Genomic DNA, 54,020 nt, shown 5'->3' with positions numbered 1-54,020 from the left:
CTGGGATCGAGCCTCGCATCGGGCTCTCTGCTCAGCGGAGAGCCTGCTTCCTCCTCTCTCTCTGCCTGTCTCTCTGCCTACTTGTGATCTCTGTCAAATAGATAAATAAAATCTTTTTTAAAAAATTAACATTTTTTTAAAAATATCAGATGTATTTCCTGACAGAGAAACATGAAATTGCCTGGCACACCCACGGCCCAGGTCTGTGCTCCAACTCGGGCAGCCATTATGCCTGCAGGTTTTATTGATTATTTACTGAGGTTGGAGACTCTCAAACATTTCTTGCGTCAATGAATAAAACAGATGTTACAGCCCACCTGGTCCAGGGGGCTTTGCACCCGAATACCAGAAGAGCTTGTTAAAAATAGAACCCCCATAGCCCCCTTTCTAAGAGCCACTAACAAGAATCTCTAGAGGGAGACCAGAGGGCGCTCAGTTTTATCCGTTTGTTTTTTTAATTTTTAAAACTTTTCTCTAAGTAATTTTCCGACTGAATAATCAAGCTCCCACACACGCTTCACCCAGCTTCTCCAGATGTTAACACTTAGGTAACGGCGAACGCCAGGAGCGAAAGCAGGGAATGAACGTGGAGATGCTAACTAATTCACAGACAGCGCTCACAATTCGTCAGTTGCTCAGTAATGTCCTTTCCACGTTCCAGGAGCCAAGCCAGGGCAGCACCCGGCACTCAGCTGTTGGAGCCGACGGATCTCGGGCTAGTGGATGTGCTTATTCACTATGTCCCATGTTTGCGGACCATGGTCTTCGGGCGTGTGTGCAAACTGTCTGTTCAAGTCTTTTTCTATTTTTCCTTTGGAGATTTCATCCTCTGCCCCTCAGTTCTCCAGAGTTCTCTATGTATTAGGGAGCGTAAGCTCTCCATCTTTGTCGAGAAGCCCTTAGTTTTGGGTGTTGCAAATATTTTCTCCCTATTTTTTTAGTTGTCTTTGGACTTTATGGTGTTTGAAATCCTTTCCTTACATGAAGCTTAAGTAGAATGTACCTGTGCTTTTTCTTTTCACACTAGTACTTATATGGTTTCATTTTTTTTTACATCTACATTCATGAACCATCTGAGTGCACTCTTCCATGCGATGTGACCTATGAATTTAATTCTCTTTTGAAATAGCTGCCCCATTTCCCAGCACCATTTATAAAAAGGCTATCATTGCCTCTGAGATTCGAGATGCCACCTTTATCCCACACTCAATTTCCTTTTGTACTTAGGTTTATTTCTGCACTTTCTGTTCTATTCCACTGGTCTACTCATGTGCCACGGCCACGCTGTTCTAATTACAGAGGATTTAGTTTTTGCTTTAATGTCTGGTGAACAAGCACTAATGGACCCTCCCCCTTTTCAACATTGCAAAGTTTCCCTGGATATTCTAGCAAGTTTATTTTTCACACGAATCTTACTATCAACAAACCCCATCCCTCAAAACAACTCCAAGAAGTAAGAAGTCACCAGAAACTTCCTAGAAGGTACCCTCAATGGCCAGAGAGTTCCTCTGGCCCACCATCAGCACAGGTGACATCTGGCGACATCAACAAGAAGCCAATCTGTGGGGTCTTATTCTTCCTGCCTTCCACATGGACCAGAAGCCCCAAAAACAGTTCCTAGGAGTCACATGGGGTGTCAAGTGAATGGCAGGCCTCCTCCTGGCTCGCCCAGCTGGGGTCCCACCAATAGATATAAGAAATCCTTCTCCTTGGGGCGCCTGGGTGGCTCAGTGGGTTAAGCCTCTACCTTTGGCTCAGGTCATGATCCCAGGGTCCTGGGATCAAGCCCCACATGGGGCTTTCTGCTCAGCAGGGAGCCTGCTTCCTCCTCTCTCTCTGCCTGCCTCTCTGCCTACTTATGATCTCTGTCTGTCAAATAAATAAATAAAAATCTTAAAAAAAAAAAAAAAGAAAGAAAGAAATCCTTCTCCTTGAAAGAGTGGATGTCACAGGCCACCTGTCATCTCTGTGATTCCCATGAACATCCCAAAACAAAGACGCCCCGTCCACCAGGGAGCTCCAGCACATCCCCACCCAGGAGGAGCCCCTGAGCCCCACCCCACCCCCAAGGATTCCACACACAGTTAGTTCCCTGAGACCTACTGAGAAGACGCAATATGCACCTTCCCCAAGTTAAGAATTTCCTTTTGTCCAAGAAGGGGCACGCAGACAACAATCTGAGGTTTGGGGTTTTTCAAAAACTGACCACTACAAAGACCACTGCCTGAACGCGTCCCTCCTACCCAATGACCTTCTCAGTTTAGCTCCTCTCAGCTCTACAAGTAACTCAGAAATTGACGATGAATTTAACGCTTTAAGTACTTTTTTTTGTGGGTGAATAACAAGCATTCCTGTTATTTTGATGGGCAGCCAGGTTTGGAAACCAGGGGACTAGAACCAAGCGGACTGGGGTGGTGCAGCTCGGGGGGGGGGGGGGGGCTGCTCCTGTTCCCTAGCAGAAGCCCTTGAGAATGCTGGACCCTCCACACCAGGCAGTGAGCAGCGGAGCTCAGCAAAGCCAGAAAGGTCCTCCGACTCACAGTGCTCGAACAATCAGTTGATAACAGTCACCACAGCTGCCTGTCCATGCTAGATTGGAGGCTGCAGCCTGGTGAGGCCGGTGCAGGTGTGGTCACCACTTTATGGGAATAGAGAGGTCAAGGCCACCAATCACGGCCGACCTGGAGACGAACAGAGGCCCCTCACTCCAGCAGCCGTGCACGGCTGTCTCCAAGACCTGGTCTTGTAAGGGCATTATGAGAAGTAGACGAAAAGGACTTTGTTCCCCCACCCCGGAGGCATAGCCATAGCTCAGGGAATTTATGGGATGCTGGTAACCTAGAATAAGATGGAAAGGATTGGCTCTGTTCCTTCATAGAAGAGAAACAAATCCAGAAAGTGAAGAGACTTTCTGTGGATCATGCAGCTGGTCAAAGCCAAAACAGAGACCAGAGGCCAGGTCTCAAAGGCAAGGCTCCTGGCATTCAATGCAAACCATTTGGATGTTAGAGGCGATGCAAGGCTGCCCCCTGGCGGAAGGTCTGGAAAACTGCAGTCATCCCTTCCTGGGACCCTGAAAGGCTTCACTTTGCATGCTGGTGGATTTCAAGACCCTGACCCTCCCTGCCAGGGCAGAAGGGCGGGAGGTTCTAGTTGATTTGCTAGTGCCCTCCTGCCAAATCCCCAGGACCCTGTCAACGAAGTCCTATCAGGGACCCAACATACACAAAGCAGTTTTTCCTCCCCGCATCCCCGAAATCACGGACTGCAGGACACCTAGAGAGAATGGCTGTTCATTCATGGGCGAGGTCCTGGGATGGACGCCGAGGAGACCGAATGTGAGAAGATAAACCTGTCTGTCTCCTCGGAGGTGATAAGGTGCTGGGCATCTCAAACACAATGTGCAGCACCCAGAGAGCTGGAGGGGAACAGAAGGGAGGACCAAATACCCACCAGCGAATCAAGGGAGGGGCTCGTGGGAGGCATCATAGCTGAGCTAAGTGTGAAGAGGGAATGATTTTAGTAATGAAGAAGCCAGTAAGAAAGCCCCAGGGAAAGAAAGAAAGCAGAGACTCCCCTCACATTCCCTGGGGCCTGCTTTTCCCCTCAGCTCCTCCCTGCTGCCCACCCAAGTCCTGGGGGGGGTCTCCCAACACTGACTCTTCACAATAAGCCCCACCCCCCACCCCTCCCACTGCACCTGCCTCTCCTCTCAGGCCCTCCCCTCTCAGGCCTATCAATAAGCTAAAACTAGTTCTTATATACCTGCTGCAGAGGATCCAGAAGATTCCATACCCACCTCTGCCCCAAAGAAAGAGCAATCATCTTAGGGGAATAGCAAAGGTTTCGAAGAAGTGATGGAGAGAGAAAAGCATCTCTGCTGGTCTCAGGCCGCTGTGCAGGAGGAGCCCAGGAAACAGATTAGGAGGAGCAGGCAGACGGGAGGAAGGCAGGAAGGCCCTGGATGGACAGTACGTCTCACCTGGCTGGGAGGCCAAGGGTCTGTCTTACCACTGCAGGGCCCTAATGGCTATTTCCGCTAAAGGACAGTGAGAAACAGCTCAAGCCTGGGCATGGGGACACCTTGCAAAGCATGTTTAGAGAGACTCCTAGAACAAAGTGTGTCCTCCCCTCTGCAACTTCTCAAGGTGGGAGAGGTAGAGGGAACTCTGGCTTCACGGCTCTGACACCCCCCGCCCCCCGAAAAGCCCTTCCCCTGTCAGATTCAGCCTCCTATTCTTGGGGCAGAGTTTGTGCCACCCCAGGATGAAAAGGAGGGGAAGCCACAAAGTCAAGGTTGGGGAGCAGCTGAGAGAAAACCAAACCCAAGCCATTGACTCTCCATGCAGTACTCGTTGCTCAGTGCACATTCTCCCACCGGCTCTTGAGTCTGGGCAGGAGATGGCAGCAGAGAGTGGCTTGGGGTGGGGCCCAGAGCCCTGCCACCCATCCTTCTGAATGTGGCGTACTTAGAGGTGGGTCAGCTCCTATCCCTGGATCACCCAGTCAAGACAGGAAACAGAACTGACACAGAGGGAACAACTGAGAACAATCTGGAAGCACAGGATGGGAAATCAGGGAAATAAGAGGGAATCAGTGTGAACTGTGTTACAAGAGTGACTTGAAACCTGTTTGCAATGGAGCACCAAAACCCTTCAAGGCGCAAGGAGCGGGAAGGGGCCAGTCCTACCAGATATGAAAATATATTGCTACTCGGGTGAAAGCAAGAATCCCACAAGAGCTGGGGAGCAAATAAGCTGACAAGTCCAACGTAGTCATCTTACCTGTAATAATCGCTGGGTACAGGGACAGGCAATGAATGATTCCTTGGGAGCCATCTGTCCGGGCATCTGCAGCAGAAATTTCCCTTCAGGAATAAGGAAGAGGGGAAAGAAAAAAAAAAAAAAGGAATAAGGAAGGAAAGCCTTTCTAGGGATGGTTGTATGTTCTGCCACTCACCCATCTTATTACAATGAAACTTAAAACCCTGCTGGGGGCAATGGTGCCAGCCTTCTGACCTTCCAGATGAGATACCCTTATATGTAACAAGGGAGCAAATCATTGAAAAGAAAATACAAAAATACCGGCAAGTGCAAAGTTACCATAGCTTCTTCCCTGCGCTTCCCTCCCGAATTCACATCCCAAGAGTCCTCTGAAATCTTTTCCCCCTTGCCCTACCTCTCTCCCACCCCTAACCCAGGACCAAGCCTGGAGACTTCGTGCCCGGCTCTCCCGTCATCCGCTCCGCCCCCCACGCCTGCAACCGGGGCCCTACCCACCCCCCCTTACCCGGGGGCGCCCCCTGCCGCCCACCCGCAGCCTCTGTCCCAGAAGATCAGCCCTAGGTGCTCCCTCCCGCCCCCGCCCTCTGGACTGACACCTGGACTCGAAGGCCCCCTCTCACTGTCCGCACCCGAGCCAGGCGCGCGCCCTCCGAGTGCCCGAGCGCGCCGGCGGGGTCACCCTCGCAGCCTGGGCACCTGCCTGGAGCGCCGCTGCTCGGCGCCCGTTCTCTCCGCGGAAACCGCTCCTCTCCCAGGAGCGACCCTCCTCCCCCGCGTGTCGGTACAAGCCAGCCGCGTGGGGTGCGCCGCGGGGCAGGGACCCCCGGGTCTGCAGGGAGAGACGGACCTGCGAAGGTGGCTCAGGCGGCGGTAGGGGCCGTAGACACGTCCCTTTAGCGATAATGGGCCCCCTGTGGCCCTCTTAGCGCAGTGGGCAGCGCGTCAGTCTCATAATCTGAAGGTCCTGAGTTCGAGCCTCAGAGAGGGCACGAGGGTTTTGCCGCGCTCCAATGCACGGGGTGCAGAAAAACTTGCTGCGACCGTGCATTGAAGACCCCGGACACCGAGACGCCGCGGACGGAGGAGCGGAGACCCCAGCTGCCCGGGACCTCACTCAGCGGGAACGCAAGCCAAGGGCCACGGCCCCCTCCCAAGAATAAAAAGCCGTAAGTGAGAAAACTCGCCGTGCTGTCGCGACAGCGGGGAGAGGGACAGAGCGTGGCCGAGTGGTGCGCCTGCTTTTGCAGCACTTGCGAAACCGCGTCTCCTGGACCCCTCGCTTTGCCCCAACTTGACTCGGAGCAGAACCAGGTCTCTACGTTCGTTTCCGGCTGTCTCCGGAGACTGTGTCCTCGCTCTATCCCAGACCCCGCTTTCAAGAGCCCGCCCAGGTGTGGTGGGGGAGGACCTGGGCGCTCAGGGCCGGGGCGCCCCCCACGTGGCCCAGGACAGCAAGGTGGGGCGCGACCCTGGCGGCCCGGGCGAGGCCACCGCTCTACCCACAGCTCCAGCTGACCCCTGCAAGTTTTGATTATTCGGTTTACAATAGCTTCCAATTACTTTGTGATTTAGTCTTTTATTAATTATTTAGAAGGGTATTTCTTATTTTCCAAAATAGGGAAATTTCTAGTTTTTATCATTCATTTCAATCTTAATTGGTCGCACTGTGGTCATAGCGATGTGGTTTGAAGTGGGGTTCCCGAGCAAAGAGTCAAGAAAGAATCCTTGAGAGGTTTTTGGTGCAAAAAGGGTGGCTTTGTTACAGACCCAGGGCAGGACCTTGGGCAGGAGCAGAGCTGGGATTGTTGAGGGGCAAGTGACAATCCGCTTTGGAGCTGCTGGTGGTCAAGACAAAGGAAGTTTCCGAAAGGATTTTCGTATGTTAAAGATTTAGAGGCTCCTGGAGGCCTAGGTAGGGATCGTCTAGCCAAGGTGGTTTTTCCCTTTAGCAAAGCATTAACAGTAAAACCCTCAGGAATTTCGGGAGGAATGTCATACTAGGCTTGCCTCAAGTATTTGTCAATGGGCTGAAAGTTAGAAGAAAATTTATCTCATTTATTTTGCCTTTGTTCTTCACATCAATAAAATATATATATTATATAGTTTTTATATATGTATATTTTTTACTTATTTTTAATTTTTAAAAAAGATTTTATTTATTTATTTGACAGAGACAGAGATCACAAGTAGACAGAGGAAGGAAAGCAGGCCCCCTGCCAAGCAGAGAGCCCGATGTGGGGTTTGATCCCAGGACCCTGAGATCATTACCTGAGCCAAAGGCAGAGGCTTTAACCCACTGAACCACCCAGGCACCCCCTATTTTTAATTTTTAAACTAAGCTCTACACCAGTGAGGGGCTTGAACTCAAGGCCCTGAGATCAAGAATCCCGTAACTCTACCAACTGAGCCAGCCAGGCACCCTGATCATAGAATATACTCTATAAGAATTAAATCCACTGAAATTTATAGCTCAGTGTATGATCGCATTTTGTAAATGCTTTTTGTGTATGTGGGAAAAAGTATGTATTTTGTATTGGCCATAGGCAATGAACTACATTTTCTACTCATGTTCATCTCCTATATTCTTTTTTTTTTTTTAAATCTGTGGTTTTTTTCGGTCTGTTTGATATATTGCTTATTGATAGATTTGTCTGTTTTGTCAATTTGTATATATTTTGAGCCCATATTAATGCATGAAGCATAGAATTCTCCTGTCTTCCTGCTGAAATGAACCTGAATTGAACACTTACAAAGCGTTTCCTTTACTGCCAATATTGCTTTTCATATTAAACGTGTGGTCTAATAGTAATATCAGCTTGCTTTGATTTAGTGTGTAGAAGCATCTTTTTCTGAGTTTCATACTTTATCCTTGTTTTAATGTTTCTTTTAAGGGCACCTGGGTGGCTCAGTCAGTTAAGCATCTCCCTTTAGATCAGGTCATGATCCCAGGGTCCTGGGATCCAGTCCTGCATTGGGCTCCCTGCTCAGTGGGGACCCTGCTGCTCCCCCTGCTTCTGCTCTGACAAAATCTTTAAATATATATGTCTCTCTTAAATATACATCTCTTTAAATATACATATATATCTTTCTTAAACACATATTTGAGATATTTTTAACACAGTCATACAACCGCTACAGATTAGTAGGAATATTTACTCTGTTTGCATTTAATAAAATTACTGGTATGTTTGGATTTAAATCTACCATTTGAATAAGGTTTCCCTTTTTGTTCTGCCTGTTTTATTTTAATTCTAGTTATTTAACTGGTACCTGGGTGGCTCAGTCTGTTCAGTGTCTGCCTCTGGCTGAGGTCATGATCCCAGGGTCCTGGGATCAAGCCCCGAATTGGGCTCCCTGCTCAACGGGGAGCCTGCCTCTACCTCTGCCCCTCCCCCCTGCCCACTCACATGTGGACACACATGTGCTCCTGCTCACGCATGCACGCTCTCTAATAAATAAAATCTTTAAAAAAATTTTTTTAAAAATTCTAGTTAGTTAACATATATCCTCTCTTCTTTTGGAATGCTTTATTATTATATTTATATTCACAGATTAATATCAAATTATACATATTAAGATCATACTGATTATAAATACTAATATTAATGTTATTCTTATGTTCTATTATGCCAACATTTTCCCTCTATTTTGAAACTGTACCCTTGTTTAATATTCTTTTAGTAATTAACCTAGAAGTCCCAATGCCACTACTTGACTTACGAAGATTACTATTAACTGGGACTTTTACCTTTTTTTTTTTTAAGGTCATCTTGGGCACCTGGGTGGCTCAGTGGTTAAGCATCTGCCTTAGGCTCAGGTCATAATCCCAGGGTCCTGGGATGGAGCCCCGCTTCCTGCTGAACAGGGAGCCTGCTTCTTCCTCTTCCACTGCCCCAGCTTCCTCTTTCACTGTCTCTCTGCCGAATAAAATCAAAAAAGAAAAAAATACATATTTTTGCCCAACATGGGGCTCGAACTCACAACCCTAAGAGATCAATAGTGGTGTGCTCTACTGACTGAGCCAGCCAAGCACTCCAGACTTTTACTTTCCCGGAAAAAAATTTAGAACTCTTTTATCATTCTAGTTATTGCCTCCGCCCTTACATGGTTTTCTTCTTCTTCCTGTTCTCTCGGACACACGCGTGAGAGTGGGATTGTTGGGTCACGTGGTAACTAGGGTGAGCGCTTTGAGCTACCGAACTGTTTTTCAAAGCAGCTGCACCATTTACGGTTCCATGTTCTCCATATCCTTACCAACACCTGCTGTTGTCTCTTATTCTAGCCTTCCTAGAGGGTGGACTTGATTGGCATTTTCCCAGTGATGGTGAGCAGCCTTCCCCGTGCTTACTGGCCATCTGTGTGTCTTCTTTGGAGAAAAGCCTATTCAAATCCTTTGCCCTGTGTACAATTGGCTTGTCTTTTTATTGTTGAGTTATAAGAATTCCTTGTGTATTTTGGATAGAAGTCCCTGACCAGAAATAGGATTTGCAAATATCCTCTCCCCTTCTGTGGCCTGTCGGTCCCCTGTCCTGATGGTCTCATCCAGGTGCTCAGTTTTCATTTTGTCTAACGTCATTTTTGAAGAAAGAAACACTGCAGATGGAGTCAAAGCTCCCTTTTTCTCACTTTACGACCCAGTTTCTCTCCCTCCCTCCCCAGAGATCACCACTATTCTGAACTTGATCTTTGTAATTCCCTAGTTGTTGATTTAATTGTGTAAAAGGCACGTAACAGATCTTACACCATCTCCACCACCTGGAGGTGTACAGGTCAGCAGCATTGAGCACGCCCAAGCTGCTGTGTCACTGGGGCCACCCTCCATCTCCAGAATCCTTGTCACCTTGCAGAAGTGAAACTCTGTCCCCATCAAACACTCACCTTCCATTTCTCTCTCTCCCTCAGCCCCCTGCAACCACCCTTCTGCTGCCTGTCTCTGTGAGTCATCGGAGGACCTCACAGGAGTAGAATCACAGTATTTGTCCTTCTGTGACATTCCACTTCCCACAAGGCCTTCAGGGTTCACCCGTGTTGCAGCAGAGGTCAGAATTTCCTTCCTTTTAAGGGCTGAACCCGACATTCCCTTGTGTGTGTATTACCGATAGATCAGGTTTTCCTTGTCCATTCATCTTCAGTGGACACTTGTAGTTTTGTGTCTGGCGCAGTGGATGCTTCCACCTCACGGCCCTGCAGTCCCCAAGAACCTCCACCTCCTTGCCTTGAGCTGGTAGAAGGGACCCAGAACCTGGGGGTGGATTGCCCCCGACGCCTTTAGCCTTGATCCAGGAATGAGAGACTCATTCCTTACTCAAGATCCGTCGGCAAGACCTAGGTACCTGACTGTACCTCGGTCAAAGGATGGCACATTTGGTCCCTGGCTTTGCATCTCCTGCCAGTGACAACTCTGAGCTACAAACTTGAGCTGTCTCAGCCGTGCCAACCCTAAGCAAAGAGGAGGCAGAATGGGCAAGGATAAGGAAGCAGGCCTCTATGGCTTGATTTCAGGAGCTGGGCTTTATCTACCTGCAGAGGCCCAGACAAAAATATTACAGAATGCCAGAACAAAAATCAAGACTTCCAAAGACTCAGATAAAGCCACACATCTTCACACAGTGGCTAAAAGCAGAGACGGGGAGACAGAGAGAGAGAGAGGGAGAGTGCGAGCCCTTCCTTGGGATATGGTTAGACCAACTCATGGAGTATTAACCTGGGTCAGGAATGGAGGGTTGATGGGGTGCTGACTCCGTGACACAGCCTGAAGGTTTGCACAGGTGCATGCCTTTCTTCTTGAGCTTTCTGAAGTTTCCAAGACATCTCTGACCCGCCAAAAAAAGTTGCAAGCCAAACTAAGTCTGCTGTAAAATTCCTTCCCCACCTTGGAAGTTGCTGAGTGGGGTCTAAGAAATCCATCACAAGGGTTTGCTCTTTGAAAAAACTGACCACGTTATCATGCCATTTTGGTTTTTGCTTTTCTATTTTGTTAGTTACGAAGGCAAGTTTCCCCACCCAAACCCAGAAATCAGCAGTAAGAATAGTAACAAAGGAAAAACCCCCTACATCGTATCATAAAAACCTGTGAGCACAGGCAAGGTGTGTCTGGGACAGAGGGAGCAGACGGAGGCCCAACCACCAAGGGTCACGTGAAGGTATCAGGCCATGGAGGCTGCCATGCCCTCGGCCTTCTGGCCTCCTCTGGGTCTTCGCCAGCAGGAACACAGCACGCAGACTTCAGTACAAGAGCTGGTAAACCGTGGCACTGTTCTTGGAGCCCGTGACCAGATACTGGTTGTCAGCAGACACATCACAACACAGGACATCTGTCGGCTCCTCTACCTACCCGGAAGGAGGCCAGAAGATCGATTACAGGCAGGGGCCAGGCGTGGGCCACACTTGGGGGCAGTTTCAAGGTGAAGGACAGACCTGAGGTTCAGTCTGGAGACAACGGGGCAGGTCTCGGGGCTCACGGTGGAGCCCATGAGGTCACAGAACCTGGAGTCCCCATTCCCTTGGATCTAGTAAAGGGCCCCATATACTACCCCAGGGATAGTTTCTGTCACTGTCCTCGGGACCCGACCCACTGGGATCTGGGCCTGTGAGCTCTGAGAGCCTGGGTTTGCAGAGCCCCATGAGCTCTGAGAGCCTGGGTTTGCAGAACCCTCCTCTCGATACCTGAAACAACCTTTGTAGAGAAGGTGCGGCTATGCAGTGGATCGACTCGTCGATCGCGGTCACAAAGTAGCTCCCTGGCGAAGGAAAGGCAGGTGGAGAAGCCAGAGACCAAGCTTGCATTCCGGGCCCAGGTCCCTCCCCAAGGTGACTGAGCAGAGAGAAGCTCTTCCTCTGGCCCACTGTGCCCATCTAGAAAAACCAGAGACAAGAGCCAAACCATTCCCTCATCTGGCCCTTCCCTCCAGCCCCACACGGGACGGGGCTCAGTATCACTGCACAAAAGGACAATTTCATGGGGCTTCATGCCTTTTCTGCCGGCCCTGGTCTCCAGGCTGCTGTTCTGTGTAGGAAGGCACCGTTACAGGGAGAGTCGGAGAGCAGACGGATGGGGACAGAAGACAGGTAGGAGGCCAGGAGATGGGGGGAGAGGCAGCAGTGGAGAAGCAGGTGCAGAGGTGACAGCAGCAGGGAACCGGACACCTGGGTCTCCACTCCGCCCGGCTTGGGGCTGGGGAGGGAAGAACAGAGCCTGAAACAAGGCTGGACCCAGACTCTGCAGAAGACCAGACATCCTTGGCGGTTAGGGACAGGACCCCTAGAGGGGTCACCTGGCTTCCACTCACCACAGGAGGCAAACTTGAGGTTGTGGTGGTTGACGTATTTATGCAAGACTGCCTTAAACTTCTCCGGCCGGTGTGTGTGGAGAATTATGATGTCGCTTGTTCTCAGGCCTACCAGCACCCACTCCTCAGTGGGCTCGTGGGTAATGCTGAGGATCTGTTTGGAAGGAGGACCGGAGTCAGCGGTCCAAGCCGTCTACACGGTCATTCACACCCCGCCTCCCTGTGGAACTCAGGCCCCCACTCCCGGCCACGGGGACCACCCTCAGCCCACTGGGGGCTGCCACACACCTCATGCCGTAACTCGTGCTCCTGCAACCTCTGGTAGCTCCTCAGGTCCCAGGAATAGAGTCTGGTGTCTTCACCTCCTGTCCAGAACTTATTGCCTGCGATGTCCACGCAGCGGGACCCATATTCAGGGACCTCGTGCTTCCTGGCAGGAGAAGATCTCCGAGGTTCACGCACTGTCTCAACACCAGGACATTTCGGGCCCAGGAAGCCCCCACATCTAGTCTCCACACAGACTCACCGAGTCCTACTGCACAGAGGGGCGAGGGAGGTCCAGAAAGGGACACGGGCCTTCCCAAAGACCTCACCGCCCTGCCCTCCCCGGGGGCGTACCTGATCAAGATTTGGTTCTGCAAATCCCAAATCTCGACAAATCCTTTGAAACACGCCAAGCAGATCTGGGCATTGGAGGAGAGCGCCAGGGAATAGCACAGGGGGCCCGTGGAGGCCAGCTGGGCCCTGACGCGCGGTGTGGGCGCCAGATCCCACAGGGTCAGGCTCCGGGACAGACCCCCGGTGATGAGGCACTGCTCGTCCGGGAACAGCTTGCAGGCCAGGACACAGTTCTGGCGGTCCTGCAGGAACAGTCCCTGCCCTCACTTAACCTCCTCCAGGGCCAGGCTCCGCGTCACACGACGGAGGTCACGTCTAGGTTCCCCCAGCCCTTCCCGAACACCCCTCACCTGCAAGTCCAGCTGGGCCTGTGGGGCCTTGCTGAGGGCATGCAGGGCGCTCTCGTCCCAGACCTTAATGTAGCCATGGCCACACGTGTACACGTGGTGAGTCGAGCTGCTGATGGCCACGGCGTAGACTTTCTTCCCGTGGCGGAGCCTGCCAACCTTCCAGCACCGCCGGGGGACCCTCTGCCTGACCACCGCTTCATTGGGAACAGGCGGCTGGGCAGAGGAGAACGCGGGTACCCATCAGAGGGCACAGTCCTGGCCTTCCATCGCCCATGGGCGACCACCTGCCCGGTCCTCTGACTGAATTCCTCAGTGTTCACCCGAGGTTCTGAGACAGCTCCGGCACCAGCGTTGACAGCAGGGTCCGGCTCAGACACCCCCCCACCGCCCCTGACACAGCTCTAGAAGAGGAGACACTGTGAGCCAAAGGCCCCACACAGTGGCAGTGAGAGCCTGGCAGCCAAGTTCAAAGGCAGCGGGGAGCTGCAGGACAGCCACCGCTATGGGAGAGAATCCAGGCGCGCCACATGCCCTCCCCTTCCCTTACTAGCTTCTCTTTTGGGGAGGAGTGGGGAAGGCAAAGATCCCAAGCGTAGAGAAAATAAGACACTTACAATTGTCCTGAGGAACGACCAGACTTCTTCCCTGGGCGGAGGTGAGGGGCAAGGCTGGCCTGCAGGGAAATATCCAGGCCCACCGGCTCACGGAGAGGGCGGCCCACAGCAACGGGACCGCGGGACCCAAGGAGAAGCCTGCTTCCCCGACACCAGGCCTCACGCCTCGTCCCCCATCTGAGGCCCGGCCTGGGGCTGCCACCTTCCCTGCCCACGCGTCCAAGCTGGGACTTACCAAACTTGGGTCCTGGCAGGAAGCTATGACACGTGGACGAAGGGTAGGGGGACACAGTGTGATCTGGAGAGCTCGGTGCCAGGATCTCCTCTCCCCAGGACAGCTCCCGCTCCCTCCCCCAGTCTGGTTCAAGCAACACCTACCTGGGGGCCAGCTCTGCGGCTGCTTCTGGCTCTGCCTGGGGGAGACAACTGGTGTGGAGCTCAGATCTGCCCAGAGTCTGGAGGACCCACTGCTGTGGGATCCCGGCGCTCATCTCCTGATAAAGCAGGCCACGCTGTGTCAGGAAACCGGGGGCCTGCGGGGGCGTTCCATACACCCCCTCTGGTTGGGACTGTGCTTGGTGGGACTGGGAGGAAATGTCAGAGCTTTTGGGCACGTTGCTCGTCTCCTCTGGCTCATCATAAATACGGAGTATACGAAACAACGCCTCATCCTTCTCTCTACTCATGCTCTCAGATCAGTGCAGTCCCCTAGTCACCCAGTTCTAGGGCTGTTCCAACAGCGTCCGGGCAGCCAATTCGTCCTGAGTTCCTGCAGCAAGAGAACAGACGCAGATACAGGCATAGGCCCTGCTGGGGATCTGTTTGCAAGGGTCCGAGAACACTGTGTTGCCAAAAGGATGGCAAAGACTGGCTGTGGACCAGTGTTTTATCCTACATGTTGGCAGGGATGGTGTTAAGGGCGAAAGTGCACACAGACATTTGGAGAGGTTAGTAGCAGGTGTTTGTTTTTCCTTCCAGACCCACAGAGGACATTTCTAGTCCTACGAAATCCAAGTCACCCTTTAGTCTGGCACCATACCTCTCCACGGAGGACTCATGCCCAGTGTGAACATGGGGCAACTCTGCTCGTGTCACGGGCTCCTTCCCTGCCTTGAGGGGGCAGCGTGGAAGAACCGAGAGGCGTGCAGCAAACACGAGGTTCAGTTTGGATGGAGCTAGGCACCCCCATGACCGAGGGGCTGGCTGGTGGGGCTATTCGTCTCTCCTACCCTACGGGGTAATTCTGAGGAATGAATGGATCACGCAGGTAGAATACACAGAATTCTGTACGGTAGCGGCAGCCCTGTCACCGGCAGCGAGTGCATTCATCTGTGGACTGTGCCGGGGACCAGAGCTTTGAGGACGTTAAGGCAGACCACGTGCCTTCTCCTCCAGGCCTCCCAATGGGGAGCCCCAGAAAGGGCCTGGGGAGCCCCAGTGCTCCACAGTGGAGCACAGCTGCTCAGGGACAAAACGAAAGGATCTTCCCCAGGGAACCAATGCTGGCCGACCAAGCTTGGTCCTTGCTCATAGACCCCCACGCTCCCCACATGCACCGGCAGTCACCCCAGAGTCACCCCAGGGATGATGTCAGGCAGCTGTATCGCCACTACTCTGGACGCTACTGGACGCCTCGAGCTCTCTCGCTCTGCATCTGGCCTTGAACTAAACACTTGACACAGGTGATCCCACAGCATCCTCCCCACATTTTACATATTTTAAAAACTGAAGCTCAGGTGAACAAATAACTAGAAAACACAAGGAAAAGGTTCAAATCCCCCTCCTCCTCCCTGCCCACCCTGCCCAGGTCTGGCTCTCAACAGTGTCTTTCCTGCCTCCCCACCAGAAGGAAGAAAAAACAGCCGCTTCTTCAGCCATTTGATTCTTCCCTCTAGGACAAAAAAAAAACCCAAAACAAAAACGGTACAAAGGCCATTGCCCTCTGACCTAACACTGAAGTCCAGGCAACAGGAGGCTCTAGCCGCAGCGCCAGCCGGGACAGCAGGTGACTGACTGGACAGACCCCCGTCCACCGGAGGGGACTGGTGACAAACCCCGCGGCCATGGGGCGGGGACCGGTGAAACGTCACAGGACCTGCATCGCCTGGAATACAAAGCCGCTGGGAAAAGAAAAGGACACAACCTGGAGGACCAGGACAATTCCCAGGTGGGTCAGTGCGGGGAGAGGCGGATCCAAGGTTCAGAACAAAGTGCCTAACACGCAGCTTTAGAGAGGAGGGTGGCCATTAGAACCTGTCTTTGCATATGTTTGTGTGCACCTAAGAACCTAGGAGGAGGAGTTGCCTTTGGGAATGCAAATTGCCACGAGGGCAAAAAGAGCAGGAGGAAGATGGGTCTCTGCCCAGCTTGGGCTCGTTTCTGCACAGGTGTGGCTCTTTGAACCTAAATTTAAAATTGCTAGACCCGGAGTCTTTTTCTCGACTGAATCCTGCTTTCTCATCTTCCCCCAAAGGACAATTTGGGGTCCTCATGATGCCTACCTACGTACTTGTTTAAAAATTTTAACAAATGCACCCTGACACGCATCAGGCTCCTCAAAGTGGGCCAATTCGCAGAGCAACACCACCCCCCCCCACCGCCCCCACCGGCCAATGTGGTGAGGCGAGGCGGGAAGAGACTAGCAAGCGGCCCTCAGGTGAAGCTTAAAGGCAGTGAGGCCAGTTAGCCAGGATCTCACATATGAAGAGGACTTCACCCTAAGAGTAAGACAAGGCTTTCTAGAAAGAGCAGAGGGAAGAATCAACATCACTGAAACCCCCTCTGCTCTCACCCCAGAGCTGGAAATGCAGGGACCCCTCCCCTTACCCACAACTGTTGTGCAAGCTTCAGTACAAAATGTTAGTTGCGGGGGGGGGGTGTTGGAGGGGAACGGGTCCCTCCTGCTGGCAAGTCAGGCCCTCACCAATCTCCCCACTGGCAGGAAACTCACCCCTGAAGGTAGAAGGTCAAAGCCGAGAAGGGAAGGCCGCAGAACTGAACTGGCGCTGGGACCCTCCCTCCCACGCCCAGGTACAGCCTTCTCCCCTGCAGGGCTGCTATTTTTAAACCTTAGCTTAATTGATAATCAAGCCCTGGGTCAGAACCTGGGGCAGGTGTCTTCCGGGGCGTGGCCACCACTGACGTCTTCCTATTAGCCCCCGTGGCCTTGGGAGAGGGATGGCGTGGGGGTCCGCCGAGGAAAGTCAAGGGCTGGAGGCAAGATGGAGAGAGAAAGTTTTGAGGGTTGGGTCTTAGGCTCGGGCTCGGGCTCGGGCCGGCCCCAAGAGCCAGTGTGTGCGGAGAGACGGAGAGCTGCTTGAGCTGTCCCCAGGAGGGGGTGCAGATTCTCATCACCAGGTGTACCCCATTAGGGTGAAGCCTGGCTTGGGCTGAGGCTACTATGGGCTGCGGAGGGAGGGGAGGGGGCCACCTCTGCCGCCCTGAATGCGCCCGGCTCTGGGACGCTTTGTCTTTCACCAGTGTCTCTGAAAGGGAAGACCAGGGAGGACTCTCTCCTCAGCGGCTGTCTTACCAGGCCAGGACGGTCTCCAATTTGAGCACCCCAATCCCCTGGATTGCAGGACCCACCCCAGAGACCCTGATTCTGTTGGCGTGGTTGGGGACCCAAACTGTTTCCAAAAAGGTGCCCCATTGGAGAACCCCGGCCAGCCCCTCTGCCTGGTGGTCCCCTTCCGCAGGAGTGAGCGGGAGGTCCCCCACGAACCCCCTACCTCCGGCCCACCCCTCCCCCTGAACACAGACTCTCTTTCACTCCGATTCCGTTCTTCCTTCTTTCGAAGCAGAATTCCTGAAATCGCTGCTGTGTGCAGAGAAATCTTTTACTACCTCTCATCTCTTCTCTCCAAAGCTCTCCGTCTCTCCCTCATTCCCCATCATTTATGCAACTTTTTTTTTTTTAAGATTTTTTTCTTTATTTATCTGACAGAGATCACAAGTTGGCAGAGAGGCAGGCAGAGAGAGAGGAAAAAGCAGGCTCCCTGCAGCGCAGAGAGCCCGATGTGGGGCTCGATCCCAGGACCCTGGGATCATGACCTGAGCCGAAGGCAGAGGCTTAACCCACTGAGCCACCCAGGTGCCCCTCATTTATGCAACTTTTATGGTTGCTTGTGGCCTTCCCGATAATGCCTGGCATTATCCTCGGTCCGGTATTTAAGATCTGTCCCCTGCCAAGCCCAGCCTGTTCTCACTTTTCCCCTGATTGTACCTTAACCCGACCCCCCAAAGAACTTGACTGTACCTCTCCACCCTCACACTTCTCGCATGCTGTTCCCTCAGCCGGGAATGTTGTTCTTTGTCCACTCACATATCACATTTACACTCCCCTGTACTCTGAACAAGTTACCAGAGACCAGCCCAACACCTGCCCCAAGTCCTTGGGGAGCTCCCATGTGTGAGGGAGGGACAGAGGGCTATTGATAGAATTCCCCAGCTGACCGATGATCCATTTTTGGCGAATTAGTCCCTTTTTTTGATTCTTACAGGAAACACAACAGTGAGGCAGGGATTTTATCCCCAGTTTGGAAATACAAGAATTAATTCGGGGGCTCGGAACCTCGTGGACAGGATCTCACTGAACAGGTGAGAAGAGCTAGGGTCCAAAGCCAGGCCTACGTGATTTTTAAAAATATGTTTGTGAGGGAGCTGTATTGAATCATAGGGGTTCTTTCTCTGCTCTGTCTATGAATCCTTTGGCAGAACATATACCCCGGCTGTGTCTCCAGCCAGTCTTGGACTGGCCTTTGAGCTCTCCTAATGGTGTCTGTTGATGAACAGAAGTTCTTAATTTTAATTCAGTCCAGCTTATCTAGTCTTTTAAGGTTAGCCGTTTTTCTTTTCTTTTCTTTTTTTTTTTTTTTTTTTTGAGTCTTATTTAAGACATATTTCCTAAATTCGTTAAGTGTCTGCCTTCAGCTCAGGTCATGATCCCAGAGTCTTGGGATCGAGCCCTACACTGGGCTCCCAGCTCAGCAGGAAGCCTGCTTCTCCCTCTCCCACTCCCCCTGCTTGTGTTCCCTCTCTCGCTGTATCTCTGTCAAAGAAATAAATAATTTTTTAAAAATCTTGAAAAAAAAAAAAAAAAGATGCCCAACATTAGGACTCACCCGGGAAATAGAAATCAAATCCAATCCATAACAAGATTCCACTTCACACCCACTAGGATAGATAGAACAACAACACAAATTACAGCAAGTAATAAATGTTGATGAGGATGTGGAGAAACTGGAATGCCTGGGCACTCTTGGTGGGAACGTAAACTGGTGCAGCCCCTGTAGAAACAAGTTTGGCAGTCCCTCAAAAAGTTAAACACAGAATTACCACACAAACTAGCCATTCCACTCCTAGGTATATACCCGAGAGAACTGAAAACAGAAGCTAACAACCCAAGTGCCCATCAACAGATGGATGGAGAAATGAAATGTGCTATATCCACACAATGACTTATTAGTTGCCAATAAGAAGGAAGTGCCGATTCATGCTACATGTGGGGGAACCTTGATAACATTACACTAAGTGAAAAAAGCCAGACACGAAAGCCACATATTGTCTGATTCCGTTCACATGAAATACCCAGAATAGGCAAATCCATAGAGACAGAGAGCAGACAAGTGCTTGCCAGGCGCTGGGGATGGAAGACTGCTTTTTTTTTTTTTTTTTTTTAAAGATTTTATTTATTTTATTTATTTGTCAGAGAGAGAGAGAGAATGAGAGTGAACACAGGCAGACAGAGTGGCAGGCAGGGTCAGAGGGAGAAGCAGGCTCCCTGCCAAGCAAGGAGCCCGATGTGGGACTCGATCCCAGGACGCTGGGATCATGACCTGAGCTGAAGGCAGCTGCTCAACCAACTGAGCCACCCAGGCGTCCCAGGAAGACTGCTTTTTTAATAGAGAATTCCTTTCGGGTTGATGGAAAATATCTGAAACTAGGTGGTGGTGATGGGTATGCAACACTGTGAATGTACCTAATTCTACTGAATTAGACACTCTGAGATAGTTAAAATGGTCAGTTTTATGTCATGTGTATTTAACCACCATAAAGAAAAACTGTCGTTCTGTCATGAGTTAGAGATCTTGCGAGTTCCCACAGCATTTTTTTTTCTTCCTTCATCTAGCAAACACCAGGCAGTTTAGCTGGTGGTTTTCTTAATCTTTGCTCCCCAAGGAGAAGAGCCAGCCAGTTGCAGGTGCCCCTGTCCCCAGACACCCTGGCCAGCTATAGTGTAATGGCAGCTTGGGGGCGGGGACGGTGCGCAGCAGCACCGGAGGCGGGCCGGGGGAGGGGGCAAACACGGAGGTCAGAGAACTTGAGTCACCAGAGCGGGATCTCCAACGTCAGCCTCCGGATCTTTATTTGGGGGTGGAGCGCCCTCTGGTGGGCAACTGGAATGCAACCAAATTCTAAGATGATAGCGCTCCTAGGCCAGTGCGCTTGATGGCTGTGCTTGTCTGATGGCTCCCAAGCCCGGGAATTTATTTCTCTTTCAGCATGAGAGCCTCCCTGAGAATTCACCTGGACACCCATTGTTTATGAAGACATGTAAACCATATAAACACAGGCATGAAACACGTCTTCCCTTACTGACTCACATTATCCGCTCAACTGAAATGATTCGACCAGCAAGGTCTGGCCTAGCCAGATGAGCTGCCCCCACTCCTACCCCCCAGTGACTTCGTGGTCCACAGGATAAGGTGGTGAAACAGCAACTTCAGGTCGAGGGCTCAGAGAACTGGTGGAGGACCCAGCGCGGGACACCCAGTGCTGGTGAAGGAGACCAGGGAGGCCAGCAGGCGGGTGTGGAGCTCGGCTGAGTGAGCTCAGATTCAAGGCAGGGAGAGCCCTCTGGGCAGAAGGGACAGGGCAAAGCATGACTAGGTCTCTGCTGCCTGTACTAACTCTCTTCCCCCACTGCCATGGGGAGGCCAACTCACCATTCTTTTCTATGTGTCCTTCACCGGGGAGCCCAGCTGGGGACCCCATCTCCCTCATCTGTTGTTCTTCCCAGCCACCTCACATCCGTGGCCCTGCGTGGGACTCTTGGATTCTGTGGAACATGTTCCAATTTCCGTCCTGTATCCTCTCTTACCTTCCAAGGCATCATCCTTAAGCAAAACCCCTGCCCTTGACTCTGGGACCCACTGGCAACTGCCCCCCACCCCACCCCGGGGTCTTCCATACAGGCTCTACTTAAGAGTATACAATATGCGCCTCTAAGATTTCCCTGTGGGGTGGGGAGCGGGGAAGAGGGGATGGGTCGAGAGGGATCTACTTCTTTAGAAGTTTGCAATACGCTGGCCTAAGCGTTCTAAGGGTCCTGCGGACCCCGCCCTGCCTGGCGTCTAAGGTCAGGTCCACCCCACCCCCGCCGGATCTCCAGAAGAGCTGCCACCAAGAGCTCAGGCTCGGCTGCCCCAGGTCTCTGCTCCAGGGATCACGGCAGGGAGGAGCCGCCCGCGGCCGGCAGGCTCACGGTGGCGGCTCTGCGGAGACCGGGCTGGGCGTCACGAGCCCTGCAGGGAGAGAACCGGCCACCGGGGACAGCAGGGGCCCGAGGCTGGCGGCCACTGGCTGCTAATGGCTTCTCATGCCCAAGTGCAGGTCACAGGGCCCTGGACGCGCGCGGCCCGGCCTGCTGTCACACAGAGGCCAAAATAGTGCCAGGGCGGCCAGGCGCCGCCGTGCGGGCGGGGGAGTGAGGCGGCCGCAGAAAGCCGTCGCCTGGCTCCCTACCCACGCGCGGTGGCCCGGGGCGGCTGGGATCCGGAGCCTCCAGTCCCTACCCTGGGAACACGTGGGCCAAGGGCTCGCAGGCCAAAGGAGGGTGGCCGACACGCGGAACGGGTGGCCCAACTGCCCCTTACCGTAGCTGGCTGGGCGAAGCGGGCGGAGCAGCGCGGGGGGGGGTTCCCGGAGGCTGGGCTTCGGCTGAGCGCAGGTGGGACTTCGGTGGCCGGCAAGGGTGCGTCACACTGCAGGATCCCAGAGCCACCCAGGGCTGGCAAGCCGTGGCAGGGAGAGCTGGAGTGGAAGAGAGGCTCGGGCCGCTGGCAGTCCGAGGACAGGCGGAGGAGCCAGGGCCCCACAGAGTGGGCTCAAACCCAGGCTAGAGCCCGGGAGCCCTGGCACGACTTGGATTTGCTGGGGACCACGTGGTCTGCGCAGCGCCAGGGCCTGAGAGCCTCGGGAGGGGACTGCCGGGAGCTCCCCCCGCCCGTAGACCGTAGACGGGGACTACGAACTACGGACTACCGAGGTTGGCCTCATCTTCCGTTCCCCAGCATTGGTCAGACTTGGTATCCTCAGTTCCCTATCGAGACAGGATGACACATAGTGGGGTTATGATTGGGGATAGTTGGGACCTCAGCGGTAGAGGTCCAGAAGCCTCTTCTCACAACCCCCAGCCCCAGTGCCAGGAGGGGGTTACTAGCCCGGAAGTAGCTGTGCGGGGCCTCTTGTTCCCCCAGATGACACTGAAGACTTGTCCTGCTTTGGCCTTTCTCCCCAGGTTGTCCCCTGACCTGCTGGGCGACTGTAGACAGCCATTTTCCTCTGACCTGGATGTGGCAATTTGTCCTCCTGACCTGGACAGGGCAGGACCAGATGTCCTCTGAGGGCCCTTCCAGTGTGACAGGCCAGGCTGGAAGGGTGTGCTATAGGAGTAGAACACAGTGACTGGGACCAAGGGAGAAAGGGTTTATTTAATCCTGGCCTTTCCGGGGCCACAGCTCCAGTTCAGAAAAAGAGAAGCGCTTTTGTGAGGTGGCCGAGGTCTCCAGTGCCATGGCTCCTTTGTTCCTGATAAGGCTTCCACTGGACCCAGGCAGCCCTGGGCTGCAGTAAAGAGCACTGAGGATACAAGATGGCGGGACTACTGGGTGATGGAGCCACGTAACTTCATGAGGTTCTGCAGGTGTCTTTCTTCCTTCTCTTGTCCTTAGGCTCTGAGCAGAGGACCTGTCCTGGACAGTAACAAACCTACAGAGAGGAAGAAAACCCTCAAGGGCCATCTGGGTGGGAAGGGCCTTGAATTCTGGGACCAGCCCTTACCCATTGACAAGAGCTTGAGACCCAGAGAGAGACCATGGTCACATAGGACACTGGTAGCCGATTCCAGACAGTAGGTTCTATCCTTAGTGGTTCTTGACCCTCCTAGAATCCCCACCTTGGTCTTGCCATGGCAGAGAAACTGCTAGACCCTGCTGAGAGCCAGGACCAGGCCTAGTTGGTTATAAACCCAACTAGTGGCTGCTCATGGACCAGGATGGTTTGGGGAGTGCTGTGGCATTGTGGCCTGGGTAAAAGGACCTCATCAGCAGCTCATTTGCTGTGTGCCCAGAGGCAGTGCCATCCATCTTTGGGCCTGTTTCTAAGTAAATGAAGGACTTGGACCCATGGCCTGGGGCACTTTTGGGTCTTAGTGTATCATCCGGAACTGCCAGAGGAGCGGGGTCAGATAGTAGTGGGAAGAAAGCCATGCTCCTTCCTATGTTCTGGGGGGGCTCCAGGGTCTGGCCTCCACCCTTGCTCAGCTGCCAGGAGCCTGGGGGCAGAGCGATGGGAGTTACACACAATGGCATCCCCCCAACACTCTGCTGGGGTCCTATATCACATCATTTGCTTTCTAACAGGAATGGTTCCTTTGAAATATTCAAGATAGCATCCCTAGCCAACAGTGGTTGCTTGAGCTACAGAGCACGGAAGGGCAGGTGTCAGTGGCCTCTGGGGGTGGACTGTCTCTGCATACATAGGGGACATTGTAGCTACGTGTGTGTCTGTTGGAGGGTCTGTGAAAGAGAGGTCGGAGTGTATGACTGTGTGCATGTTTCATTTTCAATCCTTAGAGGACGGAGACTAAACATCTCTTTATTATTTTAATATTTTTTAAAACTGTCTGCTGATGTCCTTTTTCTGGGTTTTATTAGATTACTTTTCTCTTGATTATAAAATCTATCTTTACATATTAAAGATTTATAAATTGCACAAAGGTATTTCTACTTTTTGTGCTTTATCTTTTAACTTTATTTGGGGTTATCTAGAAAATAAATATTTAATTTTGAAAAACCAGCGTATTGCTATTTTCCCTTACGGTTGGTTTCTAGCTTTCATATGATGCTTAGGAAAGGTTTTCTCCCTTCCATGAACATAAAGAATTTACTCATCTTTTCTTTCTAAGGAAATCTTTATTGTTTATCCTCTTTACAAAAGGGATACATGCTTGGTGTCCAAAATGAAAGGGAAGTAAATTTAGGTAGAGGGAGGATCTTCATGAGTCTTCCTATCCAAGAACAAGGTTTCCCTCTCTCCCCATTTATTTTTCCTTTTGTGGCCCTCAGTGGAGATTTATTTCTCCATATAAATCCTGTGTAACACTTAAGTTTATTCCTAGGAGAGCCACTTTTCTTGATGATGTTGGGAATGGGATCTTTTCATATTTTCTAATTGGTTGTCGGTATAAGACAAGCTATATATTTTTGGTTGTTACTTTTTAACCAGTCATCATTCCTGATTTTAAAAGTAAGAGGGGAAAGATGTTTCCTTGGGAAGATGCCATATTCATTTCCCTCAAGGTTTTCCACCACAGTGAATGTGATGATACTTGATCCATTTCATTAACTTTGAAAGTTTTCCACATCATTCTCATTAGGATTTTCCTTCACTATGGACACTCTGATGCTGAGCAAGTTGGAAGCTAAACCTGAAGGCTTTCCCACACACGTTACACACGTAGGGTTTCTTCCAAGTATGGACAGTCTGATGTATAATACAGTCAGAACTATAGCTGAACCCTTTGCCACACTCCACACATCTGAACGGTTTCTCCCCAGTGTGGCTTCTCTGATGCCGAATTAAATGGGCATTAACGTGGAAGGCCTTTCCACACTCCTTACACTGAAAGGGCTTCTCTCCAGTATGGATCCTCTGATGTACAATATAGTCAGAACTACAGCTAAATGCTTTTTCACATTCCATACATTTGAAAGGTTTCTCCCCAGTGTGTATTCTCTGATGCCTCGTTAGTTTGGCATTGATACTGAAGGCTTTCCCACATTCCTTACACTGATAAGGCTTTTCTCCAGTATGGATTCGGTGATGATCGAGCAGGTTTCTTTTAGAAGTAAAGCATTTCCCACACTCGTTACACTCAAAGGGTTTCTCCCCAGTATGAATCCTCTGATGCTGCATTAGTTTTGCATTAACGCTGAAGGCCTTTCCACACTCCCTGCACTCATAGGGCTTTTCCCCAGTGTGGATTCTCAGATGCTGCCGCAGCTGGGAGTTACACCTGAAGGCTTTCCCACATTCGTTACACCCATAGGGTTTCTCACCTGTGTGAATTCTCTGGTGCTGGATTAACTTCCCTTTGACACTAAAGGCTTTTCCACATTCAGTACACTCATAGGGCTTCTCGCCTGTGTGGATTCTTTGATGCTGAATGAGTTTTGCATTATTACTGAAGGCTTTTGCACACTCCTTACACTGATAGGGCTTCTCCCCAGTGTGGACGCTCTGATGCTGCCGCAGCTGGGAGCTGCACCTGAAGCCTTTCCCACACTCATTACACTCGTAAGGTTTCTCTCCAGTGTGGATCCTCTGATGTTGAATTAATTTTGCATTCACGTTGAAAGCTTTTCCACAGTCTTTGCATTCATAGGGCTTCTCTCCAGTGTGGACCCTCTGGTGTGTGATATATGCAGAGCTACAGGTAAAGCCACTCCCACACTCTTTGCACCGATAGGGCTTCTCTCCTGTATGGATTCTCTGATGCCGACTTAGACTCCCATTCACGCTGAAGGCTTTCCCACATACCTTGCACTGATAGGGCTTCTCCCCGCTGTGGATTGTCTGATGTGTGATATAATGGGAACTGTAACTGAAGCTTTTCCCACACTCCACACATTTGAAGGGTTTCTCCCCACTATGAAGTCTCTGATGCCAAATTAATTTTGCATTAATGCTAAAGGCTTTGCCACACTCTTTACACCGATAGGGCTTCTCCCCAGTGTGGCCATCTTGATGCTCAGAGTTACACCTGAAGGTTTCCACTAATTCTTCACATTTAAAAGGTCTTTCCCCAGAATTGATTATTTCATGCTGAATAAGTTTTGTGTCAAAGCTGAAGGCTCTCTCCAATCCTATACATTCAGAAGGCTGCTCTCCAGAACTAACGGCGTGACACTGACCCAAGTTTGGACTCTGACTAAACAAACATTCCTTCACAGGGCTTGTGTCGTCTTTCGCTGTTCCGTCTATGACGTTATTTTCTTTCTTCATGCTTCCTACTAAATGGACTTCCTGCTGTTTCTTTAGAATACAGGCTTCTGAAAAGTCCATCCCCTGGGAAAAGTGCCTCTGAAGTTCAAATGATGTATTGTGTTTTTCTTCAAACACTTCCTTTGTCAAATTATCGTCAGTCTGGATATCAATATCTACTATTAAAAAAACCCAGAATACATAAAATATCATGTAAGAACCATGTGAGAGAAAAGAACTATGGTAAAAGGAATAAAGAATCTTAGTTAATCAAGGGTCTCTTGAAAATCACCAAACTAGGTCAAAGAATCTAAGGTTCATCCACAAGGTAGAGTAATATGTAGCTGGTTTATAAAAGGGGGGGGAGGGGAGGAAGGAAGAAACAAATCCATATGTGCTGATGTGAAAAGATGTCCAAGATACACTATTAAATGGCAAAACAAGCTGACAAATGGATGTAAGGCAGATTCCATTTGTATGAAGGAAAAATAAAATGGGCCGATATATACTTATATATTTGTATGGGCATGCCTAGAAAACTCCTGGAAGAATACACAAGAAACTGAGAAAATTAGTACAGGAAGTCTGGGAGACTTTGTTCTCCAGTGTGCTTTACACACTTCCTGTACAGGTTTGAACATTAACAATTTCAAAAGATTACCAACCTCTACACAAATAACCAGTAACATAAAGATTTTATCCATTCATTTGACAGAGAAAGCACATAAGCAGGGGGAGAGGCAGAGGGAGAGGGAGAAGCTGGCTTCCCACTGAGCAGAGAGCCTGACACGGGGCTCAATTCCAGGACCCCAAGATCATGACCTGAGCTGAAGGCAGGGAGACTGAGCCACCCAGGAGCTCCTGTTCCTAACATTCTTTTTGGAATCCCTACAGTCCCAATAGAGCTAGGGATGTCTTTGTTCCCAAACTTCTCTAAACTGACCTCAAAATGCTGCCTATTTTTCATCTCCCATCTCTCCTCAACACATGTCATAAGCCCCCTGCCCCCAGATTTCATTCTAATCACCCTCAAGAGACCCAAGTGACGTGGATTTCCCTAGCAATCATTTTCAAAACACTGTTGGTCTTTTCCTAATTATAAAAATAGTATTCATCCCTAATATCAGAAACGTGCAAAGAAGAAAATTCAAGTTACGTGAAATATAACCATCTAACAACTACACCTACTTTTCTGATGTTATCTCCTTCCCCAAAGATTTTTCCTTCCAATCATTTTTCTAAAAATGTTTTTATTCAAAATTGAAAATATTTGGGACGCCTGGGTGGCTCAGTTGGTTAAGCAGCTGCCTTCGGCTCAGGTCATGATCCCAGCGTCCTGGGATCGAGTCCCACATCGGGCTCCTTGCTCCGCAGGGAGCCTGCTTCTCCCTCTGACTCTGCCTTCCACTCTGTCTGCCTGTGCTCGCTCTCACTCGCTCTCTGTCTGACAAATTAAAAAAAAAAAAAAAAAAAAAATTGAAAATATTTTTCTTCCTTAACACTAATAATGACAATTTTCCAGTATCTTCAGTTTGTAAAAAAAAAAAAAATTTTAAGATTTTATTTATTCATTTGACAGACAAGAGATCACAAGTAGTTAGAGAGGCAGGCGGAGAGAGAGAAGGGGAAGCAGGCTGCCTGCTGAGCAGAGAGCCCGATGCAGGGCTTGATCCCAGGATTCTGGGATCATGACCCAAGCCAAAGGCAGAGGCTTTAACCCACTAAGCCACCCAGGCTCCCCTATAAAAAAATTTTTTTTAAAGATTTTATTTATTTATTTGATAGAGAGAGATCACAAGTAGATGGAGAGGCAGGCAGAGAGAGAGAGAGAGAGATGGAAGCAGGCTCCCTGCTGAGCAGAGAGCACAACGCGGGACTCGATCCCAGGACCCTGAGATCATGACCTGAGCCAAAGGCAGCGGCTTAACCCACTGAGCCACCCAGGCGCCCTAAAAATATTTTTTAAATAGCATTCCATCCTGTAGAGGTATCTTAATTTAACCAGTTCTCTTTATACTGAATGTCTCTATACTGAATGTCTGTTGGAAATGTTATTTCCAACATTTTATTATATAAAATTATGATGAACTTTTGTGCATGTACATCTTTGTCTGTATCTCTGATTACTTTATTAAGATAGTCTAGAAGAGAATATCCAGACTATCAAGGTCAGACTTAAAAGGCTCTTGATATGTACTGCTAAAGTAGTTTCTAGAAAGACTACAGATTCACATTCACCTCCAAAAGTCTACTCCACTTTGGTGTCTTCTCTCCATCAATGTAACTGTTCTCTGTATGAACTAGGGAAACTGAAGGAACTCCATGAAAAACTGCTTTTTGCTTATTTTCCTGCTTCTGTTCTTGCTAGGACCTGTACCCCTGCCTTGTACATGCCTTACAATACAAATGATGTATGTCCTTCTTACAAGGGTCAAGGAGTTAATGATTTTTTGGAGTCTTCCAGCACAGGTGATAACATCTAATGACAAGCAGGGTCGTCACATACGTTTTCTAGACCACTGATTCTAGAACTCTTGATGCCAAAATCACCTAGCTCCAGGTAATAAGTGCTTTATGGAGGACACCTAGGCACTTGTCTTTGTTCTGCCCAGCTCCTGGGTGTCTGAAGAGGACATGTATACTGGACCCACCCCAATCCTCAGTAAAAACCCTAGGCCCCAAGCAAAGAAGACACTCACTCTCCTTTCCTTTGAGTCTCCCAAACACTCCATCTGCTATATTCTATCACTTATGCTATTCAATAAACTCTGCTCTCACTTCCTCCTGGCTTGCACTTGATTTCTTTCCAGCTCAAAGCCCAGGACCCTCTTGGCTGGTCCTACAGGAGCCTCCTCACCCTGGGGTCCTTGGACCCAGCCTACCTATGTCAAGTGTGTTAGGTGGAACATCTCTATTTTAATTTGTATTTCATTGGTTTCTAAGAGGGTGAAGATTTTTCATATTTATTAAAATTTTTACTTCTTATGTGGATCACACTTATATTCTTTGCCAATTTTTCTATACTAGTGACCTTCTATTTACCAAATCCTACGGTGTGGCAGAGGCTATCAGTTGCTTAACCAATTCCATTCTCCCTTTCTTCCTTACTAATATGCTTTCCATTTTTTTTGAGGTCGCTATAAAAACTACAGCTAAAAACTGTATTTTCCACACTCTTGCAGTAGGGAGGCCATAAGACAGTTCCAGCAAATGAGATTTAAACAGAAGTCACCGGATAGGACTTCTGAAAGTTTTTGTTTTTTGTTTTCTGAAAGTTTTTGTTTTTTTTTTTTTTTTTAGAAGAGAGTCCACTCTGCTGACATGGGCCTTGGGCCCTGTACCTACCTCCCCCTTCTGTCTGCCCAAAAGCCATTTGATTCCTTGTTCCAATTAACCTTCACACACTAATTAATGTTTCCATTCTCAGCATAGATCATGATGGTTATTTGAAAACTTCAGACTTTGGGATTTTCTGTTAACTACAGAATGAAATCCAGACTCCTTTGAGGAGCTCCACAACATCATTTCTTTTCCCTTCTATATGCGATCTGCTTTAAACTCCTCATTTTGCAATACATGTCTTCCTTGGTCAGGGATCATCTGGCTGAATGGTCACAAGGAACAAAAATCCACTGGAGCTATCTTTTTATTTTATTTATTTTATTTATTGAAAAATATTTTATTTATTTGACAGAGAGATAGAGGACACAGCAGGGGGAGAAGCAGGTTCCCTGCTGAGATCATGACCTGAGCCGAAGGCAGCCACTTAACCAACTGAACCAACCAGATGCCCTGAAACTGTCTTTTAAAAAGGAGGATTCACTAAAATCTAGACCCCAAGCAAAGAAGACACTCACATACAAGTGGGAAATGGGAAATCATTTCGCAACAACTCTGCTTAAGCCAAAGAGTAGCATGCTACTTCAATTATGGTCTAGGAACCAGAAACATTGGCAGAATCTGAGAATTAACAGAAATGCAGAATCTTGACCCTATGACAGACTTACTCAATGACAATATGCATATTTACAAGACACCCAAGGGATTCATTTGCGTATCATTTGAGAAGCACTGAATTGACAACACTTTCTCCTTTCCACCTTATTTCCCACAGCTTACTATACAGCTGTCTCTTCCAAAAAAACAAACAACAACAACAAAAAAAGCCTAATAAAAACTAATACTTCATTGAGCCCACACTACAAGTTATGCACTTAATATGTATTATCTTGTGTAATCCTCAACCCGTAAGACCAGCACTATTTTCTCATTTTATTACTCTACTTTCAGGGATTAAAAACACTGAACCTTACAGAACTCAAATAATGGACCTGCTTAAAGTCACAAGTAGGAAGTCATATAACTAGGAAGAGCAGTTAGGATGGTACCTCAGGGAAGTCTATTCCAAAGACTGTACTTTTAGCCACTAGGCTATTCTGTCTTTCTGTATGAAGAGACTGTTGATTCTCCACCCATCACATTAAGTGTACAATGCTGAGAAGTAGCAAGGACCTAAACACAGCATCCATTAATTTCATCTGAGAAAGGCAGAATTCCAAAATTAGGACTGGGAAGAATCAGAACGAGACATCTGAAAAAAGATCTGTTCTTGGAATCAGAAAGAAACAACAAACTAGAAAAAGAGATCCAACTGTACCTATCTCTATGAATCCTCATTTATTTAAATTTTACTCTGTACAGCTGGCTCATAAATGTGGCAGGCTTATATGCTGCTTAAGCTGACCTCCTTCTTCGTTCTTTTTTTTTTTTTAAGATTTTTTTTTTTTTTTTAATTTGACAGAGAAAGATCACAAGTAGACAGAGAGGCAGGCAGAGAGAGAGAGAAGCAGGCTCCCCACTGAGCAGAGAACCCGACGTGGGACTCGATCCCAGGACCCTGAGATCATGACCTGAGCCGAAGGCAGCAGCTTAACCCACTGAGCCACCCAGGTGCCCCAGCTGACCTCCTTCTTAAAAGACTTAAACTTTCCCCCATATTAGGCAACCTGTATGTCCCTTACCAGTCCAGAGGCCCTGGGGGCCTATTTCTGTTCCAGCCACCAGTGGAGATGGGCACCCCAGCTCACCTGCTCCCTCCAGTTGTGAGATCACAGCAGGTTTGAGAAGCGAAAATCCTGTTTAGGGGGAAAGAAATGGAAGACACAGGTGAATTAATGTCCCACAGATGAGTTCTTAAGCAACTCCTCAGACTGTCTTGGCAATGGGGTGGCAAAATAAAGTATGCTAGGGGATCCCATGCCTAAAAACTATGGGAAAGCGAGGGTTCGGGGGGACAACTGGAAAGATGGGAGGCCTGCAAGGCATATGTGGGGGGGGGAGTGCCTGAGACGGTGTGGGAGGAGCTGAGAACGGCCCAGACTTGGGCCCAGAAGGCCTCAAAATACACAGGTTGGATGAGGGTGAACCCAAAGATAATGCTGTGTGAAACAGTAAGTTTCTTTTTTCCACACTGTATCCAAACCACAACTTCTAGAAGGTGGATAGAGAGAGCATACCAGTCCTGGCAAAGTCCTGTATGGGCCCAAAAAAGGCTTGAGGTTCACCCTTCCCAGCAGCCCCTGACTCAAGGGGGATTAGGAATCTCAGCCCCTGGGGTTCCCACTCAGTAAAGGATTACCAGAGACCCCACCTGCAACCTGTTAGGGGGCAATAAGCCAGGAAACCCCAACTGGCAGAGTCCGGGTCCCAGGGGGAGAGAGGCCTTACCCAGGGAGGCCACATTCCCATAATTCTCCAGCATCACATCCCTGTACAGGGCCCTCTGTGCAGGGGACAGGCCATCCCATTCCGTCTGGGTGAAGTACACAGCCACGTCCTCGAAGGTCACCGACTTCTGAAACAACAGGTTCCTGCTGCCCTAGGGCCAATTCCATGGCTCAGGCCCTAAGTGAGGGGCAGAGGGCAGTATAAGGGCTTGGGGAGGGAGCTTGCGAAGAGCACAGAATTAATGAAAAGGGGGCAGGTTTGAGAAACAGCACCTGGAAAATACATGATGGAGAGTATCTGACTTCTCTCACGGCAGGGAACCTCATGCCATATTTCACATTTATAAACGATACCCTACGTTGAGATGACAGGAAGAAAATTCCCATAATCGAGTCCCCAGAGCAACTCCACTGTTTCCGTTAGGCGCCATCCTCAGAGGCAGATGCAGCTCAGGACCAAACCACCAGTGTTCCCACTTGAAATCTCGGCTTCTCCATCCTGCTCCCCTCCCCGATAACCTCCATCCACCCCCGAAGAAGAGCTATGGCCTCCACTGGCCCAGCGCCCGGCTGTCACTGCTGCTGCTACAAAAGGCAGTGCAGCTGCCTGAGCACACCAGCCGCTCAGCGCTGTCCTGACTGGCTACGGTGGGGGCCACGGCCCACTCTGCTCCCAGAGGCAACTTGCTGAAAATCCAACATTTTCTGTTACCCTCTCCCATTCAAGCCTCTCATCCTTTTCAACTTTACCCAAGAATTCACTGTTTCTCCGAGAAGGTTCGGGAAACAGGGGCGATCAGCCTTCCGGGTGGCCAGCTGCTCCTCTCTGCATCACTACTCCATGTGCCCAGCACAGGCTCCGCCGTCAGGGCTGATGCCTCCCTTCTGGGGAGCTGTAGCTTCTGGTCGCTTTCTCTCTCTCTGCCCCCTTCCCAACAACCTTGGAAACACACTGCAGGGATATGCCCTCAATTCCTCTCTTCTAGGATCTGTCTTGCTTCCTTCTACTGACCTCAGCCATCAGCAATTCTAGTCCAACCTCTGCGTGAGTGTGCAAGTCACTCGTCTATGACCTTGGATGGGTCATGGAACTTCTCTGAACAATATTAAATGCCTTCACTGCCGCCACCACCACCCTTCACCCTAGGAAGTTGGCGCCTCTTCCTGAACCCCAACATCCCCCACCCTGTGTGCAAGAAACCTCAGCCAGAACCCTGGGGACTGTTCCTGACCCCTCCCTCTCCCTTACCTACCCCCCCCACCCAGTCCTTTGACTCTCAACATCCTAGTTTTTTATGTTAAGCATTACTTGAACTGGATTCTTTTTCTTTAACTACTTTCCCTGACGAAGCCCACATCAACCTGGACCAATGGGATTCTTACTGAAGTGGTCAGCTTCTTTTCAAATCACCCCTAAAAATTATTCCCTACAAAGCCATCGCAACTCTGACCGTGTTAACTTCACGGGTCGCACACGTATCATAAGGACGAGCAGTGAAGAATCAAACCCGGGGGAGGGGAGTGCGCGCCTGGTAGCTCAGTTGGTTAAGCAACTGCCTTCGGCTCAGGTCATGATCCTGGAGTCCCGGGATCAAGTCCCGCATTGGGCTCCCTGCTCTGTGGGGAGTCTGCTTCTCTGTCTGGCCCTCCCCTTCTCGTGCTCTCTCTCTCTCCCATTCTCTCTCAAATAAATACATAAAGATCTTAAAAACAAAAAAAAATCAAACATTGGCTGTATGACCTTGGGCGAGGCACTCTACTCCCCACTGCCCTCGTGTCTTCTGTGGCAGAAAGAGCACGACCCAGCCCCTAGTGCAGGGGGCGGGTGTCAGGACTAAGCGATCCACCCGAGCGCTGAGTGTGGTGCCCGCAGGAGAGCAGGCCTCAAACAAGGTTACTGGAGTTCCTGAGACTACCGTTATTGGCAACCTGTAGTCCATGGACGCCCATGGATGCGCTTCAGGGCGTCCATGAAGTCCCTGAAACTGTATGGACAATGTGGTTTGCATTTCTCTGAGCCGGGGGAGGGTCCAGAGCTCTCATCAGAGACCTAAGCTGGAGCTCCTGCCCCCAAGCCCTGAAGGCCTCTCCGGGACACAGTGAGACATCGTGTCCCACAGGACTTTCTTTCCCGCTCTTTGGACCCCACTCTTCTGTCTCCCTGCCCCCACCAAGCCCGCCTTCATGATGACCCAGCCCCACCACTCCTCTTCGCCTACGGCCCGGCCCTGGGCAGCCTCATCCTCTGCTACCCCCTCCACGCACACCCACGAATGGAGCACCCTCCGCAGGCGGCTCCCATGCTTCCTTGTCACCGGAGGAGCAAAGCACCTCGGTGTGCAGAGCACGTCACTCCTGCCTTCGGGGCTGCTCTCCCGCTGCTTCCGTCCCTTCGCATCTCCGCTCTTCTCACAAGGGCCAGGCGGAAGCGAGGACGGCCCCTCCAGCCTCCACCACAAAGCTCACCAGCTTCCCTTCCCGGTTTTCTTCAGTTTGAAACTGTTCGGAGGAAGAGCTGAAGGAGCCACAGCTCACCTGGGGCCGGGCGGTCAAGGGCATGGCTGCCATCACGTGCTTTCCTTCTCAGAGCAGGGCTGGAGCTGAGGAAAGACAGAGAGAAGTGTGAGGTGAACCCCGTCCCAGAAGGAACCACACAGCCCCTCACAGGGGCTGCCCTGGACAGGCAGCCACTGTCCAGACAGGAGTGCAGCAGGCGCTGCCACATGAAGGAGGGGGTGATCTGTTCACTGGCTCAGTGCCCAGCGCCCCCCCACCCAGCCATGATACTGATGCTGTCAGGAACCCCAGGATTTCACAATTCTGACACATATCACACACACCAGGGCAGACACAAAGTGTATTCAGAGCCTAAAGGATAATAAAACAAAGACCCACATAGCAACAATTCAGCTTAACAGAACATTACCAAGATCTTGGACTTACTTGCTTCCCTCTAAACAAGCAACACCCTCGATTACGCTGCAAGAAAAGCCACGAGGGCAGGGCTGCAGCCCCCGCACAGAGACCTGAGCCAGGCCCCTGGGAGCTGAAGGAGACAGCTGCCCACTCCCCCCACCCCCCAAAATCCGGCTGCTCCCTCACACAGCTGAGTGTCCTCAAGAGCCCCACTACCTCTGTAGAGACCTTGGGAAGCCAGCCTCCCGCATGGCCCAGGCTTACCTTTGAGGTCCCAGGCCGCCTCCTCATGTTCTCCAGCCTCTGATAGTGAAGCAGCCAGAGCCTCAGCTCCCTGTGAGAGGGGGTCACTGTATCATCTAGGGTCCCAGGACCCAGCACCCCTTGTTCACTGTATTCAAAACATATGGACTGCTTATTTTCGGGTTTTTACTGCTGCCAAAGTTAGTCTTGAAAATACGTGTTTTCCTAAAATATCATTCATGTCTTCCAGGATTTCAACTTCAGTGCAGAGTTGTGAAAACCATTGGTTCATGATTCTTTCCATTTCTTCCATATCTGGAGCTACTTTGCTTTTCCCACTTTTGAATACATGGATACATGTGTTCTCTAGACCCCTTCCCCATTGTTAATGTTACGGATGAAAGGTGTCCCCTCCACGAGTCATACGTTGAAGTCCTATCCCCCAATGTGACTATATTTGGATATAGAACCTGTAAGGAGGTAATAAGGTTAACCAAAGCCATAAGTCTGAGCCCTACTCTGATAGGGCTGGTGTCCTTATAAAAAGGAGGAAGAACACCAGCGATCTCTTTCTACACGTGCAGACCCAGTGAGAAGACAGCCACCTGCAACCCAAGGAGAGTCCTCACCAAGAGCCAAATTGTCTGGCACCTTTAACTTGGGCTTTCAGCCTCTAGAACTGTGAAAAATAAATTTCTGTTGTTTGAACCATGCAGTCTATGGTATTCTGTATGGTGGCCTGAGCAAACGAATAAAGTTAACTTGAACAATGGTTGGTGTACCTGAATGCTGTTTTATTTTTAAAGAACAATTTTTTCTATTTCTTTAGAACACCGCTCATTTCTATTTCCTTTTAGCTCATTAAGTTCTGCTTTCTTTGTTTCCTTGGCTCTGTAAGAGATACACCTTCTGTTCCCCTCTAAATCGTCTCGCCTCAGTCCAGTGCCAGAGACTTTGACCAGCTCTGTGCGGGTATAACCCACCAATGCATCCTCAAGGATCTATACCACATATGGCTGATTCCTGCCTGGGGCTTCTCTGGTGTCCTGTGGGGGGCATCTGCAGATACCCGCGGACACCTGCTAGGTCCTGAAAGGCAGAAGTTAATGCCTATGAGAATACCCATGACCACCAGGGGACAGAAGTCAGTGGATAAATACTTTCCCCTTCAGTCTCCTACGTGAGATTCCAAGGCTCCTCACTGATCCTACAAAACCGAGCACCAGTAGCCTGTGGACAGGCCAGCCTGACGTGCCCTTGTACTGGCTCTCCCTCTTGTTTCGCTCCCCTTGTCTTCCACTCTGCCCTTGGGAAAATGTTCCCGAGTAAACTGCCTGCGCACAAGTTTCTAACCTGTGTTCTGCTTTTGGGGGAAGCTGGACTACAGGCTTTTTTTTTACCTTTTTTTTTTTTTTTAAAGATTTTATTTATTTGAGATAGAGCGAGAGTGAGAAAGAGAAAGAGCACAAACAGGGAGAGCAGCAGCCAGAGGGAGAAGTAGGCTCTCCACTCAGCAGGGATCCTGAGGCGGGGGCTCAATCTCGGGATTCCAGGACCATGACCCAAGCTGAAGGCAGACACTGAATCCACTGAGTCACCCAGGCATCCTTTTTTCTACCTTCTTGAAGTTGCATGATTTATTCATTTACTTTCATTCTTTCCTACTTAGCAATTAAAATCTGTAAACACATAAATTTTCCTTTGAATACACTATTGGCCACATGCCAGAGGTTTTTAAAAAATATTTCATGTTTTAATTATGTTAATTACATTTTATAGCCTGTCAGCAACTGTGTTTTGTCTCCGACCACAGACTGTTAGGATAGTTTGTTGCTAATTTCTTCTCTGTTCATAATTTCTGGCTTTACTGCACAGTGTTTAAATAACCTGATCTATTTACTTCTGCTTTACAGATTTTGAGGTCTTTTTCTGTTGGCTGAAGTGTAAGTACTTACAAAGAAAACTTATTCTATGATAGAAGAACATGTAATTCTATTTGGATCTAATAAATCAACTCTACTAGTTTTATTATGTAGACATTTCTCTGGAATCCATGATTACTTCTACCTAATTAAACTGAGACAGCCAGTAAACAGCAAACTCTCACAAAACACTGAGCCTGTATGTATCATGGACAAATCTTTTCAAGTCTTTAAGAAATGAGTAATTCTGAGTTCGATCGGTAGCGGGAGCGGAGAGCGGACCCCAGAGAGCCCTGAGCAGCCCCACCGCCGCCGCCGGCCTAGTTACCATCACACCCCGGGAGGAGCCGTAGCTGCCGCAGCCGGCCCCAGTCACCATCACCGCAACCATGAGCCGCGAGGCCGAGACCCAGCAGCCGCCCGCCGCCACCCCCCCCCGCCCCCGCCCTCAGTGCTGCCGACACCAAGCCCGGCACCCGCGCAGGGAGCGGCGGCCCGGGCGGCCTCACATCGGCGGCGCCGGCCGGCGGGGACAAGAAGGTCAACGCAACGAAGGTTTTGGGAACAGTAAAATGGTTCAATGTAAGAAACGGATATGGTTTCATCAACAGGAACGACACCAAGGAAGATGTATTTGTACACCAGACTGCCATAAAGAAGAATAACCCCAGGAAGTACCTTCGCAGTGTAGGAGATGGAGAGACTGTGGAGTTTGATGTTGTTGAAGGAGAAAAGGGTGCGGAGGCAGCAAATGTGACAGGCCCTGGTGGAGTTCCAGTGCAAGGCAGTAAATATGCAGCAGACTGTAACCATTATAGACGCTATCCACGTCGCAGGGGTCCTCCACGCAATCACCAGAATAGTGAGAGTGGGGAAAAGAACGAGGGATCGGAAAGTGCTCCCGAAGGCCAGGCCCAACAGCGCCGGCCCTACCGCAGGCGACGGTTCCCACCTTACTACATGAGGAGACCCTATGGGCGTCGACCACAGTATTCCAACCCTCCTGTGCAGGGAGAAGTGACGGAAGGGCTGACAACCAGGGTGCAGGAGAACAAGGTAGACCAGTGAGACAGAATATGTATCGGGGTTATAGACCATGATTCCACAGGAGTCCTCCTCGCCAAAAACAACCTAGAGAAGATGGCAACAAGGAAGATAAGGAAAATCAAGGAGATGAGACCCAGGGTCAGCAGCCACCTCAACGTCGGTACCGCCGCAACTTCAATTACCGACGCAGACGCCCAGAAAACCCTAAACCACAAGATGGCAAAGAGACAAAAGCAGCCGATCCACCAGCTGAGAATTCGTCCGCTCCCGAGGCTGAGCAGGGCGGGGCTGAGTAAATGCCGGCTTACCATCTCTACCATCATCCGGTTTAGTCATCCAACACGAAGAAATGAAGATGAAATTCCAGCAATAAGAAATGAACAAAAGATTGGAGCTGAAGACCTTAAGTGCTTGCTTTTTGCCCATTGACCAGATAAATAGAACTATCTGCATCATCTATGCAGCATGGGGTTTTTATTATTTTTACCTAAAGACGTCTCTTTTTGGTAATGACAAACGTGTTTTTTAAGAAAAAAAAAAAGCCTGGTTTTTCTCAATACACCTTTAAAGGTTTTTAAATTGTTTCATATCTGGTCAAGTTGAGATTTTTAAGAACCTCATTTTTAATTTGTAATAAAAGTTTACAACTTGATTTTTTCAAAAAAGTCAACAAACGGCAAGCACCCATTAATAAAGGTCTTAAATAATAATAAGAAAAAAAAAAAAAGAAATGAGTAATTCTAACACTACTGAAACTGTAGGAGAGAACAGCAAAATAAGTTTCCTGGTCCTTTTTATGATGCCAGCACAACACTGATACAAAAACCACAAATCAGTCTCATTTATGAATACTTACAGAAAAATCCCCAATATAAAGGATTACACTCCAGTATTTCATTACAGTGACGTACCATGACTAAAAGGGACCATCCCACAAATGCGAGTAAAGCCTAATATTACAGATTAGTATACTTCTCCACATGAATAAATCAAAGAAAGATAAAAACACTCCATCCCAACAGATGCCAAAGGCATTTGATAAAATTCAATACTCGTGCTTACATTTTAAAATTTATGCCTTAGTGGGACGCCTGGGTGGCTCAGTTGGTTAGGCAGCTGCCTTCGGCTCGGGTCATGATCCCGGCGTCCTGGGATCGAGTCCCACATCGGGCTCCTTGCTCTGCGGGGAGCCTGCTTCTCCCTCTGCCTCTGCCTTCCACTCTGTCTGCCTGTGCTCGCTCTCACTCTCTCTCTGACAAATAAATAAATAAAATCTTTAAAAAAAAAAAAAATTTATGCCTTAGAGAAACCCTCATTATGTAGAAAACATGTACAAAATTATTCATTGTGAGTATCTGAATACCAAACACTGTAAATAACCCACATATCCATTTAGAATACATAAATAAACTGTCCTCATCTATAAAAAGGCGTATTATCCAGCAGCAAAGATGAATGGCTCACATTATACGCCACAACAGAGATGATTTCAGGAACATAATATTGAGTCATACAAGTCCCAGATGACTATATACACTACAAGGCCATTTGCATAAAGCTCAAAAATTAAACATATTGTTTACAGACATATTTTATGAGATAAAATTATTTTTATAAATAGGTAAGACTATGACTAACACAAAATTCAAGACAGTTGTTACCTCTAGAGGGTTGGGAAGCTGGGAGCTGTGCTGAGAAGCAGTACTGGAAATGTTCTCCTTAGCAGGGCAGTGTGTTCATGGGTACACATTTTACTACTATGCTTCCTCTTTTTTCTTTTTTTAAAAAGATTTTATTTACTTATTTGACAGAGAGAGATACAGCAAGAAAGGGAACACAGGCAGGGGGAGTGGGAGAGGAAGAAGCAGGCTTCCCTCCGAGCAGGAAGCCCAATGAGGGGCTCAATCCCAGGATCCTGGGATCATGACCTGAGCTAAAGGCAGATGCTTAATAACTGAGCCACTCAGGCGCCCTGCTACTACTATGCTTCTTAAACGTCATGCTAGATGAAGTGTTCAGTATGCATGAGTAACATTTAAAAAAACATACTTAGCTCTATAATAAGGAGTGATTTCCAGAATATATTGTTAAATGAAACAAGCAAAGTGCAAAAGGCAGTGTGCTACCTCTTGTGTACAAAAAACAGGAGTATAAAAAAAAATGTGTGTATCTGGTCACCTGTACAAAAAAGAAATAGAAGGATAAATAAGAAACTAAGGAGAATCATTGCTTCAGATATGGACAGGAAATGAAAGGAGCCTGGGATGGAAAAGAGGATGAAAGGAAATCGGGTAGAAGAGATGAGAGGGAGAGTGATGCTTCTGAGTTTGCCTTTCTCTTCTGACTTTCTTTTCTTTTTTTTTTTTTTTAAAGATTTTATTTATTTATTTGACAGACAGAGATCACAAGTAGGCAGAGAGGCAGGCAGAGAGAGAAGGGGAAGCAGGCTCCTCTCTCTCCTCTCTCGAGCAGAGAGCCCGACCCGGGACTCCATCCCAGCACCCTGGGATCACGACCTGAGCCGAAGGCAGAGGCTTAACCCACTGAGCCACCCAGGTGCCCCTTCTTCTGACTTTCATAACCATAGTAACGTTTCACATATCCAAATAAATAAATAAATATACATATATTAAATAAACCAACCAGGATGGGATGGGGTGACAAATCAAAAAGGAATACAAACATCAAATGAGTCTAATTATACTACAACTGAATTACATAACCACACTGAAGTGGTGGGAAAGAAAAGAACTAAATAACTTCAGAAAGCAGTGCTTTATTTTTTTAAATTATTTATTTATTTATTTTTTATTTATTTGACAGAGAGAGATCACAAGTAGGCAGAGAGGCAGGCAGAGAGTGAGAGAGGGAAGCAGGCTCCCCGCTGAGCAGAGAGCCCAATTCGGGACTCGATCCCAGGACCCCGAGATCATGACCTGAGCCAAAGGCAGCGGCTCAACCCACTGAGCCACCCAGGTGCCCCCAGAAAGCAGTGTTTTAAGTAGGAACTAGGTATTATAAGGTTAAAAAACCTCTGCCCAAATGCTTCTTGAGAATGCACGATTATTTCATTCTTTCCTATTTGGCAATGAAAACCTATAAGAACGTAAATTTTCCTCTGAATATAAGACTAGGCACATTACAGAGGTTTTCTTTTCTGTATTTCATGTTTTAATTACTATTTCATAATTTTAGCGTAGTATAATTTTCGTATAACTTTCATTACGGTATGAATGAGTCACTCTGGAGCTATCTTATGATGTGTATTTCATATGTATTCTACAACTGAGCAAATAAGTGATTACAACGTAGAAATCATGCCCAAGTCATTGTCATCCCAACAGCCCGAGACAAGGCCAAATTACCTTTTGGAACTTCCAGCTCCAGAAAACGATGCTCTCGAAAAGCCGGACTGCTTCTACTCCCCGATGACCCGGAGGGGCTCTGCTTTTTCTGTGCTCACGGAACCCTGATTCACGACCCAATGTTAGGAGTCAGGGGGCATACAGTCCATACTTGAAACGCATATAGGTAACAGCCCCTGTACGACTTCAACATGTCAAGACTCGCGATATCATAACCTGCTTCACCCCTGCAAATATTCCACCCCGGGGCTGCTCCGACACATCTTCCCGAAAGGTCAGTGGCATCTTCCCGGAACAGAGTGCTGTGGCAGTAATCCACGCCGCGCCTTCCAATTCGGTCACCAAGTCCAAAGCGGGAATCTAGGACGGACGCAGGAGGACCGCGGACCATCGCCCTACCCACTCCTCCAAGAGCCGGAGGGGCATCCCTACCCAACCCACAGCTACCGGCCAGGGTACCGCCCCCCGCCGACCGCAGCCCGACACTCACCTCTGCCGCGGAAGTTACCACGGCGCAGTCGGAAGTGCGTCACCACGCCGCGGTCGAGCCTCTCTAGGAGCAGCGTTGCTCCCTCTTGGTGGTGCTCTGGCCCCGCCCCCGCAACTGAGTCTCAGTAACAGGAGCTGCTGGGCCCCGCGCCCCTCTCTTGCCGAAGGGCCATTATTTCTTGAGGTGGGCTGGGGAGAGGGGAGAGCTGGAATCACCCCTGGAGGTGGCGCCAGGTATCTGTATTTTAGTAAAGCTGCAGGTGCAACCGGATTGGGGAGTTCTGGGCTGGGCCTGTGCATCTATCACAGGCTGTCACACCTAAGGCTGCCTTTTTGTAACAGCTGTTTTCTAGTGACCGCTTTAGTCTCCTGTCATGAAGCTCACAGATCACGACGTAGAAGATCATTGGTAATATAAACAACCCACGTTTTAAAAACTGATGAATGTTTAAAGAAGTTGTGAGATAGGTAGATAGATGAATGGAACATTACTCAACCATGAAAACTGAAACCTTGGCCGTTTGAAACAATGTGGTTGGAGCTAGAGAGTATTATGCTACGTGAAATAAGTCGGTCAGAGAAAGACAAATACCATATGTCTCATATGTGGGATTTAAGAAACAGATGAACATTGGGGATAAAACAGCAAACCATAAAGCATATTCTTTTTTTTTTTTAAGATTTTATTTATGTTATTTGACAGAAAGCGAGATCACAACTAGGCAGAGAGGCAGGCAGGGACAGAGGGGGAAGTAGGCTCCCCGCTGAGCAGAGAGCCCGATGCGGGGCTCCATCCCAGGACCCCGAGATCATGACCCGAGCTAAAGGCAGCGGCTTAATCCACTGAGCCACCCAGGCGCCCCCATAAAGCATATTCTTAAGAATAGAAAATAGGTTGAAGGTTCCTGAAGGGAGGTGGGTGGGGGATGGGCTGGATGGATGATGGGTATTAAGGGGGGCACTTGTGATGAGCACTGGGTGTTGTATATAAGTGATGAATCACTAAATTCTACTCCTGAAACTAGTACTACATAATACACTAACTAGAATTTAAATAAATACTTGAAACTACAAAAAAAAACTCATAATACTATGCTTTCATAGAGGAGATATAAAAGGAAAATGATTTGTAAAAATACACATTTCAATATGTAAACGTCTGGTCATGACTGCTATAGACCTAAAGGTCAGATACTTGCATTTTCATGTTGAATGTGCCTGAACGCCAAAGCCACAGTGCTGTCTTTTACTGATGTTTCAAAAAATCGCAAACCGTGATCCAAAATGGTGAATGCTTCTTGGTAAGGTTTAAGTGAAACAGTATAATCTTCTTTTGATTATACAGTAGTTATATTCCTGGAAAATCAACGTATGTTAAAACTGTGTAAAAATTCATTTAGCTGAAAAACAGGTTCCAGATTCTGGTCATTTACAAACAGTTTTTCCCTACATGAACATCCACAAAGACCAAAACGTCTGTGAAAACTTTTCCAAGTAGGTGGAACCCTTCTTTGCCTTTCAGGATTCATGGCACTCCTGGTTCCCATCTAACACCACCAAACATTGATACAAAAATACTCCCATAAAATTTCAAAGTGAGCCAAGGGGGAAGGGGAATGGCACTAAAAGCCACTGGATTAGAGCATCCTTAAGTTCCCTCCCAACCTTGATAGTGCGGGCCTTTCTTCTAGCTCTGATCCCTGAGATGCTACAGCACTGGAATGTGGTTGGCAGTCAGTCCGACTTCACTCTCCAGCCTCCTAGCTCTCCCATTCCTCCTCCTCTCTCAACTTGTCCCACTTCCTGAATACTGTTCTCTAAACCTAGAATGCCCTTCCCATTCCCACCCTCCACCTTGATTGTTACTTGAAATCTAGGCTCAAATCCCATTTCCCTTGGAAAGTGAGTTTTTTCTGACCATCCAGAATAAGGCAGGCCCCAAGTTACATGCCATCATAGCACTCTGTATTTCTCAGTTTAACTGTCTTTGCTCACTCCAGGAAGCAGGGACTGTATCCATCTTGTTTAGCATCATTATGTTCAGGCCTGGCACAAAGGAGGCATGTAACAAATACCTCCTGTTGACATTATCCAAAGGCTCCAACCCCAACTCCAGAGTAGGACCCTTCTTTATTTCTGGGCCCCTGGAGGTAGGATGTATCTTGTGCCTAGAATCATGACACTGAACAGTCAGGAACCCTTCTCTGTTTTGCCTTGTCCCTGATCATTGCTATTTCCTAAAATGAGCATTTTACACAGCTTCTCTTGTTCAGATAGGAAAACGGTCCCAAGATTTGGCAGAGTGATAACTGGGGATTATACTGCTCTTGGAAATAAGGGTGGGTTTGGTTTTTTTTTTTTTTTTCATTTAGCAGAACTTTACTAGGACTGAGAGCTTGTCTAAAGAAGTAGAAAGAAATTAGGAGATCACAGTGTCATAGAAATGCTGGGCCCAAATGCTGGATCATAAACCAGCCACTAAATTTATAGATAAGAAGGCCTCCTAAAGAACCTGAAGCTCCTGCTCTTCAGAGTACTAGCACAGGCACATGCCAAGTTACAAAAGGCCTGCAGAAGCAGAGACCACTTGTCTGTTAATCTCTGTTCTTCCTTTATATATTAACAGAATCTCTAGCAAGCCAAAGACAGTCCAGAAAAATAACATGTTCTGGCCCTCTTTAAATTTTCTTTTTAAGATTTTATTTATTTGAGAGAGAGAGCAGGAGAGGGAGAAGCAGGCTCCCACTGAGCAAGGAGCCCGACTCAGGGCTCAATCCCAGGACCCTGGGACCATTATCTGAGCCAAAGGCAGACACTTAATCAACTGAACCATGGAGGCACCCCTACTGTTGTTTTCATGTCTGCTGACACATATGACCCTCTTTAAATTCAAGTGTGACTGGGTGACCAACTTCTGGCAAATAGGCTATAAAAAAAGGTGATGCTATGCCCTTAAAGAAAAGGAACGTGCCATTCCTGGCCCAATATCCCTTTCAGTTAGATGGAATGCTGACAAGGGGGTAAGCATCTGACAAGGGTGCAAACCATATGAATGAGGATGTTGTCCCTGGGGATGGCAGAGCTGCTAGGAGCTACCACAGGGCTGCTGTACCTGTACTTACCTTCAGATGATGTATGAGTGAGAAATAAGCTTTCTTTCATCATGCTTAATTAACCACACGGATTTGGGTTCTTCAAATCAGTACCCAGCACCATAGCCTTATAGAATACCTCTAGGAATGAGGAATGATGGAAACATGATATGCACATACTTAAAATCAAAACACACTTAAAAATTTAGGCTGATTCTCATATTTTACTTCTGTAAATCCATCTCTATGCTGGGCCTGCAGCCAAGAGTCCTCCTGCTCAGCTCTAAGTACCCTCTGTCCTTACAATCCCAGAGCTTCCCCAAAACCCTTCCTCCCTGCCCACCAGGAGAAAATGACAGATCTTCCCCCAGTTAAAGTATCTGTTTCTGGTGTTTCCAGTTTTAAGCTAACATAGTGAAGGATGTTCTGCCTACTTATTTTGAAAATTATGGGAAAACAACAAAAGTCTGTTTGGGGTTCATTCCAAGAATTCAAGAATGTCTTAATATTATTAAAATTTCCTTTACTTATTGATATTGTGAATTAAATTAACAAATCACTCAATCTATTATGTAGAGAAATAGGGTAGGGAGAGATCATATTCACAAAAGCACCAAAGCAAATAAAAAATTAAGAATAAATTTAATAATAAATGTTTAAGACATAGATGAAGAAAAACGTAAATATTCAAGAGCTAAACCATAACCACCACCACCACCACCAATAAAAACTTGTATATGGAGGGACACCTGGATGGCTCAGTTGATTAAGTGGCTGCCTTCGGCTCAGGTCATGATCCCAGAGTCCTGGGATTGAGTCCCACATCGGGCTCCTTGCTCGGCAGGGAGCCTGCTTCTCCCTCTGCCTCTGCCTGCCATTCTGTCTGCCTATGCTCGCTCTCTCTCCCTCTCTCTCTGACAAATAAATAAATAAAATCTTTTTTTAAAAAACACTTGTATATGGAAAGGTGCAGGTAATTTTTCAAAGAAATGGCATTCATCTTGATTTAATCTATGAGTCCAATTTCAAATAATTTTGGGGGAAAAAAAGAATAAAGTGGGAGAAATTGCCCTACCCAAATAAAACCACAACAGGATTTGTTTTGGAACTCGTGAAATGATTCTAAGGTTCGCCTAGGGAAAAAATGTTATATATTTATAAGGTATTACTAAAACATAAAAACGCAAAAGGATTGAATATTAAAGAGTGGATATACTAGACAAGTGTTAAGCTAAAGGAATAACGGCATTAACTATATTAATATAGCAATGATTTTGAGACAAAAAATATCACTAGGTAGGATTCCATTTAAGGCAATATAATGAATGATATAAACTAGTATTTAGAAACTTAGAATAAGATATCACTTATAACATCATTTTTATACTTAGCTCACAGGAAAATATACCCAGGTACCAAAACTGAACAGGAAACTAACCATAGGTTAGCTGCCCTGGCTGATTTGGCTGACATGACTGGTAATAGTGGAGATTTAAAGATCTTGATATCTGCAGAGGCTGAATTATAATATTCAGGAGGCCACATGAAACAAGGAGTAGGAACTGGGGCTTCTCACACACCTACATCTACCCAAATGTCTGGACCCACGCAAGGATAACTAGGAAAAAAGTAAAAACTTCCCACTAACAAAAAGAGATAACAAAAGAGGTTATAGTCCTTGTCTCAGTTTTGGAGTGATAGTGGGGATGTCACCTAAGAAATTATAATCACAGCCTGTATTACTGAGATCATAGTTTAAAATTAATACTAACTACTTGAACTAGGAACTCATAACCTAAGAAATTAAGTTAAACATGAATCCTAGCAAACTAATGAAATAGTCACTACAGAATTTGGAGACAATGGCATTTAAAAGTTATTATAACTGCATTCCACAGAATCAAAAATTAAGTAGAGACATGGAAAATATAGAAATGACCTAAATCAAACTTCCAGAGATGAAAACTGTAATGTACAATAAAAAATACACTGGACATGGGCGCCTGGGTGGCTCAGTGGGTTAAGCCGCTGCCTTCGGCTCGGGTCATGATCTCAGGGTCCTGGGATCGAGTCCCGCATCGGGTTCTCTGCTCCGCCGGGAGCCTGCTTCCTCCTCTCTCTCTCTCTGCCTGCCTCTCTGCCTACTTGTGATCTCTCTGTGTCAAATGAATAAATAAAATCTTTAAAAAAAATACACTGGACAGAATTAAGAGTAGATGTTGGGAAAAAAAAAAGTAGATGTTGAAAAAAAAACTTTAAAACATGTAGTGAACTTGAAGTCACAGCACTAAAAACTATCCAGAAAGAAACACACAGAGAAAATAAAATTAAAAATAAATGAACACTAACAAAACATGTAAAGGATGTGCATGGTGAAAGCCACAAAGTGCTGATGAAAGAAATCAAATCAGATCTAAACTATTGGGAATAAATACCAGGTTCATGGATTGGAAGATTCAGCATAAGAAAGATGTCATGTGTTCCCCACATTGATATACAGGTTTAATGCAGTTCATAGTAAAATTCCAGCAGATTTTTTGAAGATATAGATAAGACTGATTTAAAATTTATATGAAAAGGCAAAGAATCTAGAGTAAGTAAACCAGTTTGAAAACTGGTTTGAGAATAACAGGTTGAGAATAACATGAAAGTAATAGGTCTACCCAATTTCAAGTCTTATTATGTAGTTAAAACAATCAAGACTGTGTATTATTGGCAGAGGAATATATACACAGATCAATGGAACAGAATGAAGAACCTAGAAATAGACCCATATAAATATGTCTATTTCTTTTACAAAAGTACGCAAGCAATCCATGGCTCTTTCAAAAAATGCTGGTGGAGCAACTGGACATTCATAGGGAAAAATATGAATCTCAACCTTGGTATCACAACTTATAAACCCAAAATGATCACGGCCATAAATGTAAAATGAAATTAAGTAAACTATAAATATGTAAATGTAAAATGTTTAGAAACAAATGAAAGAGAAAATCCTTAGGACTTAGGGCTAGGCAAACAGTTCTTAGACCTAAAACAAGATGCATTAGTCATAAGAGGAAAAATGGATATATTAGACTTCATCAAAATTTAAAAAATATTCTCTACAAAAGATCCTGTTAAAAGGATGGAAAGACTAGCTACGGAATAGGAGAAAATATGTGCAAGCCACATATCCAACAAGTGCTAGCCCATACTTCTTGCTGTACTTCTGGAATATATAAAGAATTCTCAAAACTCAACAGCAGGGGCGCCTGGATAGCTCAGTGGGTTAAGCCTCTGCCTTTGGCTCAGGTCATGATCTCAGGGTCCTGGAATCGAGCCCCGCATGGGGCTCTCTGCTCAGCAGGGCGCTTGCTTCCCTTCTCTCTCTCTGCCTGCTTGTGATCTCTGGCAAGTAAATAAATAAAATCTTTAAAAAAAAAAAACACAACTCAACAGCAAAAGAACCACTCATCAGAAAATGGGCAAAATATGTGAAGAAACACTTCAACTGAAGAAGATAAACGGATAACGAAAGATGTTCAACATCATTAGCCATTAGGGAAATGCAATTAAACCACAATATCATTAACATAAATACCTATCAGAATGACTGAAACAGGGGCGCCTGGGTGGCTCAGTGGGTTAAGCCGCTGCCTTTGGCTCAGGTCATGATCTCAGAGTCCTGGGATCGAGTCCCGCATTGGGCTCTCTGCTCAGCAGAGAGCCTGCTTCCCTCTCTCTCTCTCTGCCTGCCTCTCCATCTACTTGTGATTTCTCTCTGTCAAATAAATACATAAAATCTTAAAAAAAAAAAAAAAAGAATGACTGAAACAAAACAATAGCGACAACACCAAATGCTGGCGAGGATGGAGAGCAATTGGATCACTCATATGTTACTGGTGGAAATGTAAAACAAAATGGTGCGGTCCCACTGGAAAACAGTTTCTTCATATACCAAACATGCAATTATCACATGACCCAGCACTTCTGGACATTTATTCAGGACAAACGAAAACTTTCATACAAAAATCTGTACACAAATGTCTACAGCAGCTCCATTCATAACAGCCAAAAACTAGAAATGACTCAGATGCCCTTCAATAGGTGAGCAAACTGCGGGTTATCTATACTATGGAATATACTCAGCAATCAAAAGGAAGATTATGGATGCAATCTCACTCACTCTCCAGAGAGTTACAATGAAAAAAAAGGCCAATCCCAAAATGTTATATATACTGTCTGGTACCATTTACATACCATTCTTAAAATGATCTTTTAAAAGGAAATAGAGAACAGGTTGGTGGCTCCCAGGAGTGAAGGAGAAGATTGTGTGTGGCTCTAGAAGAGCAACATGAGGGACCCCTGTGATTACGGAAGGGTGCAGTATACTGACTATACCTGTGTCAGTATCCTGACTGTTGCACTTTAGTTCGCAAGATGTTACCTCTGGAGGAAACTTAGTAAAAGATACCTGGAACCTCTCCATATTATTTCTTACAGCTGCATGTCAATCTACAATCATCTCAAAATTAAAAGTCTAATTAAATAATAAATGAATAGATCATTCATGAGCTGTGGAACAACTTCTAGCAGCCTTAAAAGGTTCTGAGAGGAGAAATGGAAATACATTTTTATAAGGTTTTTATGATTTACATGAAGTCGTATAATGTTACTTAAAGGTAGAGTGTGCTAAGTTTAAGATACATAGTCTAAATCCTAAAGAAACACTAAAACAAAAACTGTTATAGCTCAATAGCCATAAAAGGAGATAAAATTAAATCACAAAAATTTAATTGATTCAAAAAAGGGAAAGGAATAGGATTGGGGAAGAACTATGGGACAAACAGAAAACAAAGAGCAAGATGATAGATTTAAACCTAGCAAGTATATCAAATACAAGTGATTAAATATTCCAATTAAAAATGAAAAGATCAGGGCGCCTGGGTGGCTCAGTGGGTTAAGCCGCTGCCTTCGGCTCAGGTCATGATCTCAGGGTCCTGGGATCGAGTCCCGCATCGGGCTCTCTGCTCAGCAGGGAGCCTGCTTCCCTCTCTCTCTGCCTGCCTCTCCATCTACTTGTGATTTCTCTCTGTCAAATAAATAAAATCTTTAAAAAAAAAATGAAAAGATCACATTGATGATAATAAAAAAAAAGCAGGGACTAAATCAATAGCCAAACCAAGTACTTCTGGTTCCTGAAGGTAGTTTTCCTTGAATTCCCTCATTTGACCTCATTACAAACCACATTAGATAACAGCAAGCTGCTAACACCCCAGTGTTCTTTGTATCTTCAGGTCATGCAAAAATGCAGTATAAATGGTAGGCAGAAAATGAAAAAGAAACAAACAGGTAAGTTCGTTATGTTATCGAGTACACTAACTTCACACTGTCTGTTCATAACGTGCAAAACACTTAGGGGCCAGCTTTTGAGGCCATATGACCTAGCAGGGATCATACTGAGGAGACCTGGCTCCTTCACTAACTAACTAGCTATGACACACTGGCAACCTCTTCATTTTTCTGGAACTCCACTCATTGATCTGAAAAAGGGGTAAGAGCACACAGTTGCTGTACATACTATATGCTGCTTCACTTAAGGCGCACGGTATGGCCTGGGATTCAGGCATTGCTCAATTGTTAACTTCTTTCCTCTTCCACCTGACTTGTGCGTCTGAGTAACAGCCAACCAGATACCAGGTCCTGACTTCTAGAACCTGGTAAATATTGCTGTAAATGGCAGTTTTTGCTGTTGTAACATGGATCGCCTGGGTGGGTCCAAATGCATGTTTCCTTATGAGAGAAGCAAAGAGAGCTCAGACATGGGGGGGTGATTGTCGAGGGCCATAATAGAAAAGTGCTGAGCCAAGCTATAACAAGCAATTGAGGAACGGAGTGTGATTGGTCAGAGGCTTGAGTGAGAGATGCATGATCACTGCATGGGAGCAATGTGACCATATATAGTTAGATAGGCGCTCACAAGGAAGCTGCATGCACAGTGCGGTGATTGGCTAGGCGGGCTAAGCTGCCGGTATATATATGCTTGAATGTACTTGTAGAAGAGGAAGAAGATAAAAAGAAGCCATTAAAGAAGCTTGCCTCCACGCGTGTCTCCGTGTCGTTCTTGCTGGCAAGAGCGACAATTGGTGCCGAAACCCGGGAACTCGTGCAGAAGAGGCACGCGGAGTCAGGCAACGATCAGGTAAAGAGTGCACCTATTTCTGTCTAGTGACAGGGAAAGTTCCTCAAGTCGAGGACGAGCGTAGAAAGCTTTCTGGGATGGGAAACGAGATGGCTACATATAAAATGTTGGGGCCGCTAACTGACATTCTTAAAGCAAATGGGACCCCTTTGAAAAATAAGAAGGCTCGCTTATTTCTAAAAGAAGTGGGTCAAACCACTCCGTGGTTCTTAGAGGAGGGATTGCTTAATATTCCCCAATGGGAATATCTAGGGGAGGACCTCAGGCGCGACCCGCGCACTACGCCGGGAACTCTCGCTGTTTGGTCCTTAGTGAAGGTCTGCTTACAATCGTCCCGCGAACCCATATGCAAGGCGGTTCTACAGGGAGGAGAGATCTTAGAACAGGTAAAAGAGGAGTCTTGCAAAGGATCCTCGAGAGATTCCAGTTCTGAAAGTGAAAGCTTAGAAGAAATCTCGGACGAGGAAAACGCCCGTCCGGGTGATAAGAGAAAAGTGACGGGAGGGGGTCCCTCCGATGATCAGAGAGTGGAAGAAATGAAAAGAGAGCTTGCAAAAAAGGAGGAGGAACTAAAAAAGGCCATGGCGCAGCTAAAAGTGAATGAGGAAGTTATGGCGCAGTTAAAATCAAAAGCGGAAGAAGAAGCTATGGTGCACTTGAAATTAAATGCGGAAGTAGCCATGGGGAATATGCGCCCAGCGCCAACTGCGCCACCTTATGAAGGGCCTCCTCCTTATAAGTCATGCTGCTCAAAAACCTGTTATTGTATGACATGTACCGCACAAAATTAAAGAAAAAAAAAAGATTTTCATTTAGTCCAAAACTTGCAACCTTTTCTAATTCTACCTTTCCCGGTTTAAATTATACATACCAAAACCCTGCCCAAGGAGCTTCTGCCCACCTCTTAGGTAAGTGGCTACTCTGTAGCACTGCACAAGCATGTACCGGTCTGGAAAGCCTGCACTTCCTTAATGGGTCTATATGGCACAACTGTACATACAAGGCACACCCTAGCGCCACGTTTGAGACGAACGTTACCTGCAACTGCACCACAGCCAAAACAATATCCTATCCACCCACACCTGTCTGCCTCAAGCCCCCTTTTTTCTTTATAGTATTCAATGCCTCCGCCACTAACTATGCTTTTAGTCTTTCTTGTGAGTCACAGAAATGTCTACTTTCTGAATGCTGGAACACCACAGTTGGAGATTCTGCAATTATCACCAAGATCCCGACGTATATCCCGATGCCAGTACAGGTGAACCCCGACAACCTGCCGGTGCTGCTACGACATAAACGAGACTTTGGAATAACAGCAGCCATTATTGCAGCTATCGCAGCATCCGCCGCCGCTGCTACTGCTGCCGCGGTAGTGTTGACAACCTCGGTACAGACAGCCGCCACACTCAATAACGTCACAGGAATGGTGGCTGAGGCTTTGGCCACGCAAGAACAAATCAATGGACATCTACACGCGGGAATCTTGATTGTAAACCAAAGGGTTGATCTTGTACAGGAACAACCTGATATCCTAGAGTCAATTGTGTCGATAGGATGCATACATAATATGGCCGGACTTTGTATCACCCCGATAGCTCATAACAACTTATCCTTAAGCAGCTAACCTCTCTAGACAGTTAGGAAATATGCTTAATGGCACCTGGACCCGTCAGTTCCAAAACCTGACCAGACAATTACGAGCACAAATCATATCTATTAATGCCACAAAAGTGCCTATCGCATCGGTTAGTGAATGGCTAAAAATGGTACAACAGTCAGTCTCCTTCCTCAAACAGTGGGCTGGCCTTGGCTCTTTGGCCATCCTTCTGGTGCTGGCTAATGTGCTTATGGTACGCTGGATATGTAGCCTCGGCCGTCGCCAACGGCGACAACAGCAGCTCATGGCGCAAGCCATGATGGCCCTCGAGGCTGGTACCTCCCCCCAAATATGGCTAAGCATGCTAGATCGGTAGTCAAAGACGGGTAAGACTGATCCCGCACCTTAGCAACCTAAGACAGGGGCTCCTCGACCAGGGGGAGTACCCCATGACGGGTAAGCATGTGTGTCGAGGATTGGCAACCTAAGACAGGCACGATCTCAGCCATCATGTATAATAAAATAAAAAAGGGGGAGCTGTCGAGGGCCATAATAGAAAAGTGCTGAGCCAGGCTATAACAAGCAATTGAGGAACGGAGTGTGATTGGTCAGAGGCTTGAGTGAGAGATGCGTGATCACTGCATGGGAGCAATGTGACCATATATAGTTAGATAGGCGCTCACGAGGAAGCTGCATGCACAGTGCGGTGATTGGCTAGGCGGGCTAAGCTGCCGGTATATATATGCTTGAATGTACTTGTAGAAGAGGAAGAAGATAAAAAGAAGCCATTAAAGAAGCTTGCCTCCACGCGTGTCTCCGTGTTGTTCTTGCTGGCAAGAGCGACAGGTGATGTGAAAACAAATAGCACAGACTGAGGACCGATGTGGCCACAAGCTAAGGAATGCTGGCAGCCACCAAATGCTGCAAGAGGAAGGGCATGGATTCTGGCCTAGAGCTGCCCCAGGGAGTGCAGCCTTCCCAACATCATGACTTCAGCCCAAGAAAATGGATTTCAGACTTCTGGCCTCCAGAACTGAGAAAATAAATTTGTTTTGTTTTGTTCTGCTTAATTTGTGGTAATTTGTCACGGAGCCACAGGAAACTAATACATTAACCATGACTAATTCAAAGACAGTTGCTAAGTTGGAGGGGGCTTCCTGATAGTGGCAATGGGGTCCGGGACCATGGATGCTAATTACTCAATAAAGAAATCCACAAAGATGAAAACGGCTAAACATCTCTCAGGCTGTCACCAGATCTCGAAGCTGAAACACCTCAGAGGACCCAGCTCTCTGGTATGGGTACATGATAGAAAATACCCAGTTTCAAATGGTGTTTCTGAGGGAGAAGGGACCTAAAAGTCAGGTCCTTAATATGTGCCATATTAAGATACTGTCTGTAGTAGACATGTCTTAGTGTAATCTATGCTTTCCCTCGCTGTTGCCTATATCCCATCTACCCCTCGGGTACAGCCTCATCTTGACTTGTTCTTTTTTTTTTTTTTTCTAATTTTTTTT

At 47.7% G+C, this 54,020-nt stretch overlaps 2 protein-coding genes, 1 non-coding gene and 1 pseudogene across 15 annotated transcripts; 2 read left to right on the top strand and 2 right to left on the bottom strand.

Moving 5' to 3' along the window:
* The first annotated feature begins 5,700 nt into the window (after positions 1–5,700).
* On the top strand, positions 5,701–5,773 carry TRNAM-CAU. The gene has a single exon. It is a non-coding gene; the product is annotated as a tRNA-Met (tRNA).
* A 4,963-nt stretch (positions 5,774–10,736) lies between these two features.
* TLE7 (TLE family member 7) lies at positions 10,737–15,378 on the bottom strand. 2 transcript variants are annotated; one of them, XM_032324426.1, is made up of 9 exons: positions 14,034–15,378; positions 13,891–13,913; positions 13,656–13,714; positions 13,042–13,254; positions 12,692–12,933; positions 12,362–12,503; positions 12,074–12,227; positions 11,451–11,524; positions 10,737–11,114 (listed from the first exon to the last, which is right to left on the bottom strand). In XM_032324426.1, exons 1-9 carry the CDS (start codon positions 14,339–14,341, stop codon positions 11,010–11,012), a joined length of 1,320 nt encoding a protein of 439 aa, XP_032180317.1. In that variant the 5' UTR covers positions 14,342–15,378; the 3' UTR covers positions 10,737–11,009. The 2 variants fall into 2 exon arrangements, with proteins under 2 accessions (XP_032180317.1, XP_032180316.1); XM_032324425.1 differs by lacking the exon at positions 10,737–11,114 and having other exon boundaries at positions 11,431–11,958.
* An 8,453-nt stretch (positions 15,379–23,831) lies between these two features.
* Positions 23,832–41,651, bottom strand: ZNF23 (zinc finger protein 23). Of its 12 annotated transcripts, none has more exons than XM_032324411.1 (6): positions 41,142–41,651; positions 34,829–34,898; positions 33,980–34,248; positions 31,650–31,826; positions 30,944–31,057; positions 23,832–26,101 (listed from the first exon to the last, which is right to left on the bottom strand). In XM_032324411.1, exons 4-6 carry the CDS (start codon positions 31,681–31,683, stop codon positions 24,312–24,314), a joined length of 1,938 nt encoding a protein of 645 aa, XP_032180302.1. In that variant the 5' UTR covers positions 31,684–31,826; positions 33,980–34,248; positions 34,829–34,898; positions 41,142–41,651; the 3' UTR covers positions 23,832–24,311. The 12 variants fall into 12 exon arrangements, with proteins under 12 accessions (XP_032180302.1, XP_032180304.1, XP_032180294.1 ...); XM_032324413.1 differs by having other exon boundaries at positions 31,650–31,776; XM_032324403.1 differs by having other exon boundaries at positions 31,650–31,776; positions 34,115–34,248.
* LOC116579276 lies at positions 36,986–38,157 on the top strand (annotated as a pseudogene).
* Positions 41,652–54,020: the final 12,369 nt, after the last annotated feature.

The sequence above is a fragment of the Mustela erminea genome, chromosome 19, assembly GCF_009829155.1.
Source record: "Mustela erminea isolate mMusErm1 chromosome 19, mMusErm1.Pri, whole genome shotgun sequence".
Classification (NCBI taxonomy): Eukaryota; Metazoa; Chordata; class Mammalia; order Carnivora; family Mustelidae; genus Mustela; species Mustela erminea.
The sequence above is the reverse complement of the archived record's forward strand: the minus strand, read 5'-3'. Positions and strand labels throughout refer to the sequence as shown.

Bases quoted from the DNA above. Each gene is read 5' to 3' on its own strand.
- TLE7 (XM_032324425.1), bottom strand. From the start codon at position 14,341: ATGAGTAGAGAGAAGGATGAGGCGTTGTTTCGTATACTCCGTATTTAT. The intron at 13,914-14,033 runs GTAGGTGTTGCT...CACGTGTCATAG, and splicing joins GCCGCAGAGCTGGCCCCCAG to CTTCCTGCCAGGACCCAAGT. The intron at 12,934-13,041 runs GTGAGGGGTGTT...CTGTTCCTGCAG, and splicing joins AGGCCCAGCTGGACTTGCAG to GACCGCCAGAACTGTGTCCT.
- ZNF23 (XM_032324403.1), bottom strand. From the start codon at position 34,216: ATGGCAGCCATGCCCTTGACCGCCCGGCCCCAGGTGAGCTGTGGCTCC. The intron at 31,058-31,649 runs GTAAGGCCTCTC...CCCCCTAAACAG, and splicing joins TGGGAATGTGGCCTCCCTGG to GATTTTCGCTTCTCAAACCT. The intron at 26,102-30,943 runs GTAAGGGACATA...TTTTTTTAATAG, and splicing joins CCCCCAGGGCCTCTGGACTG to TAGATATTGATATCCAGACT.